General features: G+C 25.6%; 4 protein-coding genes across 4 annotated transcripts in view; 1 reads left to right on the forward strand and 3 right to left on the reverse strand.

Moving 5' to 3' along the window:
• LOC145829581 (ribosomal protein S6 kinase beta-1-like) overlaps window positions 1-9,316 on the reverse strand; it is a 22,451-nt gene extending 13,135 nt beyond the window's left edge. The window contains exons 1-3 of the mRNA XM_082937420.1: window positions 9,103-9,316; window positions 4,977-5,055; window positions 4,210-4,415 (exon numbers count right to left, since the gene is read on the reverse strand). Of these exons, the coding sequence (XP_082793546.1) occupies window positions 4,210-4,415; window positions 4,977-5,055; window positions 9,103-9,271 (454 nt within the window). The 5' untranslated portion in view covers window positions 9,272-9,316. The remainder of the gene's footprint in view (window positions 1-4,209; window positions 4,416-4,976; window positions 5,056-9,102) is intronic.
• Window positions 9,317-28,904: 19,588 nt separating this feature from the next.
• On the reverse strand, window positions 28,905-34,297 carry LOC145830094 (sperm microtubule associated protein 2-like). The gene is made up of 7 exons (XM_082937983.1): window positions 34,196-34,297; window positions 31,256-31,388; window positions 30,753-30,868; window positions 30,471-30,600; window positions 29,903-30,046; window positions 29,399-29,574; window positions 28,905-29,035 (listed from the first exon to the last, which is right to left on the reverse strand). Exons 1-7 carry the CDS (start codon window positions 34,282-34,284, stop codon window positions 28,924-28,926), a joined length of 900 nt encoding a protein of 299 aa, XP_082794109.1. The 5' UTR covers window positions 34,285-34,297; the 3' UTR covers window positions 28,905-28,923.
• A 3,892-nt stretch (window positions 34,298-38,189) lies between these two features.
• LOC145850117 (smoothelin-like protein 2) lies at window positions 38,190-39,516 on the forward strand. The gene is made up of 3 exons (XM_082955262.1): window positions 38,190-38,252; window positions 38,842-38,993; window positions 39,366-39,516. Exons 1-3 carry the CDS (start codon window positions 38,190-38,192, stop codon window positions 39,514-39,516), a joined length of 366 nt encoding a protein of 121 aa, XP_082811388.1.
• Window positions 39,517-41,452: 1,936 nt separating this feature from the next.
• Window positions 41,453-58,352, reverse strand: LOC145829675 (uncharacterized). The gene is made up of 9 exons (XM_082937530.1): window positions 58,200-58,352; window positions 57,165-57,254; window positions 53,288-53,380; window positions 52,765-52,921; window positions 49,202-49,420; window positions 43,027-43,114; window positions 42,738-42,914; window positions 42,444-42,481; window positions 41,453-41,880 (listed from the first exon to the last, which is right to left on the reverse strand). The coding sequence occupies exons 1-9, from the start codon at window positions 58,251-58,253 to the stop codon at window positions 41,858-41,860; spliced, it is 939 nt and encodes a 312-aa protein (XP_082793656.1). The 5' UTR covers window positions 58,254-58,352; the 3' UTR covers window positions 41,453-41,857.
• Between the last annotated feature and the right edge of the window lie 13,737 nt (window positions 58,353-72,089).

A 72,089-nucleotide genomic window follows, 5' to 3' on the forward strand; every position in this document is an offset into this window, starting at 1 on the left:
TTGTAAAAAAAGCTTCAAGCTCATATGCACCCTGTGCCGGTGGAAGCAAGCGTCTTCCCAGAAATTCAAAAACTGTGAAGACGCACGGTTGCGTTTGTTGGTAGAAGGTGTAAAGCGTTCTTGTTTCGAAAATAAGTTTTAAAACTTTCAATTTTGAAATTGCTTGAATTTTATCCGAAGAATAACTCGAAAGTACTCATAAAATGTTAATGTGCAAAAACCATTTTGTAGATTTTTCATAACAAAATTATTTTGATTGAAAATTTTTAAACGAAAGTTTAAGAAATCTCAAAAATATGTAACTGTGTTTTTGATGTTTTTTAGAAAATGTTTTATATTGAATGAAAACTTAAGTAATTAAGCTAAATATAGGCTTATAAAACAAACTGCAGACCAAATTGTATAAAGAAAATAGATTTTAAATAGACTTAGTCTTTGAAATTAATAAATGGTATGCTTCCCTATATTTTTTTAGGTTTAATAAAAACATCATATACTTTTAAAAGTAATATTTTTTGGTGTCAAAACTATACACAAGAATTACATGAAGGCCTCCGACCTACGTTAAAATTATGACCGCATCAAAAACACTTTATTATTTTCAATAAATTCCTACGTTCAGCTAAAACCACTTTTCTGTTTATTTGACAGATCGATCAATGTTTTGGTAATGTTTTGTTTTAAAAGCTACTCAAACTACAAAGAATGCACTTCTGTATAAACTACTTAAAATGCTGTTCAAACATCAGTCGTCACAGCAAATAGACAAATATTTTTATGTTTCTTTAGGAAACCTAACTTTTTATTAACTATGTTTGCTATATGGCATAATTAATAAACAGAAAAAATTAAAATTTGATATTTTATAATATAAGAACTATACTTATTTATGTTTTACATACATGCCCTTTTGATAACTAAGTATACACTTTTATTTTTGTTTTCATGAGAAATTTAACTTTGTATTAATCTGTTTTATAGAAAATCTAAAAAAGTATGATAGGCATAAATAAAAATGTCAATAATTGAATATCAATTTTTTGTCACTATACTACCTCTGTATATTTTATTATGTGCAAAATTGAACACTTGTTATTTAGTGGAAAATTTTATGACACTAATTATATTTGTTTAGTAGTAGAGCTGACAGATAGCAATGAAGAATTTAGTTTCATCATGTGCTTTTACGTTTTTTATGAGTTTATTAAATATAACGATATTTCGAATGTTACACAACACTTCTTTTGTCTTAATGTTTCATTTGCTACATTTTGAACTTCAGAGCGTTATCAAATTTAAATACGTTTTCTAATAAACTATTTATCAGAAAACACATGAAGCAATTTCTTTATAATACTTTTTTAAAGAAAATCTAAGAGGTCAAAGGTCAAACAGACTTGAAAAACCACTGTATGTACAAATTCAAAAATGCAAATTCAATACTATATATTTTCTCAAGTATTATTGTTTTTTTCTTTCAAGGTTATCACACAACTTTGCATATATCTATCTGCAGATAATCAAAAAGATATACACTCAACTGCTTGCCACAACAAAGCCTTGCTAAAATGTTGAAATACAGCCATTGGCAATTATGTTTTGATTGTTTCATTTTTGTCAACAGTTTTTACTAAAAACATTCCTCTGTTTTAAGTTCTTGTTTAATTAAAGTTACTTAAATTTAATCTTTAAAACATGTAAAATACCTAATAATAGTATTTAAGCTAACTGTAGTACAACCTAGTAATTGCAGTTGATTTCGAAGTTATTGTAACTAGATTTAATTATATGGTTTAATTTTAAGCACTAAACTTTTAGTAATTGAATTGAAAGAAATTAGGAACGTTTAACTTCAGTGTTCATGTTAAAACTAATACTGCTTGAAACTCAAAGCTACTTGAGGATTAAAATATTACTTATGCCTTAGTAAAATTAGCAACCTTTTCTTTACTTTCTTGTGGAAAACCGCAGAGCAATTTATTTTTGCAAGTAAAGATTCATTACGAAATAATTAACATATAACTATTTGCTTAGCATAAAGTAGAGGCTAAAGTTCAAGTTGCTTTTACGTAAACAAAACTTTTTTTTTTAATTTAGTAACTTATTAAATTTAACTGCTTAAAATTAACTTTTTTTTAAGTAAGACAAATACGTTGTTGTTTCATCAAAATTTATCTTTATATTTACACGCATCTTATCTTTAACTTGAACTCTAATGTAACTTTCCACTGAAACTAATTGTAAATCAACTGTGCGCAATGAGGTAAGATTTTATTATTTCCTGAGAAAAAAAGACAACGGTTGTAATTTTTAAAAACTGCTATTTAAATGTGTTTGTAAGTTTCTTAAAGGTTAATCTGAAAAACTAACTTTAGTAAACAGTTTTTAACTATAGTTATAAGAACTATAGATTTACATTTTGATGTTTGAGTAAATTTACCAAATAGCTTTTAATTTCAAAACAGTAAGTGCAGGGTTCGTGCGCGAAATTTTTTTCATTTAGCCTGACTGATACCAATTTAGCCTGACATTTTTTCAAAGTAAGAAAAATCCCCTTTAGAAGTCATTTTAGGTATTGGGGTCTTGATTAGTATTATTGTAGTCTCTGACTTCAACCAGCTTTATCTCAAAAATATTTTAAGCTTAAAAAACTGCAAAAAGCAACTTATAACCTAGTTACAACTCAATAAAATAAGACTAAATTTTGAAAAAGGTGATTGACCCCCCTATTACCTTAACATAACAAATTCAGTGATAAGTTTTAAAATAAATGCTATATCTAATCTATTACTATTGTAAAAATTCAGTATATTTTACTAAACACAATTTTTCAATTTAATTAAGCACTAAGTAAAAACATTATAACCAGAAGATTTATAATAAAACGTGGTGTTTTAATAAAATTTAAAATAAAACGCTTACACGAGTGTTAAAGTAAGTAAAAAATGTTTATCATAGTATTTTGACTAATAGTTATAATTGATACATAATTATAAATCCTAAACTCTAAATTAATACAGTGATTGTTGATGTCGTATCAAATTTAAAAAGGTTACACTTAAGTTAAAAAAAACCTTTAATATTTTGTTCTTGTAAAGAAAAATGATTTATACAGAAAATTTGTACTCCCACAAAACTTAGTACTAATGTCTTAAAGCTAAGTTTTAGTGCTGTGAATATCTCTAATAACTTTAAATAAACAGTAAAATATATGAATAAACTGCAAGAGTTTTAATCTAAAAAGTATTTGGTATAAAGCCTTCAAATTAGAAATTAAAACAGTTCAACCAAAAAAGCTCTGAAAAACATAGCTGACTTAAACAAATTCAAACAAACATCTAAGTTGTTGAATTAAACTGTAATGTTTAAACTGGTTTTTTTTTTGAAATTTTCATATTTATTATGTATATAATCTACTCTAAACAAAATAATGAAGATTCTTTTCAATTTTTTAGAGATTCAATAAAAGGTTTTAAGCATTTATTTTTACAAATACTGACTGATTTTGTCTTTGATAACTAAATCTTTATTTAGAAATAAATTCACATCTCAATTTAATCTTAAAAAGATTTCTCAACTTTTTTTAATCAAAATTTTTCAAGCATTTGAACTGAGAAAAACTGATATTTTCAAATTTTTAAATAAAAACACTGATTTAGCCTGACGTTTTTCATTTTTTTTCAAAAAAACTGATTTAGCCTGACTTAGCCTGACGCGCACGAACCCTGTAAGTGGCACTTATTATTTAAAAATTTCACTTGAAATATTTACTAAATCTAATTTTACACTAAATAGTTACATCTGTAGAAAATTTAAAACAAATTTTTAGTACTATAAACTTTAACAATTCTTTATTTAAATATTTGTTAAGTTTTTTTTTTATTATTAAACGTGCCTAATGAAATAAAAGTCATAAGGCAATAAGCTTGAGACAAGGCTTAAAAGTATACTATTTTTTAATATACTGAACTGTTCATTCCTTAACTAGTTTTTTTTTTAGTTTGAATGATTATTTTTAATTTACCTCATGAAAATATTTAAACTTTGTCAACTTTTAATTATAAATCTTAAAAAAAAACTCTACGTACATTCTAAACAAAAATCTAAATAAACAAAAGCTCGAAAACTTACTTAAACCTTCAAATCAGCACAAACCCCACCGCAGAAATAATAAATACAAATACACACAAAATAATAAACGTAACGTACCCCCGCTGCAGTACTCCAGTATCAAGTACAATTTCCCGCTGGTCTGAAACGCGTAGTACAGCTCGCATATGAACGGGTGCCGCACCTCCTCCAGGATGCTACGCTCCGCCTTCGTGTGCTGGATGTCCTTCTTGCTCCGCAGGATCGACGCCTTCTTCAGCACCTTCATCGCAAATATCTTGTCGTTGTGCGGCCGCGTGATCTTCCTGTTTGTTTGTTTTTTTTGTGTTTGTTTGTTTTGTTATTGCTTTGTTTTTGTTAGTGGTTGGGGCTTTCGTTCAGGCTTTTTTTAATCAAAATATATAGTTTCTTTTTATAGTTTTAGCTCAACTTTTTTAGGAAAATTTTTATGTAAGATCTAGTTGAAGAAGTTATTAGATTTTTTATTTTCATTAAAAAGTTTTTGAGGTTGTTTTTTTTTTGCTTTAATAACTTTAGTTTTTAATTGTATAAAAATAATATATATAAGTCTTTATTTTTCATAATTGTTAGTTTCAAGTTGTTGATCGCATAGCTTCGATGAAATAAAATAAAGTTCTCAACGCACGGTTTTAAAAACTATTGATTTTTTTTTTATAAAAAAGCTCAAGGTTTTTAAAAAAAAGCTTGTAAAATTTAATGTTCATACTCATAGATAAAGAAACTTGAACCAAAGGAGCTGATGTCAGCATATTTAGATAGTATGATATTACCATATTTGACAACATTAAAAATAAACAGCTCTCAAACAGAAGTTAAAATTTTTTTGTTTTCAAGTTTTAGTTTACCTGGCCTGGTACACTTTCCCGAATCCGCCCTTACCCAGCACTTTGAGGATCTCGAAATGTTCCGGGCCGAGCTTCTCACCTGAAACAAACAAAACAATGAATAACTGGTTGAACATGGAATAAACTATTGCGATTTCGCAAAACGGGTCATACTCCACTGATAAGTTGTCTATAAGAACAAAGACTGAGAATATTAACAAAATATGCATGATTGTTTTATTTCAACAACTGTCAACTAATACTTTTATAATGAGAAAATATTAATTTTTTTCATTAAAAGTTATAAAAAATCATACAAAATTTAACTTATTTTTTATATATAAAAATCTTTCAAAGAACTTGAGCAACTAAGTTAGATAAAAAAAAATGTTTACTATAATTTTTAAAACTTAGTTATTACAACTCAAAAATAAATCAAAACTAAGTTTATTTACTTGAATATAAAAAAACAAAATAACACAAATGAAACCTTCACTAATTTCAGAGTTCATACTTTCAGAACGTTTATTGGCACTTTTCTTATAAAACAAACATCTTAACCCTTTCCAAAAACAACCCATTTCAATTACAGCAAATTATAAGTTAAGAGTGATTTGCATTATTCAAGCATATAATTAAACTCAATTAAATTATTTTCATTTATTTATTATCTCACTTTATACTTTAAAAACTTATTGAAATTAAAAGTAATTAGTAAATAAAGTAAATTACTTTCATTTATTTAATATCTCACTTTATACTTAAAAAATTTATCGAAATTAAAAGTAATTAGTAAATTAACAAAATAATACCAAGCTTAAGTTTAAATACTTTAAATGCCAAAAGAATTAATTAAATGACTATTAAATCACCTTTTACCAAGTATAACACCATTGTATTAGAAATTGAGTGTGAAGTTTCTAAATAAGGCAATATGTCTAACTTTACAGTAAAATAATTCTATATTTATATGTAAAACATATGACTGTGCTTTGTATTGTAGCAGAAGTTTCGATTAAATTTTTATTAAAACTAATTAAACATTTGATGATCTTATAAGTCATGTGTTTGTTGAAAAAAAGTTTCTTATAACAAAAGTTATAAAAAGTCAGTAAAAAAAGGATACATAGCTACAAACTATCATATAGTTTTATACATTAAATATATAAAATATAAATTTAACTAGGTCAATTTAGAATGTTATTGGTTATGTCTTGCATAGTTTATTTGAAAAATCTTATAAAACTATAGATGTCATAATATTTACAAAATGATTTATTATTCAAATAATGTAGCTTATTTTTATTTGATTATTAACGTAATAACAAAGATTTTATTAGTTTATTTCTCGTGTTATCAAAGAAAGAACAATAGAAATAAACCAAGAAAATGTTTTAATTTATACTTTACAACTTAATTTACAGTTTTTTTTAATAAAAACAAAACCTGGCCTTAGAAGAATGCTTAAAAAGTAAAAACTTAGAACTTTTGTAAGGTGTGTATAAAAATTTTTGTTTTTACTAATCAAATAGTCTTATTTTATAAATTTTTACAATAACATGGTTGCCACTGATCAAGCTGATCAAAATTTCCTGACTTTTCCTGACTTTTTCCTGACTTTTTACCAAAATTTTCCTGACTTTTCTTAATCAAACTCTTAAATTAAACTTATTCTAAAATACATAATCTAACACTTGAGACTATATAAAGCTTTCAATATAATTTTAATACAGGTAAAAAACAACAGTCATCAAACTTTCAGTACATCATTTGAACCATATGTGTATGATTGATGTTTGTAATAAACAGCTCTATCAGCAAAATACTTGTATTATTACCTTATAAACACAGCTTGTCTAAAAACACACAATTTTTTAGCATTTCCTAGCATAAATGTATCTAGATAAACTAATGTTCTGCTCCAGAGACTTTCAATGGCTTTTATAACAAATAATCTACATTCTTTATTGAAATTTTAGATCTTTTGTTCCTCAACTAGGTCTTTTTTCCTCAAATTTGAAAGCAAATTGGTTGCTGCACAACCAAGATCAAGGGCAGGTTTCAGGGAAGCTTGATCATTCAATTCAATCTTGAATAACTTGCGAAGGCTGAGGTTCGAAACTATCCTGTCTTTCATAAAGATACACAGCAATTTAATCATCAAGCACAAAATGTCCTCATGCATAAAGGCAACAATAGGCTGAGTACTCTGGTATAGTGTCAAAAAAGGTTGCATGAGAGATGCTACATAACTAAAGAAATGCATCTTCACTAAGACAAGATAATCAGCCACTGCACCCCTTACGACTCGGTAACACCTGCTGTCAGGACATTTACTCCTTGGACCTAACTTCCAAACATGAAAAAATTTTTTAATGTTTGGTCAAATTTTGATGGCACGATCAGACACTAATACCTCTCTTATAACTTATTTTATAAATTCAAACAGCTTTGAATAAAATAGAAAGAGGTAAAGTATAAGCATGAACTTGTTACATAAAATACTAAACTAACTGCTTAGTTATAAAGAACTTAATTATTTATTTAAACAAAAAACAATTTGATTCTAAAGTTATGCTAGATAAACTTTAGTGTATATATCACAGTTTCTATATGGAAGTGTCCTTGCTACAGATCATCAATACTAAAAAGCATACAAAATCTGCTTGTTCAATTAGGGTACTTGTTCAATATGTGAATAGAAAATTTTTGCAGTTTTATAAAGGATATTCTACTAAATTATACCAGATGAAGGCATTAGAAACAAAATTAAATGTTTTTGTAAATTTCTAGGAAAATTTTGGAATTTTTTCTGACTTTAAAGAACTTTTAATTATTTTTTACCATTTGAAGGCTTTGGAAAACAAGGAATTTTGTAAATTTAAACTGACAAAATCTGACTTTTTTTAAAAATTTATCAAATTTCCTGACTTTTCCTGACTTTTTTTCAAAACCCCCCATTTTTTCCTGACTTTTCCTGACTTTTGTCATTTTTTCAAATTTTTCCTGACTTTTCCTGATTTCCTGACTTTTCCTGACCGAGTGGCAACCCTGCAATAAACAAAATCAATGTCCATATTTTAAATTTATCAATTTCTAAAACTTTGTGCATTGTAAGGGTCAAGCATTAAAATGTTTTATGTAATTAGTTTTTAAATTTCACACTTTAAAAGTTTAACAACAATATTTTTTTTTAATTTTTAATCTTTTTAATTATTTTTTTTTTCAATTCTTAATATTTTTCAATCAAGATAATTCTTTTTATTTAAAAGTACTCTTTGAATCATTATTTTCTATTTTATTTTATCCTTAATTTTTTTATTGATAGCATCATTTAAAAATCTTCAAATAATTTCAACAGCCTTTTATTTAAGTAAAAGCAGGAGGTTAAATTCTTCGTGAACTTTTTAATTGTAATTGAAATAACAATAAATAGCTTAGTTCCACAACTTTATGCTTTTGAAGTAATATCTATAAAATAAGTTTTACTCGGAAAATTAATTGAAATATTTGCAAGCTTTAAAATAATTTTTTTAAGGTGTGAAAAATGTACAGTCTCACCCTAGATCCCACTAGACAAGCAATGGATTTGTTTTTCTCAGAGAGTGAACATTAAAGACAAAGAAATTAAACAATTTTGCATTGAACTTTTTATCACCAGTATTTTTTATATAATCTATATTTTCAAAACTGTTTTAGATAGCTTTTAATTATATTTATTGCAGTGTATTCTAACAAAAACTATTTAATCAAAAAGTTATAGTTTTTGAGTATAAAAAGTAAACTAGTGTGCAAAGATTTTTAGATATCTATCGTGCACTGATTTATAAAAGAACTGGCTTAAAGACTTAACTACTTACATTTACCGTTTCAAATAACAACAGTTTAAAACAATAATTTTATGCAATCTTTAAAAAATATTTATCAACTACACTCAAAATCTTTATGTTTATTTATAAATCTAATAAGAGGTGTGTTTATAAATGCAAAGTGTTTTTATTTGTAAATAAAGAACAAACAGTAAAAGTAAACACTTGTGTTCTTTTGTATTCTTTAAATATCTCTTCAACCCATACAACATATCCACTCCCAAGCTATTGGAAACACTGAAACTACCACGTTGAAAAGTAAAACTAAATAAACACACCTTTGTTGACGTTGTTTTCGTTGACGTCCACAGTTTCAAACTCCATCTCCTGCGCAGCCTCGTTCGAAGGCTCGTAAAAGTTCTCGTCGTCGTCTTCCTCGTACGAGTTTCTTTTGAGCTCGCTGCTGAAGGAGCTTTGATGCGGTGAGACGCTGAAGTCGATTTCCATTGTGATGTTGGTTGAAGGGTTTAGTTTGAGAATAGTAAATAAATAATGTTGCTCTGAAAGGTTGAAAACTTTGTGAAATTTTTTGAATTCGTATAAATTGGTCAAGTTTAGTTGTTTGATCTACAACACACAAACGAAAGCTTACCAAACTGATTTTAAATTTTACTTTATAAAGGCAAGTTTTTTGTTTAATTACTATATACATGTTGTTTTTCAAAACTTTAGTCTTGAGTTTTCAAAAAGCTTCTTCTAATTTTTGATACAAACTATACCTTGTTTAAGAAAAATGGTAAAAGGGATATATATAAACAAAAATTTCAGATAACTTGTGTAGTTTTTGCAAGCCATATTTAGATTAAAAAATGTAGAACTTCTAAGTTATTTTGAAGTAAAAAAAGCAAAAACTGGTTGTATTTTAACTTCTATAGCTTCAAAAGTATTAAAGCACAAGAAAAAAGTTTTTAAAACAAGAAATCTAGTTCTATCTAACTGTTTATAACACTTGGTTTGATGTTCTCTTCATCAAAAAATCAATTGCTGCTTAAGCTTACTATGTTTTGTCTACCCCTATTCTACTACAAAATTTATTATATTTCAAATCAACATACCAGTCCTATTTTTTCTTTTACTATTGTAATTTTATTACTTAGACCAACACTTTTTTATTTTTCTTTGAGATGTGGCCCCTTAAACTTTTTAATAAGAATTAGATTTGTTGGAATTTAAATTGTCATATAACCAAAAAATAGATTATATTGTGACTCGATATTAAATATTTTCAGAAATCTAGATCAAGTAGCTCAATAATTTTAATTTGGTCTAAAATATTTTGTCAAGTCTATCATCATCCTACTTTTTGTTTTTGAAGTGTCAAAACTTTTTCAATTAAAATATATTATTATATGGTTACTAAAAAAAAAAAACTTAACAGTGTATAACTGTTACATGTATTGACTAAATTTTATAAATTGCGTCACATTTTGAAAATTTTAAGTAGAACTGGTAAAATAATACAACTACTTCTTATCAATGATTATTAATACTTGAATTTAACATTGTATTTATTGAAAAAATTGAAATATTGATGATGTTTTTAATTAAACAGAGCAACACTATAATCAATTTTCTGTTAAAAAGTTGCTATTTCAATGGAAAATTATTGCTTCCATTTTGATCTAACAAATTTATTGAACACTGCTAAATAACTTTAAACGTCAAGATACCATAGTTTTTTGCACAATATAAGGAGTTCAATAACTTCAAACTTTTTGTTTATATTTTAGTATCATTTATATCTTTGATTTTATAGCAGTAACTTTTTACCTGGTAATTAATTCTCTACAAATTTATAAATTTTCTTTCCAATAATTAAACTATCAGTGTTTAAACCAAAAAAGATTCTCCACAGGAAATAACAAAACTTTTGGAAGTGTGCAATATTGGATCTTTCAAACCAAGATTTACAACAGGTTTAGATAAACTATAATAGTGAATATATTGACAGGGTAGTAATAAATAAAAGTTAGGACTAAGTTTGTATAGTAAAACATATAAAACTTATGTTTCACTTTTTTTATAAATTAATTAAATAAACATATAATTTCATGGTTGCCACAGATCAAGCTGAGAAAAATTTTCTGACTTTTCCTGACTTTTTACCAAAATTTTCCTGACTTTTCTTAATCAAACTCTTAATTTAAACTTATTCTAAAATACATAACCTAACACTTGAAACTATATAAAACTTTCAATCTAATTTCAATACAGTCAAAACAACAGTTTATTTTGCTGAATTTAATCATGAAACTTCCATTACATCACTTGAACCATCTGTGTATGATTGATGTATTTGCAATAAACAGCTCTATCAGCAAAATACTTGTATTATTACCTTATAAACACAGCTTGTCTGAAAAAAGACACACTTTTTAGCATTTCCTAGCATACATGTATCTAAACAAACGAAACAACATATAAGGAACTTTTACAATTAAAACCTTAAATTAATAACGAACTTTCACAACTAAAATATTAAAACAATAACAAACTTTTACAGTTGAAACCTTAAAACAATAAAGAACACAATTTTTTAGGAAATCCTAGCATAAATGTATCTAAATAAACGAAACAACATATAAGGAAGTTATACAATTAAAAACTTAAATCAATAACGAACTTTCACAAGTAAAACCTAAAAACAATATAACAAACTTTTATAATTAAAACCTTAAAACAATAAAGAACTTAATCTTTTAGAAATTTACTTTAGGCAGACTTAGTATAAAAGTTGTAAAACAACCTAGAAGGTAAAAATATCTGATAATACAAAATACTTACTTAAAACATGTTTTACTTATATAAATTGTTCACTTAGTTTAATAAAATACTACCCAAAATATTTAATATAAAATCCTTAAACTAAAAATCAATTAAAGAAGAATAAACTTAAATAACTGTAAAAAATACATAAAAAAGTAAACTATATATCTGTGGTATAAAATATTTTCTTTTATCATTTAATATAAAATTTGTAACAAATAAATATATTCTTATTCATTTTAAAAACTTAAGCTATTTTTCTACAAAAAATACAAATAATAAGTAAACTTAATCTTGGCATATACCTCTCTAATAACTTATTTTATAAATTTAAACAACTTTGAAAAAATTATAAAGATGTAAAGTATACACATCAATTTGTTACATAAAATACTAAATTAACTGCTTAATTATAAAGAACTCAATTATTTACTAAAACAAAAATCACTTTGATTTTAAAATTATGCTAAATAAGCTTTTGTGTATATATCACAGTTTCGCTACCGAAGTGTCCTCGCTACAGATCATCAATACTAAAAAGCTTACAAAATCTGCTTGTTCAAGTAGGGTACTTGTTCAATATGTTAATAGAAAAATTTTGCAGTTCTATTAGGATATTTTACTAATTTATACCAGATGAAGGCACTAAAATTAAATAATTTTGTAAATTTCTAGGAAAATTTGGGAATTTTTTCTGACTTAAAAGATTTTTAATTAACTTCTACCATTTGAAGGCTTTGGAAAATAAGGAATTTTGTAAATTTAAACTGACAAAATCTGTTTTTTTTTAATCAAATTTCCTAACTTTTCCTGACTTTTTTTCAAAACTCCCCATTTTTTCCTGACTTTTCCTTACTTTTATCATTTTTTTAATTGTTCCTGACTTTTCCTGATTTCCTGAATTTCCTGACCATTTGGCAACCCTGCAGATATCCTGAACATAACTCTTATCCAAAACTAACTATTGCAGTAGAAACAAGCTCAATTTTTTTTTACAATAAAAAATAACAATTTTGCTTTTTTGTTCTAGTGTAAAGTGCAGCCTTTTTTTTATATTTCTGTCTTTATACAACTTTTAGTTTATTTAAAGTATTTTTTTGATATTGTGGCTTCTAAGGACTTGTTCCTCTTAATATGGTTAGTGAAGAAGTTTCACAGTAATTTTTCAGCCAGTTCTTCAACAACAACACTACTTTTCATTTTTTAATTGTATTTACAAGTAGCTTTTGCTTTTTTGTTTAATTTATTTTCATTACAAATGTTCAAAACTATTTTTATAACTGACTTCAACATTTTTCACTTAAAAACATGTCTTTTTCACTTTTAAGGTTGATGTCATTTTAATTAAGTATAAATTTAATTGAGCTAAAATCAGTGTTGCCATAGGTTTTTTGAATATTTTTTCCAGGTTTTCTGAATTTTTCAAGTTTTCAAAAGTACATATTTTTGTTCATTTTTAGTATAAGATTAAAATTAAGTAAAAATATTGTCTTAAATAGGATTTGAATACTAAAAAGATACTATAAAGCTACTTTAAATGTGTTTTTAAAATTTAAATTAAAAATAATTCAAAAAAAATTCTTGCAATATATTTTTGTATCTAATCTTAATTTTGTTATTTTTCATGTAAAAATAGTTTGATACTTATGTTTTTAAGAGATCTTTGTTCAAAAAATCATACTACTTATTCCTAATTTATTAAATTCCAGGTTTTCTAACTTTTCAGGTCTTTTGGCAACCCTGTCTAAAAGTGTCATTTTAAATAACCTTAATAAAAAAATAATGCCTTTACACCTAACTCACATAGAGCAAATTTAATCACACTTACAACATGTATAATTAGAACATATTTACATAAACAATGTATTAACAGAGTTGCCACTCTTTAAAGCAAAAAAGACAGCCTGACTTAATTTTAAATAGCCTGAGTAAATAAAAAAACTAAAAATATATATAAAAGCCATAACTGAAAATTTTATAGTAGGGAAAACTAAAGTACAAACTACTCTTAACTATATGGATTCTGGAGACTTTTTTATCAGGTACTTTTTTTGATCATTTTTAATGGTGAGCTAGCTTAAGTAAAAAAAGATGTGTTTGATAGTTTTAAACAAAGTAAATGATACTGCATTGGTATTCAATTTTTTTTTTCAATTGCAATATGTACTAGCATTTTAAATCATTTTCTTAACAGTTCTTCTCATATGATTATTTATAAGTTCTTATGTTGATATACATAAACAGCCATAAAATCTGGTAAAAATTTGTGTCAGTTTCTATTTGTTATTTAATTATTAATATTTTAACATTTTAAATTTACAATAGTTAATATAAAGTTATAAGTATTTTAAACAAGAACTAAGTGCTAGAACTAAAGAAAATTTAAAAAGTATTCATAATTAAAACTCAATTTATTACATCTTGTCTTACTTCAAATTAGTCTTTTACAACAAATTTAATCGTGAAACTAAAATTTTATCATTGAATAACTTCTTAATTTCTGTAAATTTCTTTTATTAAGTTGTTGTTAGTGTTTTTTAACTGTAAAGATATCTGTGTTCTTAACATAATTTGCTTTTAAGTATTTCATTCAATAGTAAAATGGTAAAAAACTACAAAACCAAAAACGTTAAAAAATTATGTCACTCTTTTCTACAGTACTTTTTCACTCAGACACAAAACCAAATTGCTCAAATTGCCATAACAACAAGGATATACCTAAGAAAACATTTTTAAGTCTTGAATGCTACAATTAATTAAATATAATATCAAAAAAGTTCAAAAATTATCAAGGTTTTTCCATCATTAATGTACAAAACTCCAGGTTTTTACAGTATTTTTTTGCCTACAAAAAGATATAGATTTTTTCAGGATTCTAGGTTTTATGACAACCATGAAAGTAATTTTTGGGCAATTAAATAACAATGAAAAACTAAAAGAAACATTATTCCACATGAATTGATCGTAAAACTAAATTAATATTTGAAAACTATGTTAAAATTAAAAAGTTTATCATGTAAACTAAAGGATAACCTAACTTCTTTTTAACAAAAACAACTTTAGCACTTAAATTAAATTAAAGTTTTCAATTTGCATTTTGCAATATTAAAATCCAGTGGTGGAAAAAAGTATTGTAATTCAAACTAAATTTAAAATGTTTATTTATAACTTATTACATTTTAAAATTTACTTACAAATAATAATTTTTTTTGGTAATAATTTAGGATGATGTTGCAATGAAAATATATTATATTCAATGTCATTTTTAACCATAGTTTGTGGCTATAAGTTTGTATTTTATAAAATTATAAATAAAATTAAACTTATTTATTATAAACTAATAAAACTTGAATATTTTATTGCTCTTGTTTGACAATATAAAGCAATTTTAACAATATAATAATTTATACTGATTATAATATTGTAAAATAAAGTCAATTAAATATTTTAGTTTGTCATAAATAAATTTAATTATTATTATGTATTTATATAACTTGTTTAAAACAAAGTATATTTTTACATAGAAAATATTAGGCTTAAAACATTGATTTTTAGCATATAATTATAGTTAAAAACAACATTGAATATAATATACTTTCAGTTTGATAATGGTGCGACATCATTTTTGGTAATTACCTAATTTTCGTAACTCTTTTAAAAAATTGTATTGAAAATCATATTTACACTTAATTTCTTAGTTTATTTCAATTAAACTGGTTTTTGCAAAAAAAATATATAAATTTATACTTTTTTTTAACATAACTATAATAATTAAACTAAAAAACTAAAAAAAAATGAGTGTGGCTTACTGACAAAAGGTTACAGATGAAAGTATTGAAAACTATAAACATTGAACTTTATAAAATCAAAACCCTACTGTTAAAACATGGACAAAAAAATAGTTTAAAATTGTTAAAGATACATAGTTTTTGATATGTCTTCCATTTCAACAAGTATAATCATCAAAATATTACTTGTGAGTGTTGAATCATTCTTCTTTTTCCTCAAGGCAAGGCTACAGAATCCTGGGGTATTTATAGCATTTAGGAACAGCTACTAGAATTACATGAAAGATATTTTGAACTTTGTCAAGAGTGGGAGATTAAAAAAAGCCCCAAAAATACAACTATTTTTTAATTCATAAAAATAAACATTTGAGCTAACTAACACTTTTGTAACAAAACTAATAAATAACTGAAAAGTAACAATATTTGAAATAAAAAATACTTATGCTAAACTTTACTCAAAAATCAAAAATTTATAAGATAAATCTAATAACTTAATTCAAAATATAAAAAACAATTTATAACCTGTATGTCGTAGAGTAGTCTATATAAATCATAGACTCCTTTGTTGTAAGCCTAGTACAACAGTTAACGTAAAACTTAAAAAAACTAAGTAAAAAAACAATAAAATTTATTATTTGTTTGAATATTAACTTTAAAGTAATACTCGTAATTGTAACACAAAAGCTGTATTTTTAATCACTTTGTTCTAAACCAGAGTATTGCTAACTGGTATTCATGTGCAAACCCCCTGGCAATATTTGAAAAAAATCACTCCTCTGTTTATTTTAAATATCGCCTCTTTACTTTTTAACTACCCATTTATTTTTTTCGCCACTTTACTGGTTATTGGTCCCTAATAGCCAAAATCGCTAATATGTTGCTAATACTAATAATTCCTTTAAATTAACTATAAAATGTGACAAACACAGATGTGTTATAATATGTATAACAACAAATTTAAAATTAAAAGTTTATAAGAAAATTCTTCAAAACTATCTCAACTCAATAAGTTTAAAGATTATCAAATGTAATATGAAAAAAAAGTAAAATAAATTGATAATTTATTTTTTTAGTTTTCACCATTTATAGTTTTCATTAAAGCTACTATAAACGTTGTATATTGAACAATAAAAGAAAAGCGCTCAAAAATTCTAGCTAAGGACCTAATTAAGAAAAAAACATTTTGGTTGTTGAGTGGGAGTCGTACACCACACGCTTTAACAATTTATTACAAGCTAATAAAAAATTTCATTTCTAATCTCAAAAAGCAAAACCATCGATACAACTAAAAGAAAATTAACTTAATTAATAAACTAAAATCTTTTAACTTTAGATATTCAATTATTAAAAAATTTGAAGTTTACACAACTAACTGTTAGTTACAGAACTTAACAATAATAAACAATATACAGCGAAAATTAAAAATAAATAATGCTATAAAATTTTTGATTTTACTAACTGTATAAAAATTCAAAAATACTTTAGATGCAAATTGCAAACAATGATTTAACCAAATAATTCTCGAAATTCCAAAACAATACTTTTAAAAGTATTTTTAAGCTTAAATAAAATTTCGGAACGAAAAGTTTTGTTTTACTTTTTCCTTAAAGCAACTAAAAAACTTGAGTTAAATAAGAAAAGTTCTCTTTTTAAAGTAAGAGAAAATGACACCATAAATTAGTTAATTTTGAACTGTTTTTAAAATGTATATAATAGTTTTTGCTTTTAACTACACACTTAGTATTTGGTGTTGAATAAATACAATTCATGAGCTTTAGTTATGCTATTAAATCGTACTTTTAAATTGTTGAGAGTTGAGGCTGTTTGATTTCAAATATACAATGATAAACTTAGTAACATAAAACTACAATTAAGGTCAATAAAAATAAATCTATACTTATAATGAAAGTTTGTACTACATTAACTTATTATTTATTGAGGTATATGTGTAATTAGAAAACTAAGTTTAAAAAATTTATTATAATTTTTAAATGCTATAAAACATATATTCTTTAAACTATGGTGCTTAAACCAATAATTTAAATAAATGTTCTTCTTAACTTTAATAAAATGTGTTTAAATTATGCTTATAATAAATTTTTAGCTCAGTCAGACAAAACCAATTTGTTTATTAAAAATAACTAATTTTTTAACGTCTTTTTGTATAGATTGACATAATGTTTGCTAAAACATATTAAGAAGTATTTAAGAGATCATGTTTAAAACGAATAATTTATATAAACTTGTATAATGCATTTAGCTAAAGGATAGCGTTTTTATTTATATAACTAGTGTTTCCATACATTTGTATAAATTTTCATTATCAATGCAAGAACTAATAAAACAGTATCTAAAAAAAACATTTTTATAATAAATTTAAAGTACATAAAGCTTATTTAGTTTTTTTATTTTAGAACAAATCTGACATTAAAAAAATATCTCAAAGTTACTTTTATTTATTTTTGTTTAAATTTATCTTTGAACGAACATTTTTCTTATATCAAGCCTAAGCTATTATTTTTGTTTAGTTAAAGCAATAATTAATAAACGTTTTGACCTAGCAGTGTTGTAGTGTTTGCTATTGGTTTTGATAAACTAACGGCAATAAATAACATTTTCATATTTTTGTACGTAAAAATAAAACCAAACTTTATTTTTGTTATGCTTTGCTACGTTTAAAGGTTAGACAAATTAAAAAAAAATATTTAAAAGCTTATACTAGGGGTGGGCAATGTAAATAATTGACGTAAATTAGTCCTCAGTGGGCCGGAGCATTTCGAGTAAGTGATCTACCGGATTCAGTTGGATCCTTTTTTAGATCCGGATCTTTATTCAAAAATGTTATCCGGATCCGGCTAAGTACTAATTTTAGACAAGGTTTCGTATCCGAAAAGAACTAATTTTAAAACACTTGAATTCGGCTGGATGCTAATTGATCTGGTGTTTAAAAATTTTGTATCAATTTATCAATTACCAAGGTTCTCAAGTATAAAATTTTAAGTTAGTTTTTAGAAAGTACTCACTATTCTGTATTTATTGCAACTCTGGACCGAATTAATACTAGTTAGTTTTATTTAACAATAATTTACTTACTAAAAGTTACTGAGACTAAGATTTCAAACTAAAACATTAACATTTTTTAACTATTCGAAATTGTCTAACTTTGGTAATCCTTGGCTCGAGGCTACATTAATAATACTATTACTAAGCCTTATACCATGTATTAGTTTCAAATACTTTGTTAATGTAACAAGTCGTTGTATTTATATAAGTAAATTTCTATGTAAACTTTGTTGTGTAAACAGATTGCATCATTCGAATAAAATTATCATAAATTCAAACCAAAGTCTAACCGTTTATTTTATATTCAAAAATTATAAAATATTACAAGTATTTAAAAAACTGTTCCAGAGTATCAGTGTTATTTTGTTAAAACTTTAAAATATAAAAGTTTAACTTGAATTTAAATTTTCAATGGCTATGTTTAAAAACAGTAAACCAATTTTTGAAGTTTACACTCAGAAATTTTGTTTAAGTTTAGAAATACTGTTGAAGCTGTTATTTTAGAAATTTCTAGAACTAACTAACTGAAGTATTTTTTTACCTTTTTAATGTTTTTAAGCAAGTTTTATAGTTTATATTAATTATATATTCAATTAAATTGACACTTTAAAAAAGATGTTTTATCATAGTTTCAAGAAATTAAGAAATTTACAACTATCCCATCACAGTGGTAAGGAGCTACAACTATCACATCACAGTTGTGAGAAGTTTACAAGTATCACATCACAGTAGTAATAAGTTTACAATTATTACATTACAGTAATAAAGAGACAGAACTATCACATCACAGTAGTCAGGTGCTACAACTATCATACTTTTTAATATTTTTACTTTAATTAACACATTTTGCGTCAAAAAGTTATTTTTTAAATTACAAAACTTCATCAAATGAACATGTACAGTTTAATTGTTTAGGTTAGACTTCCAATGATTTAAATACTTTAATTGTTTATTTTTTAAACAAAGTAATAATAAATTGATTGCTTACATTTGGTTGAGACATATTTTTTTCTTACTTAATGTATCTGCTAAATCTTGTTGATTTGTATAAGTTATTTTATGATTTAGCCGCCACTATTGGTCCTAATAGTAAACTAAGAAGTAGGCTAAATACTTTTCAGAACTTTTGGTCTAAACATTATTCTGGAAGTTTTTCAAGTCTTAAGTTTTGATCATAGAGATACTTGTTGTATGTTCGAGAGTACGTAAAGAAAATTTATTTATGTTTGATTAGTTTTGAAATTAACTTTTTTTTTAACTTTAGTTTTTTTATTATATTAAAAGGTTACGACTTATCAAACACCAACTAAACTGTTTCATACTTCTTTTTGCAATATATTAATTTTTTGTCTTTTAATTTTATATTAGAAATGTCAAAGCTGCGGACTCCTCAGTTTTGCAGACAACTGATATGTGACAATTAAATACTACGTAATATTGCAGAAAACTGTGATGTCAGAGTTGTAGAATCAGTAATGTTACTGATCACTGTGATTTGAGATTTTTAGGCTCCGTACTGTTGCGGACAAAGATGATCGATCATCTCTTTTAACGCATCAACGTCGTCTTGGTTTGTGACAAGGGCTAGAGTTTGACCGTTTTTTAACATTTTCGCCGTACAGATGATCATCAGGACGTTATAAGAAATTAAAGTACAGAAAACAGCTGTTATCTTTTTACTACAAGTCATTGTTTATAAAATTTATGTTGAGTAAACTACTTTTGGTTTTAACATAATTCTTAAGCTTTTTTTTTCATTTACTTGTTTTTATTTATATACAACTGTTCAATATCTTGTTTTGTGTTAAGACTGTAGTAATTTCTATAATAATAAAAAATCTACGAATACAGTCTAACAATACAAAGTTTTTACTTCAGTTGATACATTTTTTAATACTTAGTTATTTATTGTTGTAAAAACATACTTGGTACTATAACTTTTTTCAACTTATAAGCCTGTCAATCTGTCACATCACAGTAGTGAGGAGCTACAACTGTCACATCAAAGTTGTGAGGAGTTACAACTATCACATCACAGTAATAAGGAGCTACAACTATCACATCACAGTAGTTATGAGCTACAACTATCACATCACAGTAGTAAGGAGCCACAACTGTCACATCACAGTAGTAAGGAGCTACAACTATCAAATCACAGTAGTGATGAGCAACAACTATCACATCATAGTAGTGAGGAGCTACAACTATCACATCACAGTAGTAAGGAGCTTAATTATCAGACATGTAACACTAAATTGCAAAAAAAAAACAACTCAATATATATTTTGATTTCTTTTGTACCCTCTGCGTACATTGTTATATTATTATAAGAATATACTTGGTACTATTGAAAAAAAAAATTCAACTTGTTAAGACAACTCTCGTGCTGAGTCTTTTTTATAGTTGCGTCAAAGGTTGATAGCTAAAACTTTAACTATTTTATCAAATGAACATTTACAGTTTGTTTGTTTGTTTCGTTTGAAATTTCTATGCTAGGAACTTTGAATGTTTATATTTTAAAAAAATCAGCACAGCACAAATTTTTAGGAAAATTGTGATTGAGAATCTCTTTGAAGCATCAACGTCATTTTTGTTGGTGAGAGTAGCTAGGATATTTATTCACTAAACTTATTTTCATTCATCTAATATTGCTTTAGAAGATACATATGTAAACATAAAACAACTCAAGAAAGTACTGAGTCTTGTATAGAGTTGCTTCAAAGGTTTTCTCTTAAGTTTTAAAACAACTGTGATGTCATAACTGTAGCTCCTGACTACTGTGATATGATAGTTGTAGTTCCTCACTACTGTAATGTGATAGCTGTAGCTTCTTACTACTGTGATGTGATAGTTGTAGCTCCTCATTACTATAATGTTATGGTTGTAGCTCCTCACTACTGTGATGTGATAGGTTTAGCTCCTCATTACTGTGATGTGATAGTTGTAAACTGCTCACTACTGTGATGTGATAGTTGTAGCTCCTTATTACTGTGATGTGATAGTTGTGTTTTTAAATTGCTTTCATTTAAAATTCAACTTAGAATATGACTATTTCGCTAACATATCGAGCGCATTTTCTGTAAAATTTTCAGAAAAAAATTAAGTCAAAATGAAAAGTTGCAATGCAAAATTTCCGTAAGAAGTTGAGCATAGACTTAAATAACTCATTTGAAAATACTGTTTAACAGAACTAGTTTAGGTACTTAGGCTATGTAATGTACACTCAACTAGTGTAAACAAACAATAAAAACAACACAATTACAAACTTTACCTGTTATATATGTTCTGTAAATTTAATTAGTTAATTTGCCTTGTAAATTCTAAATATAAACAAAAAGAGTTGTTAATTTTAAAGCAAAACAATACTTAATTATACTTAAAAAGAACAAAAAGCATATCAAAGTTTAACTTATTTTAACTAATATAAGTTTTAAAACTACATTGTGATATTACACTTTCAAGAAAAGGTAGTTTTGTTTAAGTAAAAAAAAATCAGTATTAAAATTCTCCTATTCAATTGTAATGTTATTCTAAAGTAAAGCAAGCAAATTTCATCATGTGTAATTTCAAAAGAAGCAAATAATTTATTTTTTTATAGTTTAACTTTAATAATTTTTCTTTAACAACAAATCAAAGCTTAACCATCAAAATCTTATTAATTAGACCTACAAGTTTGTTTCTTATCAAATATTTTTTTTTTTGATTTATGACTAAAAGAAATTTTAAAACTAACTAAAGCATGGCTAATTTTAGTATAATGAGTTTTCTAGTTATTAATCTTAAGTTTTTCTTCCATCGTGTGTTCAAGAGCTAGTTTACTTTAAAGGTGTTTAGTTGATGTAAGGCCGCCTAAAAGTATTTTTTTAAACTTGCAGTGTAGTTATTTGTATAGTTGTAGAACCAAAAAAACCTGCAACTCTAATAACTAACATTTAATTATGAAACGAGTTATTGAAACTGTTTACCAAATCCTTACACTAGCTTTGGCCTAGTGTTGCTTTTGGTATTTATTACCAAGCTAGTTAGAACTTTTCAGTTTGATAAAACTTAAAATAGTGTTATTCACAGAATAAGACTCGACTGTTGCTAAAAAGAGGGGTACTCTGTTAAATTATTTTTGTCTTTAGTTTCAAATTCTTGCTAGATAAGTTTGCAGAAGTTTTTTAAACTTCAATTTAAGTTATTATTTGTAATATGGCTTCAATAATTTTTTGAATTTACTAAAATGTAGTGATTTATAGTAGTAACTAGTATTTTACTTTTGTTAACATTTTATTTACTATTATAATTTTTTTATCTAGACCTACATAACTAGTTTTTAACTTTTAATATATGTATTACTGCAAATATATATAGCTTTTTAGATGTGGCCCATTAAACACATTTTAGATTTTTTTCGGAATTAAAATTGTCAGAATTTGAGTTATCATGTAGCCCACTTACATGAACAAATAAATAATAAAGTTTAGTGATACAACTTGATTTAATAAAGTTAAACAATTACTTAGAAAAAAAAATACTGGTGCATAAGTTATTATACGATACAATAATAAAATTGCATAAATCTTAATAAAACAATACTGTTTTTTTTAATGCTTTAAATATAAAGTGTTCAATTATAAATGTTATCAATAAATATAAAGTTTACATAAAATATAATTTATATAATGCTTAAGGAAAGGTTTTCATTTCTTTTCGGTATTAGCTAAAAAAACTTTGACAACTCTGAATAAAACTTTAGAGCTAATTAACAGAAACTAAGCTCTTCATATTTGGATATTTAAGCTGGAGTTTTAAAGAGCTAACGCTGTATTATTCAATCAAACAAAACCTAAACCATTTATTTTAGGTTGGTTTGATTAAAAATAGGTGTTAGTTTTTGAAAACTCATTTCTAGATTTTAAAAAACTTACCAAGTTGTTTATTTTCTCGAAACGTTTTTATAGTAGTGTATAAGCGACGTAGAGTTTTTTTAGTTGAAAAAAGGTTTTTATCAGTTGATTTACTAATAAAAATATGACTAAGTAGTAATTTTAGTAAATTAAATAAATTTTTTAGTGTTTTGAATATTTGAAAATTATTAATTAAAACACAATAAAAGTTATGCGTAATTATATAAAAATAATTTTAAGTGTTATATAAGTGTTTTTCGTTTTCATTTTGAATAAAAGAACTTCAAAGTTTAAGTTTTTCGATATGATTAAAAACCAAAGTTGTTGATTTTAAATTTATTTCTAAAAGTAAAAGTAAAAATTTTACTTTAAATCAATATTACCATTAATTTCAAATCATTTCTACAATACTAGATTAAAACAAAACTAAATAAAAGAACTTCAAAGTTTAAGTTTTTCGATATCATTAAAAAACAAAGTTATTGATTTTAAATTTATTTTTATTTTTAAAAATAAAAATTTGACTTTAAATTAATATTACCATTAATTTCAAATCATTTCTACAATACTAGATTAAAACAAAACTAAATAAAACATTTTTAAACTTCAAAATAAAAATAAAACCAAGCGTTAAAAACAAGCCATATTACAAAATAAAATAAACAGTTTAAAAAACAAAACTTGATATACATCTTTAGACTGTTTCAAAATAATAATTTAATATACAACTGTAAAAATGTTTTTGAAAAGTCTGTACTGACAGTTATATGAGTAAAATAAAAACTTGTACTAAGATTTAAATTCATGTATGAAAAAAATTTTAATGAAGATTTGAGTTTTAAAAACATCTTTTTAAAATCAATGCTTTAGTAAAAACTTATAATAATAAAAATAAACGAGTGCAGGCTAAACTACAGAAAATACCCCACTTTACAAAATTTACTTTAATAATTATTAGTGAATAAATGTTAAACGATGACAAACTTCCATACTTTCCGAAATTACTTTACTTGTAAAAAACTTTTTAGCTAAAGGTATAGAGTTAAAAAGTTAATCTAATATCAGCTCAGCAATTACGCAAGAACATCTGTTGCGAAAAAAATATTTTGTTACGTATAATGCAATAACCAAAACAAATTCATGCTTGATGTTACTTTGGCAAATAAATTCTATTCAAAAGAAATAGCTTCGCATTTCTTTGAATAAGTATAATTTTTACTATTTTCAGCTTACTATTGAGTGAACGTTCCCCACAGGTAAATAAACGCATAAAATATAAACCTGTATTAAAAGTAAAAACATTTTTAACAATAATTCAACAGTCAAGAGTTAACAAATTAAATTGATTTTGCTTGTCGCAAGCTCATGCTTATTATAACTAACAAATGAGTTTATTATTTTATTGAACACACAATTTTTTTTGAGCTTATAAAGTCTTAAATCATGTTTTTAAATGTTTGTTAAACAGTCTGTTTGAAAAATTATCGTTTAAGTTGTTAAAATTTTATCATAAACTGCTATTTAAAATTCTAATTGCCAATTTGAGTTTAAATATATTTTTGATTAACCTTAGAGTTTAAAAATAATATGAACTTGTATTAACTTATAGGAAAAAGTTGTTTAGTTTCACTAAAAAGAAAATATTTTTGTAAAAAATTTATACTCAAATAGAATTTTTTTAATTTACTATAAAACTTAAATAGATAATTTATATATTTACAGCTGAAAAATTTTATTTTTAGCAAATGTGTAAATGCAGACCTTATTTTTATTTTGGACGTATTAATTACATTTCTAAATCACTTACGTTCAAGCCTTACTTTGAGTTTATTTTATTTCATTCAAGATAAAAAGCACTTCATACGCCTTAGGTTCAGATTAACAACAGTCCGAATAAAACGCAAGCAATGTTGTTGCAAATAAAAACAAGGAAAATCACTTCTTTCCTGTTGCTAAAACCGTCATCAATACATTTCTCCGTGGGCAAAATAAAATTTTCGTTCTCCGGAATTTCAGCTCCATCGATGCTTTGTGCATCTGTGAAATCGAGATGAAACTGCTTCAAAACTGCTCCGAAACACACAGACTCGCCACACTTGCGAGATGTTGACTTTTGGTGAAAAAATAAAAACTTTTCAAACTTCGCATCAACACCGCACGATTCGGCGTTGTCCAACGAAATTACTCTGTTCGTTTTATTTGCTTCCGCTAACTTGTCAAACGCAAAATCACTTTTTGTAAAAACCACCATTGCCGTGGTGATCAACAAAAAAATCATGGTAAAATCTTAAAGAATTAACTATTTCAACTTTTTTTTTGCATATAAGTTTTTTCGAAGCAATTTTTGTTCTTTTTTTTTTGCCTTGAGTATTTTTTTCTTTTTCAATGTTCTGCTACACAGTAGACTCTTTTTTAAGCGTAAGATAATATGTTATAAGCTGCACAAATGGGTTGATAAAAACTCCCGAGAGAGCGCATTTTGTGTAGAATATATTTTTTATCGATTTTACTTGATGAAAACTCGCGCTCGGCAGAATTAGTAGATGAACTGTGGCATTTTAATCTTTCACCTACATATTTTTTCAACTCTCTCATGTTAAACTATGACCTAAATATTTTGTTTACTTATAAATTTTCAAGTTTAAAGTTCAGTAAGTTTTGGGAAGAGTAACTATTTTTAATTTTAAGAACTTTGTTTTTTATTTTTAATAAAAAATCTTTATAATAAACCTGTGCTTACGAGTTTAGTTTATTGACATAAATATATAATATATTATAAAAAGTTTATTAGATGATTTTTTTTACAACTTAATATAAATAAAAATTTAAAAACTCTTATCATGTATGTTTTAAACTGAGAAGAATGTAAAGTGTCGTTTAAGTTTTTTATTAATTTCATCTCTTTTTATATCCTGCTTATATTTTCACACTATATTACTTTTTTTTTAACATTGCAACCTTTAACAAAAACTTCATTACACTTTTTTGTGTAAAAATTTATAAATGGAGTTCAAGGCTTGAACTTCAAGCTCTAAGACTCTTTGTATGTAACCATATACCGTTTTTTTAACTGTCGTTATATAAGCTTACGGATACAAATATCTAATAGATTCAAAAGTAATCAAAAAACTTAATTTAAAACTGATGACACTCATGAAACTTGCCAAACCTCTGTCTAAATTGTTCACATTTTACTTTACTTGATCGGTTTTTGATGAATTTAATTTTGTTTATTATTAATATAATTTTACCCTTTTTTCTTACAATATGAAGATTTTGAACTTTATTCTTATTACTATATACTTAATATACTCAAACCTACTTCAACATGAATTAGTTTATTGATTTTAAAAACTATTTTATTTTAAGATTAATTTAACTTTTAATAATGTCTTTTTTCTCAACAACCAAACGTCTAAAACTTTCATTCAACAATACAAGTTTGTCTTCTAATTCTTCTTGTTGTTTTTTAGGAAAACATGTTTTTTCTTTAACAATTTCGTTAAAACCTATAAACCGATTGTTTTCCTTTATTAACCTTTGTATAACAACCGAAAATTCTTCTTTTTCTTTAAACATCATCGCCATCTTAGCCTTGAGAGTATAATTTTCATTGATTATACTTTCAATTTCATTTTGTACAATAAAATCCTCATGGTTTTTCGTAATTTCTTCGTCTTTTAAGTGCTTAACAACTACTTCAGACTTTTCATTCTTATTTTTTTGGTAGTTTTTTAAGAACCTTTTGATAGTATTCTTCTCCATATGCAACTTTGTAATCACGTTTTCTTTTCTTGTATTTTCTTTCTCAAATTTCTCCTTAGAAAATATAATTTTAAGGAAAAATAAAAACTATTTTATCAAAACATTTGCTATTTTCAACTACAATTACTTTTTACAAAGATTATAAGTAAATCAAATTTTATTACCTAATGTCGAGAATTGACTGCTTAAACTTAAAACTATAAATTAGTTTAAAATGTGAAATACAACAGCTACTAAATTATTTTATAATCGACTTCTTCTTGTAAACTAAAACATTTTATCATTAAAAAACATGTATAAAAGTTAAAGTAAACTTCAAAAACTTCTTAAATTCACTAGTAATGGAACAAATGGACATTTAAGCCAATTCAAAAAATATTTATCCTGGTAGCTTTTAGTTTTTAAAAGTATAGCAAAAGCTAGAATAATTAGTAGTAAATATTTTTGTCCAATAAAAATGGTTAAGTCTAAAAAAAACTAACTTTCAATCTCTCTAATTGGTTTTCCAATTCGTCATTTATAATAGGCGTTTTTCAGTTTGTTACTAAAAACAATAAATTTTTACCAGAACTTAATCCAAATATTTATATTAAAATATCAAAGAAAAGAATAAACCTTAAAAACTAAAAAGTCATAATCTAAAGTTAACACTAATTTCTAGATTAATATAATATCTTTTTTTATAGGAAAATAAGTTACAGTTTTGAAAATTTTAAAAATTTTGGCCAAGTTTTGCAAACGTAAGCATATTATTAAACAGTATTTTCAAATATTTCTTAATAACTAAAGCCGTAATTATATATTCATTTTATAAAACTTTATAAATTAGAGTTAAACTAACAGCATCATTTCTAAGCTAATCATACAGCAATAAAAATAATTTAAGTTAATTTGCCCAAGGTACTAAGTATTTTTTTAGTTGTTCGGCACAAAATGTTTTTTAAACTAAAAATACGGCGCGTGTCAGATATTTCTGTTGGTTGGTGGTTTTCACCCGTACTTTGTCCAGCGTGTTTTTTGTAAGTTATAAATGAGTTCCACCTATCATCTAAACCGGTGATGTTCTACTGTGCATAGCTAGTATATATACTATTTAATGACCACTTCTCTTAGAGTAATTAATTTATAAAGCATTTAGAGTTCTTATGGGTAAGCTAAGGATAAGATGTATATGTGAGTAGTTATAAAAACAGTATTTATATAGTGTCGTTTAAAAATTTGCGAATACGTTAATAAACAAAAAATTTCAAACCCATTTGGTTTATTTGCAAATATCTAGTTTACTTTTTTATTCAAACAGAAAATAAACATACAATCATACCGAGAGTTAGAATCCGTACCGTAAACCGTTATTATTTGTTGAAACTTTAAATATGAGCTGTAATGTTCGTGTTAAGAATTTTGTGTAAAGTACAAGTTATTAAAAACAATAACACGCTTTATAACATACAAGAATGATTTCAAATATAAAACAAGTTCTACTTAAAAAGAAACTAGTTGAGAAAAAAAGTTTAACAAAAACTTGTTTTTCAATAGAAATTAGTCAAAGAAATTAAAAACTGTCATATAACACATCCGTTTATTTATAAAAATTAAATGATTTCTTGTTAAAGGGTTAAAAAGCAAAATAGTCTGGATTTAAGTATACATTTCAAAAAGTCCATAGACAAAATTGAAAATTTTAATCAAGCCAAAAAAGTATTTTACTTCATTTTTTTAACATTTTCTAAACTAAAAAAATATCTCAAAAACATTAAAATCGTATAAAGGCATACATTTTTACTAAGTAAAGTTACTCGATAAGACAAAGCTTAAAAGCAAAGAATTATTTTCTTTTTGAAGGCTCAGCCAGTTTGGAAATTCTGTCTGAACAAACTGGCTTTAAAGCGAGTGGTTTTACAATGAAGGCATCCGGGTTGAACTCATCTTTTTCGTTTCTTAAAAGTTTTTACTAGTTAAAAACTCATGAATGTTTATATGTGTGACAGTAAGTTAAAACTTTAATATATTGTTTATGCGCACAGTTGCAAAATGAGCGTCTACAAGTTACGTTTTTACAACTTATGTGATAATTTTTAACTTTTGTTTTAAACTTTTAATTTAAAAAAATATATATGAAAAGCTGTTGCAAATACTTATAACTTTTGTCGCATTAAACCTCATTAAAGATATAGTAGTTAACTTCGTTTTCGAAATTTTATTAACCTTACTTTGTTTGTTACACAATTTAAGTTGTTCCAATATATAAAGTAGTTAGGTATAAAATTTATTTGTTTGTTTAAATAAAAACTTTTTCCAACCTTACAGACGGAACTGACAGCTCAACAGTCCTCTTTGAAGCGTCGGCGTTTTTCACATTTTTGGGAATTTCCCACAAGGGGCTTCTGTTGCCACGGTAACCGTCAGCGTGCTTTTTCGATTCGGATAACTTCAAAGTTCGCGCCGACGGCTTGTGCCTGCGAGCTGACACCGAAACCTGAAGTTTCAATTGAAAATATGAACATTTTTGTTTTGGTTAGAACTCAAAGTGTAGGTGCTTATAAATAGTTTAGTAAAGCTATTTGTATATTATAAATCGATATATTTTTTATAACCATATAACTATCAAAAAATACATGTATCCCTGACATTATAAAATGAATCACAAGTAACTTTAAAAGCTTTTAACATCTAAATAGTACCTAAAACTTAAAAAAAAAAAATTAATGAAAATATATTTATTCATTACTTGCAAGAGTAAAGCATAAAAAATTGATAAATTTTACGGAACATGTAAAAAATCTTACGCAATATAAAACATTAACCTTGGTTATGGACATTTCGGGAGGGGACGATTGAAAATGGTTGTTGTCCCTGAAACTGTAGCTTTTTCTTTCGAGGTGCCTCGAAATATGATTGGTCCGCTGAGACGCTTCATGCTTCATTGCGCTTGACGATACCGGTCTCATCTGTACACAACTATTTATCTTGGTTGTATTATTATTGCTACTACAGTTATAATTATTGTAGGATTAAACTGGCTTCGATTGATTGGTAACAAGCATCTTGTGAAACTACATTCAGAGAAATAAACAACAGTTTTTTTCAAGTTTAAGCTTATAGCTGACATACATTTTAAAGTTTACATATTCAAAAATTTGTTGCTTATTAAATGTTAGTCTGTAACTTATTACCAGCTGCATAAAAATTAAATGATGCTAAACCGAGACAGCATCAACCAACCTAAAATATTAACTTAAGTCAAAATAAACTAAGAACAGCCTTCAAAGTTTATCATTATTGTTTTGCAACCACCAGTCTCCTTCTACAACTGCAAGCTCATTTTTCACTTTAAAACTAAACAACAAACAATAAAAAAACATGCAAACACACCTGGCTGTTGTTTGTCCACATTTTATGATGTCTGCGGCTCATGGCCAGCCTCGAAGTCCGCGGTCTTGGACTCGATCTTGGACATTCCGGTCCGTCGTTTTCATTTACTTGCCCAAGATCGTTTACGTCTCTAAAAGTATAAGACATGATGTCATAACAATTAATTGTTAGGTATTTAAAAATAGATTAGACGTAAATATTGAAATACATCAACGTTTCAAATAAAAAATACTCTTTTTTTCTGCAACCTGAATCTAGTCAAAATGCTGTTTGTTAACCAACTTGTTAGGGACGAACTTCGGGTGAAGGGGTTTCGGGGTTGACATTTGTATTATTCTGTTTTTGGAAGGGGCCGAAACTGCTCTCTCAGATCGAGTTTGGTAGTTGAGAAAGTCCACCTGAAGTTCAAAAAGCGTGATAATATGAGAATATCTTTCAATAAGTTTTAATTTTATTAGCTTTTTATTAAACGTAATATTTTGTAGATTGTTTGACAAATTTTCTCACAAAACTTTTTGAAGACATCAAACATTTTATACATGTTGTTTATAACAATTTTATAAAAAAATTACCTTAAGCTATTTTTATTTTTAAGCTTTACCATTCTTCTTGGAAATAATTTAAACAGTATTCATTGGCATATAAAAATAAAGTATAATATTTGTTTAGCCAATTTCAAGCTTTTAAACCTACAAAAATTTTGAAAAACTCAACCAAGAAGCATTTTCACATTTTCAGTTGAAAAAACAGCCGAATATATGGAGCACAATAAACTGAAAACTCACGTTGGCCCAGTGTTCGGTTTTGTGGTCGCGCTTGGGGGTGGACAGCCTTATCGTCCGGTCGCTCGCCTGATGGCGGGTTGCCGACCTGCTCATCGGTCTGATGGCTTCCTGGTTTCCCCACAGTACGCGCGAACTGTGAAAATTTCATAATTGTACTCTGTTGTTTAGTTTGCTTCTAAATAGAGCTCTGTATGCAGACAGTAACTAACTTTGTAAAGCTTCTTAGTAATAAATACACATGTTTTGTTTGAAAACTGTTTCAAAATTAAGGTTTTTGTAGGTTTAAAGAAGTAGATGTTGAATTCTATTTGAAAATTTATCTTAAAGTTGAATAAAAAGTAGCTTTTTTTTGTTACTGAAACAAAGTAGAAACAAAAAAGTAATATGTAAGTTTTGAAAGTTGGGACAACCGGTAATCAGAATAATAAAAAACAAAAACAGAATAAGTAGGTTTTTTGCAAGTGCATCTCGTGTACATTTTCCAAACACTGTTTTTTTTTAGTTTTTTGTTTAAAACTTTTAAGCCTTGTTTGAAATAGTTAGTATTGAAATATTTTGCTACAAAATGTTTCAAAACTGTTGTAAAATCTAAAATGTTGAAGTTTTTTCTTTAAACTTTATCACCCTTTTTTAATAATAAGTCTAGTTTTGTAAAATATTTTAAAAGTTCTAGTACAAATACTATTAAAAAAAAATTTTAGACCACTTCATTGGATCTAAAGCAAAAGATAAAGAAGCAGATCATTTTTTTATTTATTCAATTGAATGTTTATATTTTTTGGTTTTTGTAAAAACCAAGTAAAAAAATGGGACGCTGATCCTTTGGACGGAAGAGCTTTTGCTTATTGACGTGTTGCAACAATGCTCTGTTCTTGTGCTGGTTTTAATATTTACTTTTTAAATTTAACAGATTTATTCCCACTAGAGGCGAAAGAAAGTTGAACAAAACATTTTTTGTTGGATGATCAAAACACAAACAGTTGAATGACACTTTGGTTTTTAAAACCAAAATTATATGTTTACAACGGCTTAAACTTTTCACTGATCTTCAAAAATAAAAAAAACGTATAAGCAATTTATTTCAACTTCTAGTTAAAAAATAATTAAATATAAGTTTGAAGGCATCAGTTTGTAATTTACGTTTTACTTAACCTAATTTCTATAGACTCATGTAATTTTTGTATTGTCCGGGAGAGATAAATCTAGTAACAAAACATTTTTATACAAGGATTTAACGACAAAAACTTCAACATTTTGTCGGTCCTTCAGAAGTATATCTAAAAATGAAATACAGTTTTAAAATTCAAAAAATGCTGTTTTTAATTTCGTAAGCATTTCAATATAAAACGTGAAAAGCTAATTTTTAATTATATTTTACATTTTTTTTTTTTTAGTAATTTGAAACGTATTTAAATAATTATTTAAATAACACGTTGCACAAACTTAATTTTTTCTAACAATAGGAGTATTATACGAATAAACACATTGGGATCTCAATTCTGCGTGAAGCAATAAATACTTTTATGCTTGCGTTTTTGGGGCTTAACTTCTTTGTCAGTGCATATTAAGTCAAATCGCATTTATAAACTGGTAATGCCGCGTACACATGAATACAATTATATGGTTTGCGTATCATAAAAATAAGCCTTAAATGGCTTACAGATTATTGGAACGATTTATACATAAATAATAATTTCATTGACATTGAAATTTAGCAGTCTGAAAGTTTTGGAGAATTTAAATTTGTTGAATAACGTGGTTTTTGTTTAAATGTTTTTTTCTCGTTTTTTTCTATTTGCTTACGTGGGTTAGGCTTGTTAACACTAGCGATTGTTTGTCGTACCATGGCAGACTTCTATTTACTAAAAAAGCAAATATTGGAGCCTAAAGTACAATACACTGAAGACAGTACTCACAAAAACAAATTTTACTAGGTAGCAACTTTAAAAAGAATAAGTAGTTTTTTTGACAAAACTTAAATCATTTTCTATTATTAACTGACCAATTAAGTTCGTTAAACTTTTTGTGCCTTGAAAATCGAAGTTTAAAGTAGTTACAAATAGTAATGATAATACTTTTTTTTATGCTAAACTTTCAAAGACATTAAACATTTTTGTTTGATTAAAAACGTTGTAAAAAAAAACAATTTGAAAATTGTAGGAAAAAGTTGTTATTAAACATTATAAGCCAATATTTTTTTAAACATATTCCAAACGAAGTTCTTTTAAGTTTAAGATAATAACAAGATTTTAAAACAAAGTTAAAACGTTCACTTTTAGCCATATAAAAAAAAATTACTTTAAAACATAGACATTTGATAGTATATAATAAGCAATTCTTGTAATGTTCATATTAAAAAAAAAATTACATTACTAATGATACTGTTCTAGAATGTTTTTCAATTCAAATTGATTGATAACTATCTGCACACTGTAGTACGGTAGTAAAATTGGAAATAGTTGGTTAAATTTTAAGTATTTATATGACGGTATATCAAAGTTTGGTATTCCTTAAATTCTATGTATTGAAAAAAAGTTTTAGTTTTAGTAATTTTTATAACTTTGCTTTTAGTATATACATATTGGCTTAAGATAAGCCTTCTGTGATATATAAATTATATTCGAAAAAAAACTGCTTGTTTTGATCGACATTGAAAGATAAGAGAGCTAAAAGTAAATAAACAAATCGCAATAATTTACAATAAACCACAGTAATTGTTTAAACTATGAAGTGGAGATACAACAGGGCTTAGTTTAAGTTTTATAACTTGGCAATTTTAAACAAAATGCTAACATGTACCAAAATAACATATAAAGTTCCTGAATAACACAAAAATGATTTAGAAAACATGTTTTTATAAATGTTATTGAATCATAGTTTTAGTTTTAACATTTTATTCTTTATATACTGTTTTCAAAGATTTTTAACCAATCAACTAACTCATAACTAGTCAGCCAGGATCTTTTAGAACTTTTTGGAGTTGCTAGCTGCTTTATTCTTTCGTTATTATCGTACTTGTATGTTGGCATTTTATTAACTTTAACTACCTTCAAAAAAATACTGTACAAAGTCTGTTTTACAAATAAATAAAAATAACTTTTTTTTAGACTAATAAACTTTAAAAAGCTAAAACACAGGTGTATAAAGGTTTTATTTTGAAAATATCTAAGTAGTTTATCTAACATCTAAATATAACCTGTTTAAAAAATATTTGAAAAAAGAAACTAAAATGCTTTAAATATACCTTTTATGTTCTTTTTATAAATAGTACTTTTAAAAAGATTGTGGACTTATAGCTACTTAAGCACTTACTATATACGTGCTAAAACTACGGTTTTCTAAAAAGTTTCGACTTTAGTGTACATTTGAAATGTATTTTTTGTAAAGTCATTTAAACACTCCTTTGTTCAAGCAAATACAATACAATTGAGAAATTCATTACAAATTATTACTGCCTGATAATGTAAAAGGGACACTAAATTTTTATAAAAAGAGCACAAAAACTATCAAACAATACCAAATTTACAAGTGAAGTATTTTTTAAACGACTTCAATGTTACTTAGTATAATGTTTCTTACTTTTCGTTTCTAAGATATGAATGCTTTAAATATAATATGCACTTATAAAAACTAAAACTTTTATTAACCAAATTATAATTTTGCTAACATTTTAGTTAACATTAAAACAGTTTTTATACAAAATTTTTACATAGTCGATTTTAATTACAGAAATACAGTTAAATCTACAGGCATTAAAAGTAGCAAATTTAAATCTTAACGTTTATAAATTTAGTATAAAACTTAAATTCTTAATAATTGTTCAAAATTTATACATAAAGTTGCTTATAAACCTTTAGTTTACTCTAGGTAAAAAAAAGTTTTTATAAATTCAACTTTTTACAGTTTTATATAAAAACAAAACTTGTTTTAATAAAAGCATACAAACAAACAAAATAATTTTTCTAATTTTTCAAGCAATTTCAATGTCAAGGCTTTCTAATTTTAGAAAACCCTAAACTAAAAGCAAAAAATAACACCTATAATATTCTAAACAAATCTTGCTTTTTTACTTTTGAATCATTTCACATTTTTCTGTTAGTAAATTGAACTTTGAACCGACTGTCTAATCCAACATGTGTATTATCAAAACGACTTGGTCTTTTAAAGTCAGCTCGCACTGAGCGACGATTTAAACTTTCAAATTTACATTCGGAAAAAAAAAGTCGCCTAAACATACGGTTGTACGTGCGACAATGCAAAAGTGAATGTCAATGATTTTCTAGTGCCGTCTGTTCCATTGTACTGGGTTATTGTCTGAGCCGTTGTTATACTGCCTTCCAAAAATAACATTTTTGTTTTGACCTACAAATGTTGTTTTAACTTTAATAATGAGGTTTTTGTAGCGATTTTCTATTTTTACGGTATTGTTCGGTGTGCTTCTTATTTTTGTTGCAATTTAAAATAATAGAGCAGAATTCCACATAAAAGTAAGCGATGCTCGTATTGAAGGTGTTATACATGTTTTATTGAAAGAAATTCCACCATTACAACTTCAATAATGTTTTAAAATACGTACTGTTTTTTTAGTTTTAGATTATAAACAATACTTTTAAACAGTATTTTAAAAACTTTAATTTCTTAATTTACCGTGTTAAATAAAAAGTAAACCATACATAGAATGAGAACAAACTTACAAACAATAAAATATTATAAATCTAATAAAGTTTTTGATTAGTTATTACTATAATCAATGACTTTTTTAGTTTATCTCATACTTACATTTCTCATACAAATCGCTTTTAACACTACTTCGGCTCAATAAAACTGAATATATGGATAGTTCTATATAGCTAAAGTCTACAAATATAAAAAGTAATATAACAAAACAATAAAACTTAAAATTTTGGAACGACGCATTTCGTTTTTCGAATGACAAAAACTATTTTTTTACAGTAAGAAACTATTGAGTTTGAATTATTGACAAATTAGAGTATCATTGAATCGAATGACTTTAATAGCAACAAAATATGGTTGAGTATAAAATTCATACAATTTAGACTAACTGTTCAAAATATAGGTTTAATCGTTTGCTAACAAAAGATTCTAGTGAAGTAACTTCACTGGAATATAAATAAAAAACAAATTATACAGTAATCTTCCCTTATTGTACCAAATCCAACTGGTGCAATAAGGAAGATTACTGTATAATTTGTTACAATTTAAACTATCTTTTTTAGGAATATTTTTTTCAATTATTGTGCTCGAAAGATAAATAAAACAATTACTGTTCTAAATATTTCAATCTAAAGGTTCATATGAACGTCATAATACTTTCTATATACGAAGCTCGAATAAAATAAACATTTTATGAAATTATTGTTATTTGTAGTATATTAATTGGTATATGTTTATATTGTGTTTGTGTTGCAAAAATTAGGATGCCAACAGTTAAACAGGTAGGAATACATACTAATGACAATGCGTTTTTTTATAATTCGTTTTAAATTTAGTAAGAAACAAAAATGTAGCAGCTTTTATATCGGTCTTAACGCATCTAAAAAATGAGGCTTAAAAATATAGCTTTTGTATAAAAAGTATACGCAAAATTCGTTCAAACCAAGCTAGAGTACAACTAATTTTTAAAACTATTTTGCTTTCATATTAAAGTAACAATTATAGCACGTGAAAATACTTTCAAAAACTGATCGAGTTATCAACTTTTTAAAAATTGTACATAGTATACCTAATGAATTCTTACGATTATTGAAAAAATAATAATTTTTAATCAGTCTTAGATGTTATAAAGATGTAGTTTCTATGAAAAAGCTTTTAATATTTCGTACTTTTAAGTAAAAAACAAAAAATATATATTATATGTAAAAAAAATTTAAATTAAATTTTATAAATTAAACAGCAACAAAAAAGTACCAACACATGATATTTTTCATTTAACTTTAACACAAAATATATTATGAATGTAAAAATTTTTGTTCAATTAGTCATAAATTAAATAAAGTTTTATTCTTTCTAAAAGATAACTTTTTTACACTAACACCATCCTAATTTTTTGTTTCTAATCTTTAACTTAAACTTAAAGTTGAAAAAAATATTTATTTATGGAAAATAGTGTTAATATTTTGAGTAATTTGTTTTTGATATATCTAAATTTTTAAAACTTTTAAATTTTAATTTAGAAACATAAAGCAAGTAAAAAATTAACTTTTATAACAAAAAGTAGTACGTGTTACGTATAACTCATTAAACAAGTAACAAGTACCTAATAATTTAAAAACCGATTATGTATGTTTAATACTAAACATATGTACGGTCGTTACTTATAATTCAGCAAACTGCTTATCACCAGCAATCAAAACGACAGCAAGTTGTCAAAAACAACTTCTGTTAATTGTCAGTTTTATCTGAACTGTTGTCTTGCAAGTTTTGTATATAATCGTCTGCAAACAGCACTTGCGAGCTTTATAGTGGTACGAGTAATAACGGTTTGTTAATGTTGTTATTTTATTAGCTGATTGAAAAGTACGAACGTGTGTACAGAAAAGAATGTAGGGAAAAAGAGTTCAGACAGAAAATTTTTGAACAGCTGAGGCTTAACCGAATGAGATTAAGCAGGTCGATAAGAGTGGAACTACATTGTGTTTTATAAAGTTTCTAGTTAAACAGAACCTCAGACATATAATCTATTATTTTACAAAAAAACGTTTATTTGTAAAATTTCAAACTTTTGTAAATTTTAGGTTTTATCTATGAAAATTTACAAAAGTAATTAAACTTAGTTTTTTGAAATGAATAAAAACTACTGAAAAGAAAAATTTTTTCATATTATTTAGATATACACTGTTTCAGCTTTTAATTATTATTAAGCACATAACTGTTTATCAATTTTGTTTTAATAAAAAATAGAAGAAATAGAAAAATGCCGAACCAAACAATGCAGCTAGTTAAAGATTGGGCAAATGAAAGAACAAAAAGTTATAAAGTAAGTTGTTTATTTGTAGGTTAGTTACAACATTTTACAACAACTAAAAAAGTTACTTGTTTGTATAAAATGTTTTGAGGTTATTTTGTAAACTTTGCGAGTGTAACGAACATTTTTTTATTTTTAAAACTAAAATTAAGGAAAAAAAATTAAAATGGGACTTATTTGTTTAATTTATGTCTAACAATCGATCTGGATCTAAAGCTAGAAGTAGTAACTTGAATTTTTTTTGCAGAAATACGTTTAGGTATGTTTATTATCCTGTTGACTTACTTAAAAAGTACGGCTTCTTAAAGTGGGAAATGTCGCAGATGGAAAATGTTAGGGGTAGAGTAAGTAGATGGGTAATTTACTAATTATGGGCGATATGTAATAAAGATGGACGATTACTTTTTAAGCTTTTGCCATGGGGGTGATTATGAAAATTTCTCTGGACGCCCTAGTTCAAAGCAATCAAAGATTATGCCTCAAATACGTTCAGCTTAAACACTCCTTGTCATATTTTCTATAAATTAATTTCAAGTGGAAAGCTACTAAGAGCTGTCGAAGTTAAAAGTTACAAATTTATATTTTAATTCTTGTCACACAGAACGTGCTGATAAGGAACTTCACTTCGAGCTGGTCGGACGGTCTGGCCTTCTGCGCCATCCTGCACAGCTACTTCCCCGACCAGATCGACTACGACGGCCTCGAAAAGGACAACAGGCGGGAAAATTTCAAGCTGGCCTTCGAAGCCGCCGAGTGAGTTTGGGCGTTTGGTTGAACGTTCATTAGCTGTGGGATACTTTTGGTGTTTAGCATTACTGGCAGCTTAAATTAAGTTTTGTGAGCGGTTGTAAGTTTGTGTGTTAAAAATTGTTTGCTGCTTTGTTAAGTTTAGGTTTTTTTATTTAATTTGCTGCTAGCCCATGCAATGGTAGATACTACACACTTATTTAAAATTAATTTCAAGTGTAATTTTTTGAATTAACTTTGTTTCTCATTTCATGTATATAAACATTTTAAGTTTGCAAAGTTCGCTGAAAAGAAAATTAAGCTCATCTTAGCTCCAAAGTCAAAAACGTTTGTTTTTAGTTTTCTCTAACTCTCACAAAACAATTATTTTAACAACAGGAGGCTGGCGAAGTGCGAGCCGCTGCTGGACGTGGAAGACATGGTGGGGATGCGGAGGCCGGACTCGAGGTCCGTCTTCACCTACGTCAGCTTCCTCCGGCAGAGGCTCATCAGGTGTGAGGAGGTGCGGAGGAAAAAGGAGGAGGAGTAGACGTTTTGCATTCATGCTACTTTTGCACTAATGAAGTAGTAATCTAGAGCTTTGCACGAATTTTTTAAAGTTGTTCCACGGACAAATTAGATTGACTTTGTGAGTATTTGATAACAAAAATTGATAAATAATGCAACAAAACTTTGTTTTTTTTTCAAACACAGATTTTTTTGTTCGCAAAACTAACTGGCTTTTCACATTTTACTTTGAAAATTAAAAGTGTGTTCATGAACTTACAAGAAACTGTTACTGATGAAATTTTACATTTTTAAAGTTCTTTCTATTAGTTGTTTTTATGCAAAAACTAGAGAAATTTTGATGAAAAGCATACAGAAGTTCTGAATAAAAAAGTGTATATTTATGTTTATAATACTATTAATGTCATTTTTTCGTAATTCTTTTTTATACTTTATTAAACTTATATAATAACTAATTTTCAAATAGTGTCTGTTATTAATCATTGCTTTGTTTTCTTGAAAGAACTTTTATAGTTGCTTTGCTAGAATTTAAGCTTTTTTAAGCTTCATATTTGTCAAAAAGCAAGTTCATTACTAAATTTTTTTTAAGTGAAGTGTTTTATATGTAATGTAAAATAAAGTTCTTCGCGGGCAGTAGTTTTAGTTAAAACGTGATCTTTTTTTTTCTCTTCATTACAAACCTATAACATCTAATTTAAATCTTAAAAATTCCAAACTCAAGAATACCTAGTGTAAATTTTAGTAAGTTCTGGTTTAGCGAGCAGTCCGCAGTTTGTTGATCCCTACCACTAGTTATGTATTATTTTGACTCGGTGGATTTCAAAAAATGTTTTGAAAAAAATTCTCCAACACAACTGTTTATCTACTCAGCTTTGCTATTGCTGATAACAGTACTACACTTTTAATATTGGTAGTTCTGGTTGTGGATTCCATTGCAACCTTAGTAAAAAAGAACTTTTAATAATAATTTTTTTACCGCATTAAGTTGCCTAACAGTGAATTTCAAGTTAAAGTTAACTACTTTCACCAAACTCTTTAAATTTTCATGAAAACTATTGTATAGTCTTATCGTGTAGCAGAAACAGAATCTTTTTTTACAAAAAAACAATTAGTTACAAAACAGAAGAACTTTCAAGTGAAACACAACTTAAATATTTTTCAGAAAGTTTGTAATAGTTATTACACAGTATGATAATTTACAATAGCTTTCTTAGTTTAACAATTTCTTCTTTAAAGTAAAAACTGATTTTTTAAGGTTATATTTTTCAAAAGTAGTGTTTTAAAGCTGCTTAAAATAAATGACTCTTTTGTATTTGAATTGAATTATACTTTTATTATATGTATATTTTAATAGTGTAATTAAGTATTTAGTACAACTCGTTAAAACAAAATTAAAAACTAGTTTATTTTTGATGAAGTATTTACACTTTAATTTAACCTTATAACTAAATCAATTCGTTATAATAAAGTATATGCTGTTAATGAAAACTACTGCTTATAATTAACTTAGTTTATTTAATACGGTTTACAATTTATAGAACTTTCTATACCTAGACTTTTTACCACTGTGTAATCTATGTAATGTGCATGAACTGCAGTATATATAGAAAAATTACCTCAAGTTCCTCTTATTTTTCAGTAAAAACTTTTTCAAATTACTTTATATTTGAAATTATAGATATTTCGACAGACTGCTTTTGCAAACAACTAAAACCCTCGCCTTTTAAAAATTAATAAAATGCTATTAAAATTGGATTGGTAGAATGAAACTGTAACCATGATAGTATTTTTATTTTTACAGCCGACTATACACAAATGTTTACCTAACTTTTAATTAACGTTATGAATTTATTCAATAATTTCCTTAGATTTCAAACTAGTTAATGTTTCTTTAAATTAAAAACTATAAGAAGTTATTAGCGACTAAAACTTAGTCCTTTTTTTTAAGTTAGTCGGAATTTTATAAGTCTAAAAATAAACCAAAGGTCAAGAGAAAGAAAATTAAGATCTACTATCCTTGTGTAAAAAAGTTCATGTCACATAAAGAATATTTTTGAATTCTTTCAAACTTTTATAGGGTTTGCTCTAAAATAAATATAGACACACTACTTTTTATAACGTTTATACAGCATTAAAAGAAACAGTTCTTAAAATAAGTCTGAAAGAAGTACAGGAGTATAACGCAGTGAAAAAAAAAATAATTTGTACAATTTAGAAAAACCTGCCAGCAAAGTTTTACGATAAAAAGGCGAGAGCAAAATGAAAAGCAGCAAAAATCAAAGACACAATTTTAGTTCGTTTTGGCATCTAGAACGATCGAAATTTTGTGGACAGAATTATATTCTGATGACCTATCACATTCCTCAAACAAATGTTCTTGGCAATTCTGTATAAAAAATATAGCCTAAATTATTATAAGCTTTGTTGATTAAATTTTAACTTTTACTTAAGTTATAGAAATCTTTTAAACATACACTGTGCTTGAAGTTTTTTAGATACTTAAGATGATTTTTATTTAAACTTGGTTTAAAGTGCTCAATAATTTGTATACAAAGAACTTGGCTTTTATTTCATCAAAAATCTACCAACTCTCAAAAACTTTCTAAGCCTTAACCAAACAGTCTTTGACTTAATTGATATACAAAATTATCTCAAACATAACTAAGTTCCGTATTGTCAAGGGTTTTTTAAATTTTGCTAACATATTGAAAAATTATTACGACATATCATCAAATTTATTTGTAGAAATAATTTAAATACTTTATAGTTTAATAATAAACACAGTTCTGACGATCACCTGAAATTTTACACTTTAGTTATAAAATATATGTAATCTGTTGGTTATTGTTTAACTTAACTACTCAAGTACTTAAAAAAAAACATAACAAACAGTATAAAAACAATATTTTAAATTGCTTTTAAGTTTACAATTTGTAAAAAACTAAATACCTGGTGAAGGTTCCGATGCTGTTATTTGACTTTCAGACCTAAAAATTAAATATATTTGCTATAAAAAACTTTTTTAAGATTTTAAGATTTGAAAGTTTAAAAGTTTTAGTTCTAAAAGTAAAAAATTAAAATTATCATCAAAAAACAAACCTTAGTGAATGAATATGAAACTAATTATAAATAAAAGTTTTTATGTTGTGTAAAGGTTAAATCATAGCTTAATATGATTGTTTTGAGTTACCTAGATTTTTATTTAAACAAAACAAAAAACTTCAATTAAAAAGAACTTGAAACCTCAAATCATCCTGACAATACTCAATTCTGGTCCTAGGAATGGTCGGTAGAAATCCAGTGAGAGGAGCAGTCATAGGTTCGAATCCGGTGTGGGGCACATCTGTATCTGGCTGACGGGTTGATTCGATTGTGTCGGTCCTAAAGAAGGACTGCAACTCTATATCATCCGCTGGAATACTATAAGAAAAAAATTATATTTATCTATTTTAATCTTAGTTTGTATTTTACAAGTGTTCAAATACAAGCAAGTTTTGTTTTTATATTTAAAACTCTTTTTATTTAATCTTACCTGGCCGGAACTTGTCTTTTTTTCTTTTTTGAGCAAATTCTTGCGAATGTCTTGCATCTTCGTAAACTAGAAGATGAAACACTGCTTCCTTAAAAATACAATGCTCTTGTTATTACTTATTTATTTTTAATTAAGTTAACATTTGTTGGAAATATATATTAAAATTTAATCTTAGGAAACAATTAAACTCACACAATTTCTTTAAAGCGAAGATTTTTGATAAAAAGTTTGTTGATAAAGTTGTTTATGTTTATAATTTTATATAAGATCTAAAAAATGATTTATGTTTTATATCAGTAAAGTTTGTTTGATTTTTATATTCTTTATAATTAATTCATTATAAGTACTATTTTAAAATATTTATGACAAAAAATACATTCATGAAAACTTTCAAAAAACCTGTTTTTAGTATCTTCGTTAAAAATACATGTTTTAAAACAAAAGTAAGAAAAATAAGTAAAACTACTATTTTTATATTCTAAATCGTTAATAGAATACTTTTGTTGTTCCTTCTTGGTATTTGATAGTACCTGTAAATAGACAATTAAAATAAAAACCAATAATAAATGAAAAACAAACATTTTAAAGTTATAACAGAAATCAAAAACTAATAGGTTTTCAATACAAATAAAATGTTACATTCAAGCTTATAAGTTCTTAAAAGTATAGTATATGAATAGCTTTTTGTATTAATACTTATGGTGAAAAGGTTTTTTCTAAAATAAATATTTTAGAACATTAAAAATTGCTAAGAGTACTTTAATTTTGTAAAAGTCGATCTTAGCATTTAGAGTATTCTTTATCAAATTAGCACTTTTTAACTTTTTTAAACTTCTTTAAAGACTGAAAAAGATATTTACAAAATACCAAGTTGAAATAGATTTCTAATTATTTTACTTTTAGCTCTAACATTATGTTCTAAACTTGAAACATTACACTATTTGTAAAAGTTAAATTCCAAAAAAAAACTTAAACAAATTAAAACAGAGTATTTGTAACGTTTTAACTAGACTTTTATGAAAAACAAATATACAGCAGATTTTTTTTTACCGGTACTATAATACATCCTTCCCTAAGCCTTCAAACAGGGTTTCCTTAAGTGTGTGATGTTAACATTTCAGTAGGAAAATGATATGACTTAAAGTTATTGTGCAAAGCGCAGCTTTTATTTTGGTTTTAGGTTTTCAAAATCAGTAATTATTTTTATTTTAAAACTAAAGTATATAGAAAACAGTAATTGTTACTGAAAATATACTTAAACTTTAGGTGTCAGTAACTATTTATTTTTAAATGTTTATATAAGTTGAACTTAATGATAACATTATAAAGATGGGTTTTTATAAAAAAATAGATACCAGCTAAATGTTTCAAGAAATGTCTTATTATCTTAATTTATTTTGGATAAAATAAACTTTAAGCTATGCTAGGTTTCTAGTTTTAATATGTCGTTAGTATTAGTTATAAAATTTTACTACATAAGATTTTTTTCTATTGAAATTATTAATTTTAATTTTTCTTCAGGATAATTAATATTAAACCTTTACAAAAGTTATTTTTATGTCTGGATTCAAAAGGTTATTTGTAAATTTATTCAAGTTTTCTGAATTTCTCAAGGTTTAATAAACAAGCTTTTGGTTCATTTTTAGTATAGAACTAAATTTACGTTTTAAAAATGTCTTAAATTGTATAAAATATTGTCTAAAGATAACTTAAATGTGGCTTTTAATGAAAAAATAAGTTTAATGATAAATAAAATTATCTTAATTATTGGTTTTTTGTACCAAGTCAAAAGTTTGTCACTTAACATGTAAATATTGTTTAAAATTCCAGGTATTTTTTTTAATTTCTCTAATTCCAGGTTTTCTAGCCTAAATTGTCAAACACCAGATTTTTCCAGTGATCTAAGTTTTTGGAAACTCTGTTATATTCAGTAAAAAGAAAGTTGTCTACTACTCTAAATTATTTTTGACCTTAATTTGTTAGTTCTTTTAATGGACTTTATAAGCTTTCAAGTATTTTAAACAGTTTGTGTTGCCTTTTTACTAAAATTATGCATTTAGATATAATTATGAACAGTATAATAGAACAGCTGTATAATATTTGCTAAATTAGAAATATTTAAATACAATAAGGGACTATCCTAAATTTCAAATTGAAATGTAGGCGATTTTGTGGATAAATTTAGGAATTCTGATTTAAAACAATACCTTAAGAAAACTTGTGTCTAGTAAACATTAAACGACTGATCAAGTATTGAGCTAAAGAAAACTTACAAAATTACTTACACCTAATTTTGTAAACTATGCCTGCGTTTGATGAAATAACAACTTGGCCTTTTAAAATTGCCGCAATTAAACCATGAATAATTCTATGTTCTTAAAATTTTAAATCGTCTACACAGAAAATCAATATACTATATGTCTATTTCTGCTTATTTTAACTTTGTTGAAGTTAGTGTTATTGATAAATGTTTTATTAATAATTTGTTTTTGAAGCTAACTTTTATTGACTACATTAATCTTGAAACTTAATGAAAATATTATTGTTTTAATAGCTAAATAGTTGTTATTAGTTGAGCCCTAAATGTACACAAAATTCAATTTGAATTTTCTTAGTATATAATTAAAATAAATATAATGATTTTTATGATTACATGTACAGATAATACAACTATAGTATACATATTATAGACTAAGAACAACTAATTTTTAAGCGTAACAACAAATCGCGAACTAGTCAGGTTACCACTTTTTATACGCAAAGGAAAAAAATTATTTTGGAATTTTTTTTATCAACATGCCACTGTTTGGTTATAAAAGCTAACTGAGTCACTAACTAGCCTGGAACACGGGTTTGCACAAAAAATGTATGATTGTACTAAAATCAAATTATTTCTTAGTTTTGGTGTACCTTTAATTTTTTCGGAGTAAAGTAACAGTAGGAACATTGACAATGCACCTTGAACCTTACGTATAAATAAATACTTTACTGTTTTCAGAAAAATTTTAATGTTCACATCAAATAATACCTGATATTCATTTATTTTAACAAAAATTGGATTTATTCTTGTTTATTTTAAGCTTTTAGATTTTTTTCAAAAGTTTGTGTTATATTTGAATTGAATATATTTAAACTACATACTTTTTTAAACTCCATAAACTCTTTATTTGACTTTAAATTTGACTCATCTACCAGATTTAATGCGTACCTTATCAATATCCGTACTGTATTTAATTAAATTCGAAAATTATTCTAATTTTCAAATGGTTTTAAGAAATGGTTATGAAAAATGTTAAAGTATTAGGGACCAAAGCAAATACATAACAAAACTAACAATGGCTTTAATCAAGGTTGCCACTCCTTAAAAAAAACTTGGTTACATTAAACTACCCTGAGTCAGCCTGAGTGTATGAGAAAACTAAAATATAAGTAGTAAAACTTTAAAACTTTTAAAAATGTGTTAATCAAACTTAAATACTTATTTTAACCAAAAGTCTAGAAGAGAGTACATAATTTTAAATTAACTGGAAATAAATTGTTTAAAGTCATAAAAATTAAGTAGAGTAAAAGAAAAAAAACATCCAAACCAGCTTGAGTTTTACAATTAACCTGATTTAGCTTTAGTTCACTGAGTGTGTGGTAACACCGTTTTATTATGAAGAATAAAATACAACCAATAAATTACTTTTTGTAAAATATATTTTGATTAACTTTTGTGATATAGTTAATTTTATAAAATTTTCATATATCAAAGTATACAAGACAACTTTTTTACTTTACACTTTCAAAAATTTTTTAAATAACTTAAATCTTTAGTTTCCTAGTTTTTATAAAAATATACATCAAATTTTCAGGAGTCAAACTTTAAATATAAAAAAAACATTTTTATCAATTTAAAATGAGAAAGGTTTAGTTCGAAGCAAAATGAGATATTTTTGTATAAACTTAACAGAAATATTTAAGAACAAACTACGAAATATTAATAAAACTGGTTAAAATTGTAAGGAAGTTATATTTTATCAATTGGCCTTTTTTATTTGCAATTTTTTTAACAATCCTATATTTTTTCGAAAACCTTCAACTAGCTTGGGTTAGCCATAGTTTTTAAAATTAAGATAGTCTTAGTGGGAGGCAAACATGTAATTCAAATTATCCATGCAAGGAAAACATTAAGAAAAAGGGTGAACAAAATTAAATAACTTTCTACTAAATTGGTAGTACACATGACAGCTCTAATAAACACAATAAATGATATGATTAAATTTTAATCAAAATTAGATATTTTAAAATTAAAATATATTAACAAAATATGTACGCAGGATTTAAAAAATATTAGTTTTAGTTTATTAATAATCAAGGTAAAAATAGGATTAAGGTAGGAATTAGAGTTTATTATGACTGAAAATAAAAACATTGCAAAAGTATGATTGTGTCATTAAATATTCACTCACTATCATTTATCGCAGCAGTAAATAAAATTATGATTTAAACCAATGAACACATAACATAACAAATATAAACAATATCATTAAAACACCTAAACCTCTACAAAAATACTTGATTAAAAAAAACAGCATACATATTCTGAAACAAGGTTGAAGTTTTTTAATGATTAAACGAAAATATTTTTTTTAAGTTTTAAAAAAAAAATTAAAATAACTTTTTTTTTAATTAGTGCAATAACTCAGTCCTTTACAAAAACTTATTACAATTTAATTGGTGAAATTGCATATTTTTCGTTTGAACAAAAAAATGAAAGATAGGTATTTATATCTATAAAAATTATTGAAAAGTATATTTAAATTTTTTTTTTCTTAAAACTATCTTAATATTTTAGTATAATTTAGTTCACTTTTATAACATAAATAGAATATTTTTTAAAGTCTTTAAATATTGCAAACTGATCTTTTAATTTAAAAAAATATAAAAACAGTACTTGGAATATTTTTCTGCTTTTTAACTGAGTTGAGATATATTATGCTAAACATTTTTTTTTAATTTGAAGACTTTTTTTTTGATTAAACATCAGTCAACAGATTGTTTTAGACAACTTGAAAAACGTTAATATTTTCAAACACAGGGTTATACATGGTTACCAAATGTTTTTGGCAAATTTTCTCCGGGTTTTTAAAATTACACATAGTGGTCTATTTTTAGTTTAAAATCCAGTTTAAAGTAAAAAACTGTGTTAAATAGTATAACAACATTGAAAAGATATCTTAAAGCTTCTTTAAATGTGTTTTTTTTTTAATATTTTTGATGTGGACAAAAAATTAACTATATGATAGATTTTTTGTGTCAAGTCGAAATATTACTACTTAATATGTAAAAGTTGTTCAAAATTCCAGGTTTTTTAATGATTTAGTGGAAAATTCAAGGTTTTTCCAGGACTCAAGGTTTTTTTGCAACCTTGTAAATATTACAAACCAAAACAAAAACCAGGTAATAAATACATCTAAATCTTTATTTTAATAAAATTCTAACAATTTAAAATGCAAAATCGCACAACAAGCCACCTTACACGTAACCACCTTACTTTTTGTTATTACCTGTTTTTTAATCAACAAACGCTTTAATTAGTTTACACTTCACCAGTTTCAGTCAACACTTACGCGGATTGGCACCGCGGATTTTTGTGCAATTGACTCACAGATTAATCTGGTCTCAGTCAAGTTGACTTCAATTGAAAATCTTCAATTGAGAAACTTCAGTGTAATTTTCCGTGTGCCGACACGCGTGAAACCTGTGGAATCGTTAAACAAAAGGTTGAAGTTGAAAATTTTCCCTTATATTTTTTTCGCCACCTTTTTATTTTGCTGCCTCACCCATTTCAGAGGGTTGTAGATTAAAAAAAGTATACAGAATGGCGTTTATAAATTAAAAAAATATACTTATATTTTTACTATTGCATGTTATTAGTTGAGTCAACTTGAAAATTTATTTTTAATCCCGTGCGTTTCATAAACACTAAATAAAGCTATTTATGTTTATTAAAGCACCTCTTTTCCTTGGCCAAGCTCAAACTTTTTTTAGATATTGCACATTTATTTAAGCTAAAAAAACAATCTACAGGTTTAAGCAAATAAAATCGCTTACCTGCGACCTGTGAAAATTAGCATACAAAAAATTAACCTAGTTATAAAAATTTCAAACCAGTACATCAAAAATAATTTACCTGGTTCGCTGGTCGTGCTCTTGTTAATGCAGGACACGAACACGGATATGATTCCGAACACCGCGCAAACCAGCATCACCGAGGCGATTACGGCGACCAGTATCACCGTGCTCCTCGACAGCGTGAACTTGGGTTGCTCTTCGCTCGCCTTCCTCGTCGTCGTGGTCAGCATCATCGGTGTTTTGATCGCCACCCTTGCCAATTTGCTCGTGGTGAGCGCTGTGAAAATTATTTAATTTAGTTTTTACTTGAAATCAATCAAAATGTTTAGAAGCAAAAAAGTTTGCTGGGTTTTGTATCTATTGTGTTAGTTTTTATAACGTAGCAGTTCAAACTAGATTAAAATACGGATTGTATATAGATGATTGCCATTCGGAAATCATAAAAAAAAGCTTTTTGGCTTTGCTAACAACATAATATAATATTGTTATAACTAAGTCTATTGTATGGGTAGGTGTAAAATTTGCACGAGCGGACAAAATTGCACGAGGGGATTAAATTGCACGGATTGAGTTTTTTATTCTTATTTTTTATAAATTTTATTTTTTTTTTTACTACTGTTACCCCTAACCCCTACCCTTGGTTGGTAAGTTATTTTATTTATTTATTTTTATATTTCATTTTATTAATTTATTTTTACTATCACTGCAGGGTTGCCACTCGTTTTCGATTAACTTGCACTTGAAAGCGTTTTCTACAATTGAATAAACATATGGTAAGCAAACTGACCTTTTATGCATAATTTTATGGTACGATCAGGTTTGCCACTTGTTTTTTCAAAAAAATTTCCAGGTTTTCCAAATTTCTTCCAGATTTTTAAAAGTAAATATTTTTGGGTCTATTTATAGTTTTAAGTTAATTTATATAAAAGAAACTGTGTTAAACAGTACAAATACATTTAAAAGATGCTATAAAGTTACTTTAAATGTGTTTTTTAATAAAAATGTTTTTGATGATGACAAAAAAATCTTATTTATATGATAGATTTTTTGTGTCAAATTGAAATTCTAGTAATGAAAATGTTGAAGTTATTAAAAATTCCAGGTTTTCCCAGGTTTTTTGATCAAAATTCCAGGCTTTTCCAGGTTTTTTTCAAAATTTCTCAAATTCCAGGTTTTCCAGGTTATTTTTGCCTAAATTGTCGAATTTCAGGTTTTTCAAGGTTTCCAGGTAAAGTGGCAACCCGGTCACTGTTACCCCTAACCCTTACCCTCTGTCGGTAGCTTTTTTTTTTTTGTTTTTAACTAATTTATTTTTATTTATTTACTTATTTTTCTTATTTATTTAAAAATAATTCTTATTATTTATTATTTTATTTTAATGTTTTTTTTTACTCTCATGCAAAAATGACCTTCCGTGCAAAATTGTAACTCGTTCAAAATTGACCCTTAGTACAAAACTTTCTTTGTGCAAAATTGATCATTCGTGCAATTTAGTCTCTCGTGCATTTTATTCCGTCGTGTAATTTAGTCTTTGTGAAATTTTGACCCATTCCCTAATGTATACTTTTATAATAATTAAAACAAATAGCACTAGAAAATACAGGGTAATAAAAATCACCTTTGGCTGCACTAACTTTTGTCAAAACAAACTGATTAATTATTGTAAGTAGCTTTTCAAATCTACACAAAGCTATATGAAAAATAATTTCTAAGTGTGACAACGTTTTTGGGATTTTCAAGGTTATTACTCGGCACTAAGATTTAACATAGTATAATAACAATTGGTCTTTAAAATGGATTTACTAAGTCATAAAAAACATAAACCATTTATTTTTATCAATTTGAACATACAGTAACCTCTCGCTTATTTACGCACATTGTGTCCACAGAAAAAGTGCGTAAAGATATGAGAGATCGTAAAGAAACGAGAGGTACCAAATATACTCACTATAATGGCTGTTTTTTGATATTACTTCTAGCTAAAAGCAGACTGAGCACTTTCCCACTTTTAATTATTTGTTTACTTCATTTATAAATATGAAAACAAAAGATAAAACTAAACATATATTAAAAAAAAGGATTTGAACTTCTATAAAATAATATTAATACGAGTAGAAATAATTTTATTATTTTAATAATAAGTAGAAATTTTCTTTATCTTTACTTATATGTGACATTTATATTCTAATCTACTTTGCAAATTCAATTTATAATTGAACATTTCTTTACAATTATAAAATGGTGTTTATTAATATATAGGGCAAGACTGCTATATTATTTCTTTGTGTTTTAAACTCTCATTGTTTCATTATAGTTTCATTATTAAACACAGTCATGTTTATTTCAGAATTTTGATTTAATCTCTTATTGTTAACAAAATTCCTGATATACTGAGGTATAACTAAATGTTTATCAATTAGTCAAGGAATATAAATTTACAAAGTCTAAAGATATAGAGAGGTGTGTTAGCATTCAAAAACATATTTTAATTTAAAAATATACATTAGACCTAATTTGTGCAATATTTAAAAAAATTAAGATTTTTGTTTTCTGAATTTTTTAGAATTCTGAAATGCGTAACTAAACGAGAGTGCGTAACGTCACGAGTGCGTAAAGATCCGAGAGGTTACTGTATTTAATAAAAAGTTCATTTTTTTGAAGGCTTAGCTCTTTTAGTAGTAAAACATCAAGTAACCACTTAAGTTACAACAACAAGGTAATAAATTAGTAAAAACTAGCTTTTGCAGTCTTTAAGGATAAAAGAATAGAAAAAGTCTTTTACAGGCCACAGTCATTTAAAATAGTTTTAGTAGTCATTAAAAATAAGTAATTTAATATGAAAATTTAACACAGCATACAACAACAAAAACTAGTAATTACCAACTATCAAATTTAGAGTCTTATTTAACTGTGTAGCACATTTTATTTTCCTTGTTGTCTTTTTTAAGTTAAGGGCATAGGGAGGTAAATCTCTTTTTTCACAATTTGGTCTTAATTTATAGAGTTTTAACCGAGATACAAGATGCTTTTTATAGATTTTAAAAGTTCAAAATAACTTTTGAGGTATAGCAGGTCAAAGTCGGAGGCAACAATAGGTTCCTTATGGAGGGGGGAGGGCGCAAATTAAAACGGCAAATAACTAGAAATCACTTAAATGTAACTATGTAAAGATAACTACCTAAAAGTTGCAGGAAATATTCCTTGCAATGTTCAGAAAATTTTGTTGGAAAAAGTTTAAAAATTAGAAACTTTGTAAGTTTTTTTTGTTTTTTATCATAAAACTTTTATTTTTCTTATTTTTTTATTTTGTTCCGACAGAACTTCCTAAATATTGCAAGAAACATTTCCTGCAACTTTTAGGTAGTTATTTCAAAAAACGTGGATTGATTTTAGTGATTTCTAGTTATTTGCGTTTTAGTTTGCGCCCTCCATAAGGAACCTATTGTAGTCTCCAACTTTGACCTACTGTATCTCAAAACTTATTTTGAATTTTAAAAATCTGTAAAAAGCAACTTGTAGCTTAGTTTAAATTGGTTAGTAAGACTAAATTGTAAAAAAGGTTATTTGAAATTCATTAAACAAGTTTATAAAAACACTTTTTTTTTTAATTGATCTAATCACCTTTAAAATTATTGCAGTCTGCATAATCTGAGCCTTCTCCACAAGGAACGCACTCACTGCTTGCATTTTCGTAGAAACTGGATTTGCAACCACCGCATTGGGTGTTTTGAACTATGGTGCACGGCCAGAACTCATCCCGGTTGTAAGTAGCACAATCCTTTGAAAAAATTAAAGTAATAAACAAAAAGTTTAAAACTATTAATAAGCATAAAAAGCGCATAAATCATAACTTAATATAATAGTTTTTAGTTAGATATGAACTTTAGTTGGACCTAATTTATTTAAAATGAAGCAATGGTTTTTAAATACATAAAGAAAGATACCTTTACATTTTGATATTATTTGAAGTAAAATATAAAAACACTTTTAAAAATAGGATATAAATGTGTTTAATGTGAACACTAATTAATATAACATTATTTACATTTGATGAAACGTCTACAATAATTAATAAAATTATAACTTTTTCAATAAAATCATTCCAGAACATAAATTACTTTTAAAAAGTTCAACAATAGCTTACCTTGCACCTTTTACATGAATCGTGACCATCATATTCCTTGTATGTTCCTTCGCTACACTTCTTGCATTTATGTAAATAACCCCATTCACAGTACTGTATAATTAAAAAAAAATTATCTTTCTAGCTAGCAATAGAAATTAAAAAGTTGACAGCTCTAAAAACGTGTTAAAAAAGTTTCTTTTAAGCTGTTTATAATAAAAGCATACAAAAATTTACTTGATTTAAACATTGTTATACAGAGTTTGTTTAAATTTGAAAACCTTATTCCTAAAACTTTTGTTTCAGAATTAATGTTCAGAAAAGGAATTTTTTTATTAAATATAGGGTTCCCACTAAAATTTTTAATAAAATACCATGTTAAAAGTAAAAATTATGCGTTATTTTTAAGTCAAATTTAAAACAATGTAAAATTGTGTGATAACTAACTGCTAAAAGACGTGTTAGCAATGAAGTAATTGTATAAATTGGTAAAATGACAAATTAAGTTCTTTGATTAGTAAGGTTCTTGTGGCATATGCAAGTTGTGCAAAGAAATTAGTTTACTGTACACAGAGTAGTGAATTTTGTAATCTGAATCTACTTTTAAAACCAATGACAAGTTCAAGGAGTCTAATGTAGTTGCAAAAATACTGAATAAAGTAGTTTTTGGTAGATAGTATTATAAAAACAATAAAATAATAAAGTAGTATAAGAAACACATTAACTTGGTAAGCTAGTTGTACAAAAAAGGCTATTATTCTTTTAAATTTTTACTTACAACCTAATAAAAAAAGTATTTTAGTTTAAGCATCTTTATATTCTTAATTAGAAAAGAACATTTAAATATAGTTATATCAGTGTTACCAATGGTTTTTAGAAATTTCTTCCAGATTTCTGAATTTTTTTCAGTTTTTTAAAGTACACCTTTTTGGGTAGATTTTTAGTTTTAAGTTAAGTTTGAGGTTAAAAACTGTGTTAAGTAGTACAATAACATTGAAAAGATACTGTAAAGCTACTTTAAATGTGTTTTTTAATAATAAAAAAGTTTTGATGATGACAAAAATTTTCATCCATATGGGATGTTATTTATGTCCAATTAACATTTTACTACTTAACATATAAAAATTGTTTAAAATTGCAGGTTATTGGTTTTTTAGTAGTGATGTACCGGACTTAGTATATGGGTCCGGATCTGGCCGGATATTGCCATTTTTGTCTGATATCCGGATCCGGCCGGATCTTGATATAAAAAAAAGTCCGGATCCGGGTCCGGGATTTGGATCTAGATAGTAAAAAAGAGCATACAGAAAAGTATTTTTTTCAAAAACAAACCCTGTGTAAATTAAAAGAGTCATTTTTGTCAGAAAATACGTTCAAAAAATAAACACCTACACTGATTGGCTCATTTTGTACACGTAACTAATTTACATTTGTTTACATTTAAACTATGAAATAAACATTTCAGAAATGCAACTTTTTACCTGTGTTGTAAAATTAAAAACTTTACTACCAAATTTTCAACCTTATAGCTGTTCTACTGATTATTAGTAATTTTAGACTCAGGCTAGTTTATAACTCTAGCTAGTTTTGTTTTGACTTGAACAGTGGCAACCCTGCTAGTTTGAAAATTTTTGGGAATTTTTGAAAATCTAAGGCTGCCTCAGGCTAGTTTAGTTTTTTATAAAAACTCAGGCTAGTTTTAAGATTTTTTGAAAAACTCAGGCTAGTTTTCTTTTAGATTTTGAATGAGTTTGAAATGATCCAGTTTTCAATATTTTGTGATTTTCTAGTTAGTTTTGTTCAAGAACTTGATTTTAATTGATTTTAGATTGGTAAGGCTATAGGGGGGTCCACCTTGATTTTTACAAGTTGATCTTATTTGATAGATTTTAATCTTAGCTACTAGATACTTTTTACAGCTTAACAAAATTCAAAGTAGTTTTCGAGATACAAGGGGTCAAAGCCGGCCAGCTCAATAGCTTCCTTATAGAAGGTTCAAACTAAAAAGGCGAAGAAAAACCATTTCATTAAAAATCTATCTCCTCCTACAGTTTTTAAGCAATCTTATTCAAAATTTCAGTTTACCCTTTACTAAATTTTAAATCATTTGAGAGTAGGAATTTTTTTTATTTTGAGAAAAAGTCCCCTTTTTTTTAAAGTTGGTTTGTTTGAACTTAAGACCTTAAATTTGTAAATTTTAATTATTTGAAATTCCAATACTCAAAAGCTTTTAAACTTTGTAAGGAATATTTTTTTGAAAACTTGAGGTACCTAGCTTAAACCTAAGAGAAAATAGATTTTTAGTGAAATGAATGCGTTTTTAGCTTGCGCCTTCCACTAGGTCCCTATGGAACTCTCCGGCTTTGACCGCTTATAACTCAAAAGCTACTTTGAATTTTGTAAAGCTATAAAAAGCATCTGGTAGCTAAGATAGTATTTTATTAAATAAGATCAACTTGTAAAAAAAGTGTTTAACCCCCCTATAGCCTTAATTGTAAACATTACTTTACATAATTGTAAAGTGTTCAACCTTGTGGCTAGCTGTTCTACTGATTATTATCTTAAAGTAATTATTTTTTGGTTTTCCAAAACATCATTCTGACTCAGGAAAGTTTATAATCACTCAGGTTATTTTTTTTGAATCAAAGAGTGGCAACCCTGATATTAGCTAAAGTTAGGTGATATTCTGGTTGCCAAAAATCATAGAAAGTTTGTAAGTTTAGCAAAAAAGATATTTTAGTGTTTTTTATTGTTCTTTCAATTTGAAGTTTTTTTTACTGTACTTTCAACTTCAAGTTTTTCTTTTGTTCTTTCAATTTTAATAAAATTTAGATGTAAATATTGTTCAGAAAATTATAAAACATACCAGCTACTATTTCTAACTGTTAATCTTAACTATACCTTAATAACATATCATAAACTTTCTTATTATTTAATTATTTTAGCAGCACATTAATATTTTTTAGTCTAAATTTTTTTTAACTATAATTTTTAAAATTTATAAGTATATAGTTAGATATAACACATAAAAGATTAACTTCACACAATTATAATTAGTTAGTAGTTAGTTATATAAAATTGCATTATCGTACATAGTAGTTTTTATACTACTTACATTACAAATAACTTAGAGTATTAAGAATCCGGATCCGGCTGGATTTTAATTTGGAAAAAAAAATCCGGATCAGGTTCTGGCCAGATTCTAATTTGAAAAAAAAGTCCGGGTCCGGCCGGATTCTAATTTGAAAAAAAAGTCCAAATCCAGGTCCGGCCTGTCCCAAAATTGTGGGTCCGGTACATCACTATTTTTTAGTGACTTTTGTTCAAAATTCCAAGTTTATTTTTCTTAATTTCCAGGTTTTTAGCCTTAATTGTCAAAAAAACAGGTTGTTCAAAAAAATTATACACTTATTGTCATTTTTCATTTTATTATTTCTGAAGTACTTAACTTTTTTTCATTTCTTTTACATGTTATTAAGTACTTATAAAACTTATAAATACTACTAAAAAAATCTAATAAATTGATTGTTTAAGACTAAATTTTTTTTATACAAACTATTTTAAATCAATTCTTAAAAAAATGTATTAAGATTCAAAATAATGCACCATTAAAAAGTATGTTTCTAATTTCTTAAGCTTTTAATCAATACTGTGTTTGCCTGTTTTTTTTTAATAATATTTTTAAGCTTAGGCAGTGTTTTTTGTAAGCTTAGTTTTTTCATGGGATTTCAGTGAAGTAGAAACCCTGTAGACAGTCTGTTTACAGGGTTACCACTGGTTTTTCCAGATTGTTTTTTTGCCTAAATTGTCAAATTCCAGGTTTAACCAGGTTTCCAAGTAAAGTGACAACCCTATTTTTAGAAAAAATAATTTGTTATGCATATAAAACATAACTAACATTGTCAAAACCCGCAGGGCATGATGGACACTTTTGACAACTTCCATTCTCATCCATGTACTCTTTCCTTAGACACTTGCTTTCTACTGTCTGTGAAGCAATGATAGCAACTTTTGTTTAAAATGTTTTAAACTTTTAGGTAAGTTATTTTAATAGTGGTAACAGTAAAACTGTAAAAATTTGAAGAATGGTTAAAAACAGATTGATAGAAAAAGTTTTTTTTAGATGTTTGGTGTGTGCTTTCATAAGAAGCCTATTGAACTCACAAACTTTAAATTCACAAATTGTTTAGAAATTTTTCAAGTGGTAAAAGGTGTTATGTAGGTTTAAATAAATATATAATTAATATAAAATAAGATCAGCAAAACAATTTTCATCCTCACCTACATGCCCTTAACTACTCAAAGATAGATTTAGTGAATAAAAATCATTCTTTACAACGATGATAAACAAATAAAAACATTTTACAAAAGCTTAATATCTAAAATAGCTTCAAAACATCAATGCACAAGAAGCTTATGTTTTCATCAAAATGATTAAACGAAAAATCATAGTAAAAAAAATAAAAATTCAATTTTAGTTTTGCTTAAATATAATAACAACCTTTTAACTTTATTTCAACAATAAATAATTAAGTTTTTTAAAGGTGCTAATTGTATATGTCTTTACTAGTGGGTATTGGTCTAACAACACGAAACTATTGGTTTGAAAAACAATTATTATTAACAAAACCTACTTAATTTCTAAATACTATTTACAGATAATTTCTTTAACACTAAGTTTTCTTAGATTAGATACCTTAAAATTAAAAGTTTTATTGCTTGATAATACCGTTAGGATGAAAAATTGTAGCACAAAACTATTTAAATACTAATTATTAATACATTTATAAAACAATTATGTAAAAATTGATAAATAACTAAAATAAAACATTTTTACAAAACTTTAGTTAAGATCATATATTAAAAAAATAATAATTTTCATTTCTAACAAAAATGAGCTTTTAGTATCACATAAATAAACTAAGTTACTTACTATGCAATAGAACAATGATGAACACAGGACTAGAAATAACAATTTAACCAGCATCTCCTTGATTAAACTTGAATTAAAAACTGATTACAGGATAAACTTTAGTCAAGTAACAAAATTTCTGATGCAACAATCTAGTTTAAAACCAGTATAAACCAACTGCATCTCAAAATCACAGGAAAAGAAAAAGGCAATAGCTTTCCAGCCTGGGCAAGAAAATTTCATGAGCTTGCAAATTGAACGCATGGATGAACCGCGCTTGTTTAGATACAGCAGACATTCACTATTAAACTGTTCGCAATACTTGGCTGTTGTACTGTTAGTTCTACTATTAGCTTATATAATTCAAACAAAACTAGTTTTTCTGCATGCCATGCATGTTGTAGTTTTCTGTTTACTGTATTTACTTAAATAAAAATCTTAACATTTTTTGTACAATAATTAAATAATTACAACTTAAAGCATTACGCCTAAGTCAAAACAGGTTTGTATTGAATTTATTTTTGCAATTTTTGCTATTAATAAGTAAAGAAAAGCTAAGAAAAAATATTTATATTATAACCACAGCAAATTTTTTTTTTATTTACATTGAAGTGAAAAAAATAATTAACGATTATTTTAAAATGTAACTAAAGGTTCTTCTTTTTTCAGGTCCTACGACTAAATATTTTGATCGTCTTTTTTTGTCGTTCAATAATCAAATAATAAGGGTTTAAAGTTTAAAATGTTATAAAGTCCGAAACACTTTTTTCTAAAAAAATATATTTTATATGTTAAGTTGTATTCTAAAATTATTGTCTAGTTTACATATCCTGGACAAGACATTAAACAGTATCGGTGGTTTGTAGCCTCGATAACCGATATTTTTTTTTTCGTTTACCAGGTCCTTAAACCAAATTTTTTGAGCATTTTTTTTTTTGTTCAGTAAACAACTATAACAATCCTAAAATAGCTTATATAGAAGTAAACAATATAAAGCAGTTAGCAGGGCTACTAAAATTTTAGAGTCAAACTGTTCTGAACACTGAATAACTTTTTTTTTTGCTAAACTTAATATGTCATGATCAACTTAAGTAATGTAATTGTATGATGATTTTCTTATAGTTTCTCAATAAAGGGGTTCTTACGGGCAATGGGATAGATAGAGTTTAGAAACATTAGATTAATATACAAAACAAAGGAAAACTAATATTTAATTTACATGAACTAAGAAGCACAAAAATACATGATAACTTCATCACACGTGTTGGCTGCACTTTTAAGGTCGTCGCTTCTTATTGGCTGCTATTCTACTTATTTTTATTTTAAGTTGTAAGTATTAAAACTTTTTTTGGTTTATTTTTTGTATATTTGGGTGAGGAGGGTTAAGGATAAAGGTATAAATGTTTTCAATATTCTGCTGTATTATCTATTTACCTCATTTGCATAAGTTTGCATAATGTTATGAATGAAAACATTTCGAAAAACTTACAACTGCAGCCAACCTCATCACATTATACGAAAACTACAGTTGAACACAAATGATCAAATGTTACTAATAAGTATCTTAGAGCTTAAATTAAAGAAGTATCTTAAACTTAACGTGTTTGAAATACATCATACTAAAGCACATCGCGTTAACCATTTACTGCGAGAGATTTCAAGTAATGTTTTCTTTTATAAGCATTTCAAAGAATGTAACTCCTTGTAATGAAACCATTTTATTTATTTTCATAATATTTGTTTACGATACCTCAAATAACAATTTAATGATATTTATTTTTACCAAATGTTCTATTTTTATTCACACACTTCAAAACCATAAAATGAAATCGTGATTTCATGACAATATAAATCCGGCAAGTGGAAATTATAGCTCAAAGATAGGTTCTGTTTTACTTAGTAATAACTTATAAATAATAAAATAACATTTAAAGTTGGTAGTCAGCTCAGTCCTTTTAAAACAAGTTTTACTGGATTTTTTTTTTATATTACTGTCTTGAATAAAGTTCAGAACACTTAGAAACTTTTACTTTATTTTTTGTTATTCTTACTTTTTTTTTAGTATACAAATGTAAAAGTAGTTATAGATATTTTTACTTTATCAGAAAATAAAGTATTTAAATAGTAAGCTATGATAAATGTTCCAAGCAAACTTAAGTTTTTTTTTTTTGAGGAAATTACAGAAAAAATTCTTCTTTCTATGTTTGCAAATTTTGCTTGCTTTTTATTATTACAGTTTTAGACTTGGACAACTATTCAAAAGAAAAGAAAACAAAAATAATATTTTAAAATAGAAGGAATTTTGTTGTGGTTATTATCATTATCGTTAAAATTATGATAGTTTTTTATCTTTTTTCTTATTCAAAGCATAAATTTTACAGTATTTATCTTTATATTTAATAAAAGTTAAGTTCAGTTATTGCAAAAATCACTTCTTTAAAATTCTTTTAAAAAAAATTACAATAGTTTATTTAACTATTCAAATGTAAAATTGTTTTTACTGTTGAAGTTAAATTATTAAATAAAATAAAAATTATCTATTTAACAAAAATACTTATTAAAAAAAAATATAAAAAACTTCAGCGTATTACATTTTACTTTCTTTAAAGAAGTTGTAACCTATAATTCAAGTATTCACACGTTTGTTATTACTGTTGTTTATCTACTTTTAAAAGTTAATTAAAAGTTTTATATATATTTTTTAGTTCCATATGTTACTAAACAAGACTCGTAGTACATTATTAAACACAAAATTCAGTTAATTTTCGTTTAGTTTTATTTTCTTTTATTTTTTTCTTTTCGTTTAATTGATTGTTAATTACTAAAGATTTAAATATTTAAATGATGAAAAAAACTATGTGTAATAGCTAGTAAGAAACTTTATAAGCATGTGGTGTACGACTCGATAACCGAAAGGTTCCTTTGTACACCAGGTCCTTGGACCGAACTTTTATAGCGCTTTTTTTTATCGTTCAATAAACAATATATAACTAGAACTGAAAAATATTGCCTTTTCAAACAACTATTAATTCTAAGCTTTTCATAGTTATTATTAATCATTATAAGTCTATTTATTAGTTACAGTAATTTATAACAAATAATAAGATGTGGAATTAAAACTAAGTGACATACTAGTACAAATAAAATACTTGAAAATATTATAAAAATAAACTAAATTATTGATACACTTATAGCATTGTTTTAAGATTTTAAACTAATGTTTGCTAATTGTTTCACCGTGAAAACTATATTGTACAAACATATATATAAACAAGAACTGAAAACTTCAGTTATTAGTATAAAAAAGCGTTTTGCTTTTATATAGTGAAAAGAATAGATTGTTATACGAAATTTATTTGTTTATCAAGACAAAGTTTATTTAATTAAAAAATCAGGTCACTGAAGAACGTTTAAGTATGAGATTAAAATGCTTTTGAAAAGTTAATTTTGGAGAACAAAAATTTTAAACTGCTGACGTAAAATTTATTAAACAAACAAAGTTTTAAAAACTGTGTTAAACCTTTTCAGTTTTATACGTAGTTAATATTTATAGAGACTTATTTCAGTGTATGTAAGAAAGTGATGGGAAAACATAAATAAATGCAGTTTAAAAACTAAATGAAGCTTAACTATGATAAAAATATTAAGCAAAAAGTTTATACTCTTTGTGATGTCTGATTGTCGCTAACTTTAAAGATGTCGACAACTTTTCCACAACTTGTCAAAGATTGTTAATGATAAACTTTGCCATAGACCTCTGTCAAAAGCAAACATATTAATATTTAATTGTTTAACTAACAAGTGAAAATTCAAGTTCATACTTTGGAAATGTTTAGTTATAGTTCATACGCTGAAAAGTGGGTTGATTTTGAAATGTTTAGAGAAATACACTCGCCCTAGTTTAATTGTGCAGACATAGTTTTATACTAAAAGTTCTTGAAAAATATACATAGCATTTAAATTTTAGCCAAAGTGTAGATGACTAAATTTTATTTGTTTTCGTTCAATGTGTATGCGAAATTTAAATACTTTCATAATACTTAGCATACATAGTTATTAAGACTTTTTATTAGTTTTGTTGAATTTAAAAACTAAACTGAGTGATAGTAAGTTTATTTACATTGAAGTAAACTTTAAGAATAGATAAAATATGAACAATCGTTGTGTTTTTGAAAGAAAAGATGCTTAAAAAACGTATTAGCAACCTACTATTAAAATAGCGTTAGGTCAAAATAAAAATAAAATAACGACTATAACTCATATTATAAAGAAGTTATTTTTCTATTAACAAAATGCTTTAAAGTATTCTATATGCTAAGAATGTTAAACTATGACGATTTTTTAATAACTAGTTAAGGTATAAACTAGTTAAGCAATAAGTTATATGTATGTTTTCAAACTGGTGTTTAGTTGTTTAACACTTAAAAACAACATTTTTAAAGTTTGAACCCTTACAAAATTTTTTATTCTAAATGAGCTTCTTAAAGATAATTTTAGTAGTTAAACTAATGTTTTGAACAAGTAATTTTCATCCGAACATAAAGCATAGTCTACTATAAATAAATAGTATAATATAAGCATAGTTTACTTTAATGTTTACATAAAACAAAAACACTTCGTTTATTTTTTAATGAATCTAAAATACTTTCATCGTTATATTTAACATAGAAAAGTGTTTTGTCTACTGAAAAAGACATTTTTGGAAAAGTGATTTAATTTTTATATCTTTATAAACGTTAATTTATAAGTTTTTGTGTTTTAAACTTCTTCTAAAATGCTAGACTACGTGTCACTTTTGTGAAAAAAATAAATTTTTTTTATCACACACAAACGGCATCAAATCCTTTTACTTCAGACAAAGCTTGAAAACAAGTAATTTTTTGATGAATTCGAATCGCGAAACACACTTCACACAATACCATGTACAATATTTAATTATTGACTGAAAATAGGTTTATGGCATTTTAAAAAAAGGTTTATAAAGTCTGTGTATAATGACTATTTAGAAAACAAAGTTGAACCAAGCCATTAAAACTTTTTTAAATATAACTGACAAGTAAGTGATTATTGAGTTGAGTTTATTGAACTTTTCACCTTTTAATAAACATCTGGAAAGCTTTGTATGAATCATTTGTTTATCTTACAATTAAAAGTTTACACAGATTAATTATTCGCTTATCTAATTTTTTTATTTTTTGAAACTAGTTTTAGTTGTTAATGTAATCGTTCTTTTAAGTTAAATGTTTTGTTTTCAACTAGTAAGTGAAATTCTACTTTAAAAGAAAGTTAACTATATTTGGAATTGGTTTATTTAAAAAAGTATCACTAAAGCAAATACAAAGTTCAAATTAGTTACAACTTTTTTAAATCGAAGACAGTACAGAAAATCACAAAGTTAATTTCTAAGTTTAACATCTAAACTAGTTGTGGAAATGAAAAAAAAATTAAAACTTTTCTGTTGTAAAATAGTATGCAAAGAAAGAGTATATAATATGTAAACAAATTTTGTTAAAAAATATTTGTTATTTAAATTGTTATAATTGTCTAATAACTTTTATTTCGGTGTTGTTATAAAAAGCTTTTATAAAAAGTATTTTTTAAATTGAATTCATTTTATACGATACTTGATAACTAAGCCAATAAAGTTTTACATAAATTTATTTAGTTGTATTTAGTATTTTCTAAAACTATAAAGTTTTATTTAAACATAGTATTTTAAAAACTTTTTTTAGTAGAACTTAAATAAATATTTAAGCAAATAATAGATGACTTTCAAAAATATATAGTTATTTATGAACTAATAAGTTTTTTGATTTCTTTAAAAAGTTCATATTTTATGAATTAAAAGTGTTATAGAAATTTTTGTTTTTTCAAATGACATTTAAAGCTGCTAAAAGTAAATGAAACCACCTTTAGATCCAAGAGTGTAAAATTATCAAAAGTTTATTTGTTAACAGTAATGTTTTAAGATACTAAATGTAGTTTAAATAATTTTTTACTGCTAGAATTTATCTTCTATTTGTAAAATAGTTGATCGAAATTTATATTTTTAGTTATTTTTTTCTTTTTACAAGTTTTACAAAAGTTCAAATCAAAACAAAAATTAATTGATTGTTACAAGCAATTCAGTAAAGAGTTTAGACTTTTTAATGCAAATTGCGGTTAAGTTTATATTGTACTTTTAACAGAAAAAAGCAGCATTTTCAATTAATGCTTAGAATAATGCACGATGTCCGTTAGCTCGACTGTTTATGTATTTCTAAGTTTGTTTTGATCTCAAAAAAGTTTCTGCAACTATAATCTTTTACTATGTAGCTTATTTGAAGTGTGTAACTTAATTTACAAAACGAATTATAAAAGTACCTTATAGAAAGTAGTATTTATAAGTTTGATTTTTAAAAGCTTTCTCTAACTATCTACTTTGAATCACACTTATAATAGCTTTTTTGCTGTTTATTATTAAATATTTTTTCTATATCTATAAAGAAACACATTACAAAATTAAAGTTTTGATTATGCAAACAGTTAAAAGTTTATTTCTAAATCTGCATTTAAAAGCAAAAAAAATTATAAGTTGGTCTCGGGAGATTGTGTTTTAAATTAGAACTAATTTTTTGCTGCATGCTTTTTACAACTGAGTTCATGTTTGCATGATTCCTTATAATACATACAGGTCAGTTAGTTATTTTATTCAGCTTTTTTTTTGTTGGAAAAATAGCTTTGACCAATGTAGCAGCAAACTTTCGTTTTTATAACACGGGTTGTTTTGCTCAGTTTACTTTAATTTTTTTTTACATAATAGCAAACTAGAACTTACAATATTTTTTTTACACTCTGCATTAAATCAATAAAAAGCTAAAATTTGACAATTAGTTGAGAATTAAGAAATGGATTGCTAGTGTTTGTGTTTATGTATGCTTTAAACTACATTTTTTATGATCTTAATTTTAAAACAATTTTAAAATACAGAAGTTCTACTCTCGGTTAAAAATATAAAAAATATAATTATGTTTACAAAATTTAGGAGTAAACTAATGACTTGAAAGTTTTAATTCACTAAAAAAAATAAAAAAAGTTATTTAGTTTTTAAAAAGTTAAAACCAAATTTTAGGTAAAAATAGTATATCTAATTTATAAAATGAAAAAACTTGAATCACCTAAAATATATATAAACATTTTTTTTAAGTTATTAAAAAAAAATTAAAAATATATGTTGATAGTTGTAATTTTTTGTAATATATCTAGTAAACTCTTCTTAATACTTAATAAGAAATATCAAGAAGAATAGCTAAGTGTAGTGTACAGTGTAACAGATCAAGCAAACTTTTTTTGCGAACTAAGTTTGTTTATTTAAACCGATAAACTGTAATCGGAATGTAAAGCTACTGCTACTTTTTTTTTTTTTAATTAAATGCATTAGGATTTTGAATTTTTTAATAGCACAAAAAACTTATTCTAATTAAAAAAATTAGTATACTTGCTTTTATTGTATTTATCATAGAAACACATTTAAAAGAACGTTGAAAGATGTTTTTTTTTACTATTTATTAAAGCGTAATATCACATTACTTATTAATGTGCGAGTATACACAGTAATAACTAATAACCTCATTAACAAATAGCCTGTTTGTTTTTAAACCAAGTTGAACAAACTATTTTAATGGAGCACATAGCTGATATTATTGAATTCATACATGTAATGTTTCATATAAATCTTCGTATTGAAGATTTAAAAGTTAATCTTTTTTTTTAATTTTAGCGTTATAAAATATATTGAAAAAAGAAATCTGTGTCTTTCTTAAAGTTGGTCAACTACTGACATTCTGTTATTGGTTAGTTATCAAAATAATTTTATTTTTTTACAATAAAAAAGTTTGAAAAAATATTTTGTTATTGTTTTTTTATGACTATTACCTTTATAATTTAACCTTAAAAATAAAAACTAATATAGTTATGATTTTTTAACATTACGAATAAGTTATGTATATATATCTAAGTATAAAAGAAACTTTTTGAAAAAATATGTACATGTTTTACGAATGATCAAGTTTATTAACAATATTACTCATAAGCACAATTTGTTTGCGTAAAACTAAACAAAAAAACAAACTACACTTAAAAGAAAGTAAAAAAAAGTTTACAAACTTAAATAAACAAAATTGATTAAGTAAATACATATTTATTTACAGAACACAATATTATATATATTAACTTTTTTCTTTTATTAATAATCTAGTTGATGGTTATTAATTTTCATTTATTTAAATTTATATACTATAGACTGTTTCTTGGAGAAGCAGGAAATATCAAAATCAGAATCCGTTGCTACTACAAATTGAAATTACAACTTCTGCTGTTTCTTCATTGAGGTAAGCTGACAATTAATAAACATGAAACTGTATTAAAATTTGAAATATCAGAACTTATAAGTTTTTTGTACTTAACTTAGTTCACACAAGTGATATTTAAGCTCGTTGTAGCTACAAAAAGTAGATAAAAAACAAAATTATTTAGATTCAAGTAGAACTATTTAGATTTTCAAATACATTTTTTTTAAACTTAGTATGTATTACTCTTGTAAAAATTTTCGCCCTAGCTTGAGAAATACTGGTTTATTCTTGATTTTAAATTTTAAATAGCTTCTTATAAGTTTGACGAACGTCATTTATTATAACGATGTAATTTAAATAAAGTCTAACAAAAGGTATTTGTACTTGTAGTAATTCTTTATTTAACGTCAGTTTAAAAAAATATTGCTTAAATGATGTTTATACAATGATGGTAATGATTAAATCTTTACTTGAATGAGACTACTGCAGCTCCAATTACTTTTGTTGTTCACAACGAAGAAGTTGATAAGTCCTAAGCTAAAAGAATTAATAAAAAAAATTAGTTATATGCGCGGAAAACTAACCAAGTTTATAAAGAGGCTATATTCAAACTTACAAGTCGTAAAGGTTGTCCTGCTAACCAAAGCCAACCATAATTATATGTCGGATTAAAGTCCGTCCCTCTTGTAAGAAGAAAATAAAAACATTTTTTAATGGGGAAGAATGGAGTCTCATTCTAACAACGATCTGACTACTTCTAAAAATGCTTTAGCTATTGTAGAGTTTGTTCCAATAATGAAAGACGAGTAGGGGACTTGCTGTAGTGACATATACTGTGCCAGTTATGTGCAAAGGCTTTTATATAGGCTAGAAACCCAGCCGTACTTGTAAAAAGAAAATATTTTGAAAAGCATGCCTGCCTAAATTGTCTTAACAGTTTAGTATTAATTTGCTGCTTTCTCGTTTCAACTGCTTTATAATATTATTGAAAAAACAAAACTACGCTTGAAGTACAAAATACGAAAAAAATTCCTTCGCAACTATTATTAGTAGAATCTTAATTATTGATTCACTTTCTTAGTGGTGTAAAAAATATTTAAGTATAAAACGAAGGATCAATAATTTAGCTTGAGTATTTTGTTATAACTGTTGTGTTTTACAAATTCGTGATAAATAAGTAAAAATAACAAATAATTTGTTAAAAAAAAATAGTATAACTAAGTGTTTTGCTTAAAAATATGTAAAACTAAGCTGTTGTAACAAAAAATAAAACCGAAACTTTCTAAAACTTGTTAAAAATCGAATTTTACTATTTTGAAAAAGGTAAACTGATAATGTATAAAAGTTGCTGCATTTAAATTTGAATTTATTTAAGCTTTTTCGAATTTGATACTTAGTGAAACAATTGATTTGTAAAGTTCAGTAAATACTAATTTAAAGACTTGGATGATTTCTAACAGATCACTTTGTTAAATATAAAAAGTCATTTTTTACTTGCTTAATTTTATCTTGTGACTTTTATGTCGTTTGGTTTGATCAAAGTAATAAAGGAAAAAAAAGTTTGAGTTATACAACTGTAAAAAAAAAATTGTCTAATTTGAATATATTGTATAGGCCAATAATTACTTTAATATCCAAGAAATTTTACTTAACTAAAGTTAATGTGGTGCATTTTTAATTTAATTCTCTAGCTAGTCTACTAAGTAAGTTAATAAAAAGTTTTCAGTGAAAAAATAACAAAAACTTACAAAATTATATTTTACTAACCTATACAAAGCTTATTCTGAACTTATACGTTTAAAATAGACTTATTTTATATAAAACAAACAAGATCGAGTATTTTATGGCTTTTCAAAACTTTAGCTTAAATTAGTAAAAGATTTATATTGTGTATGTAAAAAAGTAATCATATTTAATCTGTGTCATATTAGAATTTGTTAATATTTATCAAACTTTAGATTTCAAAACTTTCGATAAAATTTAATTAGTAATTTCTTATATTTTAAGTATGTCAATTTAATAAAAGTTTACTATTTCTTAATTATAGAGTAGACAAATGCTTAAAAGCCTAACAACTAAGTCTTGACTAAGCTTATTTTGGTTTAGTTTACTTAAAAACAAATAGAATAAAGTGGTCTGAATTTTTTTTATAATTGTAGGAAAATATAGGAAAAATAAATAAAACTTTACCTTAACTGGACAATTTTGCGTCTATTTACAAGAATACTTATTTCTAAGGTTTGAAAGTCTCTAATTACTTTAAGTATTTAAAATGTTATAGGGAAGTTTCAAAAATATTCAGTGTAATGAAATTTTATTTTTCTAACATTCCTTAATTTTATATTTAAATAGATTTTTTTTACATCTTGTATACTTTTCGTAAAAATAAAGTATCAAACTGTATCCAATACTGTTGTAAAAATAAGACAAAACTATTTTTATAAATAACCTAAAATATTAAAAGTTACTAGAGTTGTTAATTATTAAACAAAATGTTATTGAACTTAAACAAAACTTAAGTCTGTATAATTTTTTTATCTAGCACAAAAAGGAAACTTTTATATATTTATCTATTCAGAGTTATTCAAGTCTACAGTTTTTTAATTACTTTAGTGTGTAAATCTAAATCCAAAAAGTCCAAAATCAGAAAAGTTAAAATAAATTTGTGATCTAGTTTTAATTCTGTATTGTTATTCTTCATAACAAGATTGTAGCACATTACGTGTGAGTAAATACTAGTAAACATTGGTAAGATTTTTTTCTAAAACTAGTAGATATTAAATAGTTTAGTAGTCGCAGACTTTTTAGTTGAATTATATAATGTGTGCAGTTTTCAAACATTATGAACAGATGCTTTTGGCTAAAACTTTGTAATTAAAAATTTTGAGAATTAAACTATGTCAAATTGTAGTAAAATTATACATCAAAAACTTTTACCATATCTTTTAACATCGACTTCTATACCGTATTATATAAACTGTTATTTTAAACTTATGAATACTTAAATTATATGTAATTAAGTATAATACGGTTTTTTAATTAAAAACATTAAGAAATCAGTTTAATATATTCGAGTAAAGAGTAAAGCAATTTATATAACTTTAAAAACTTTCAACTTTGCTCGCTCAGGGTAAAATATTATGTACACTTAAATTACCTTGTTTGTTTTATTTACTATTTTGAAAAAAGTTAGTTAATATTTGATTTGCTTTTTCTTTTTCTTAATCCAAAATAATTAAAATTTGGTGGCAACAGTTTAGTTCAACTTCGGTTTTTAGTTTAACTTAAATGAAATAAGTTTAACAAACTACTTCTCATTATTATTTATTCTTAAATTAAATTAAAATACTTATCTTAACTAATGATCCTAGCATACATACTTAGATATTTATTACACTACTTAGCAAATGAAAAGTGAATCAACAAATAAGATTTTATTTTTATTAATTAGAAAAGAACAGTTTTTACTTTGTAGACTTACAACTCAAGCATAGACTTTTTGCGATAATAGCTTCGAGCGAATAAGGCGATAAAGAAAGTAGCAAACAGAAAGTTCAGCAAATGAGAAAAATTAGGCATACTGCTTCCTATCATATTTTCCTTTTCTGCTTGAACAAGTCCTCTAGCACGAGATGATTTTCTAACCTCCCTTAAGCAAATAAACCTCTGTTCATAACCATCACAATAGAAGTCGTTAGCGCTGTCTACAATTCTCAATGCTGTCCCTTCAGCATCAGGATCGAACTCGGCAAGAGCCAAAGCGTATTTAGAAGTTGTTTCATCAGTATACAGATGAGAATGTAACTCATCTCTCCATCTTACCCCGTTCGAAAATATCTTCTTTTTATTAGTACAAGAGGGAGTAATCTCCAACCCAACCCAATACAAGGGCCAGTTTTGGTTAGCAACGCAGTCTTCACGACTTGTAAGTTTGAATATGGCGTCCTTATCGGCCTGGTTTGTTATAGGGGCCAAGATTGTATTCTCCCGTTCGCATATTTGTTCCGCTCTTGATCTGGTGACTTCCTCATTATGAACAATAAAAGTCCCTGAAGCTGTGGTTATCTCCTTCATACAAGGCATAGTTACTTAGCTTTAACCTCTAGACTTTTATTTGTTTTAAAAAACTACAATAATTGCTTCGTGTTACGACATAAGTAGTAATATGTTCTACAAGTTTGCAATCAAAAAATTATTTCACCGAGAACTGTTATTTGATACATTTCGCACTGAAAAACTTCAAATTTGTAGATAAAAACATAAGAGTTTTCAGTTTTAAAAAGCTTAAATGTTTTTATATATAAAGGTTGTATTTTACATCAAGAAATTAATTAACCTAAACATTACAAAAACATTACTCAACTTAGTTACTGCTTTCCTTTTTATAATTTTAAACAAACAAGATAACAAATTAAATTGTTTCTTTATTTTAAGCTTCAAACATTAGTGCATTGATAAAAAAATCTAAACAGATTTTATTTACTTTTATGTTAAATAAAATAATTTACTTTTTGATCAAATATTCAAAAAACACATTAAAGAACAATAAATGAAAGCTAACTAATAAATTATAGTATTTTGAGTAAAAACATTTCTTTAAAATTGGTACGAATAATTAAATACTGTATAGCCCATCATTTGTTCAAAAAAGAATATTTTTATTATCCAATTGTTAATATTTTTGAAACAAGTTTTTTAGAAAAATTGCTATCTTTACTCTTTTTACATCAATATTTGATTAAGTTATGGTTAAATTTTATAAACAGTACAATTTTTTACCAAACTAACTTATATAACACAGCAAAATAACGAGTATAACAATAGAAAATTTAACTTTAACTGAATTGATTATACAACCAAATAAAAATGAACAAAAGCTTATAAAACAGTGTTTTTAAATTATGTTTTAGATTAGTTTAATCTAGCCTAAAACATTTGATTAGAAATATATAAACAATAGTAAACTAACCTATTCATTCTTTCTAAATTTCTTATTAAATAATGTTTGCTTTAATCTTTTTAAACTGATTTTATTAGCTAGTTTAATCAAAAAAGACACTAAACAATGCACTTTTGCATGTATAATTTGTTATTACTATAATTTTTTAGATGAGGATAGTATACGTTGCTGTTATTCTTATTGCAATCAATTATGAGTTGGACAATACTTCTGCTGTTACAGGTATTTTGTAATTCAGTTAAAACTAATTTAAATTTTAACAAACATTATTTAATTTTAAAAAATGAATGAAGTCCCAAACAACCTCGTTTAATAGCTATAAAAAGATAAAGTTAATGCTGTTACGAAGTTTTATGATCATAATAATTGCACCATTGTAGTTAATAATTTAATCAATTTTTCCAGTTTTTAAGTAGTTTTCTCAAAATCTTTTTTTAAAGCGAATTTTTAGCCTTTTTTCACCGTTCGCTTTACTTATAGTACTTGTAACAACTAAGACAAATTTAAAAACTTTGAATACAAGCTTTAATATTAAATGGTTTTTCAGCGATTAATTTCATACAACTTAATTTTATTTTCCATACATTATTACATGATTACAATTTTCAAGTTTTCAAGTGG

This window comes from Thalia democratica, chromosome 2 (genome assembly GCF_965202585.1).
Source record: "Thalia democratica chromosome 2, ktThaDemo2.hap1.1, whole genome shotgun sequence".
Taxonomy (NCBI): domain Eukaryota; kingdom Metazoa; phylum Chordata; class Thaliacea; order Salpida; family Salpidae; genus Thalia; species Thalia democratica.

Coding starts and splice junctions, on each gene's coding strand:
- LOC145830094 (XM_082937983.1), bottom strand. CDS start 34,284: ATGCCAACATACAAGTACGATAATAACGAAAGAATAAAGCAGCTAGCA. Junction 31,389..34,195: donor TCCTGGCTGACTAGTTATGA/GTTAGTTGATTG, acceptor AAATTTTCACAG/TTCGCGCGTACTGTGGGGAA. Junction 29,036..29,398: donor CTGTCAGTTCCGTCTGTAAG/GTTGGAAAAAGT, acceptor AAAACTTTTAAG/AAACGAAAAAGATGAGTTCA.
- LOC145850117 (XM_082955262.1), top strand. CDS start 38,190: ATGCCGAACCAAACAATGCAGCTAGTTAAAGATTGGGCAAATGAAAGA. Junction 38,253..38,841: donor AAAGAACAAAAAGTTATAAA/GTAAGTTGTTTA, acceptor CTTGTCACACAG/AACGTGCTGATAAGGAACTT. Junction 38,994..39,365: donor CTGGCCTTCGAAGCCGCCGA/GTGAGTTTGGGC, acceptor TTTTAACAACAG/GAGGCTGGCGAAGTGCGAGC.
- LOC145829675 (XM_082937530.1), bottom strand. CDS start 58,253: ATGCTGGTTAAATTGTTATTTCTAGTCCTGTGTTCATCATTGTTCTAT. Junction 52,922..53,287: donor ATTCATGTAAAAGGTGCAAG/GTAAGCTATTGT, acceptor ATTTTTTCAAAG/GATTGTGCTACTTACAACCG. Junction 42,482..42,737: donor TATTGTCAGGATGATTTGAG/GTTTCAAGTTCT, acceptor TTTAATTTTTAG/GTCTGAAAGTCAAATAACAG.